This window comes from Carettochelys insculpta, chromosome 18 (assembly GCF_033958435.1).
Source record: "Carettochelys insculpta isolate YL-2023 chromosome 18, ASM3395843v1, whole genome shotgun sequence".
Taxonomy (NCBI): Eukaryota; Metazoa; Chordata; order Testudines; family Carettochelyidae; genus Carettochelys; species Carettochelys insculpta.
This window is the reverse complement of record NC_134154.1, coordinates 28,625,174-28,694,852: the sequence shown is the minus strand read 5'-3', so window position 1 is coordinate 28,694,852 and position 69,679 is coordinate 28,625,174. Positions and strand designations below refer to the sequence as shown.

General features: G+C 47.6%; 4 protein-coding genes across 6 annotated transcripts in view; 2 read left to right on the top strand and 2 right to left on the bottom strand.

The window, feature by feature from the left end:
- The window catches only part of TMEM119 (transmembrane protein 119), a 14,489-nt gene extending 8,848 nt beyond the window's left edge, over positions 1-5,641 (top strand). For both annotated transcript variants that reach the window (XM_075012640.1, XM_075012639.1), the window contains exon 2: positions 3,380-5,641. In XM_075012640.1, coding sequence (XP_074868741.1) covers positions 3,395-4,336 — 942 coding nt within the window. In that variant the 5' untranslated portion in view covers positions 3,380-3,394 and the 3' untranslated portion in view covers positions 4,337-5,641. The remainder of the gene's footprint in view (positions 1-3,379) is intronic.
- A 6,621-nt stretch (positions 5,642-12,262) lies between these two features.
- Positions 12,263-17,211, bottom strand: ISCU (iron-sulfur cluster assembly enzyme). Its single transcript, XM_075012530.1, has 5 exons — positions 17,067-17,211; positions 16,721-16,834; positions 15,913-16,023; positions 15,526-15,604; positions 12,263-12,851 (listed from the first exon to the last, which is right to left on the bottom strand). Exons 1-5 carry the CDS (start codon positions 17,154-17,156, stop codon positions 12,754-12,756), a joined length of 492 nt encoding a protein of 163 aa, XP_074868631.1. The 5' UTR covers positions 17,157-17,211; the 3' UTR covers positions 12,263-12,753.
- Positions 17,212-18,366: 1,155 nt separating this feature from the next.
- On the top strand, positions 18,367-40,423 carry SART3 (spliceosome associated factor 3, U4/U6 recycling protein). 2 transcript variants are annotated; one of them, XM_075012306.1, is made up of 19 exons: positions 18,367-18,813; positions 21,578-21,704; positions 22,775-22,879; positions 25,027-25,211; positions 26,568-26,673; positions 27,824-27,948; positions 28,476-28,631; positions 30,705-30,843; positions 31,276-31,383; positions 31,823-31,900; positions 32,142-32,200; positions 32,971-33,080; positions 33,344-33,456; positions 33,952-34,028; positions 34,390-34,558; positions 35,408-35,868; positions 37,138-37,290; positions 38,540-38,727; positions 39,421-40,423. In XM_075012306.1, exons 1-19 carry the CDS (start codon positions 18,613-18,615, stop codon positions 39,599-39,601), a joined length of 2,841 nt encoding a protein of 946 aa, XP_074868407.1. In that variant the 5' UTR covers positions 18,367-18,612; the 3' UTR covers positions 39,602-40,423. The 2 variants fall into 2 exon arrangements, with proteins under 2 accessions (XP_074868407.1, XP_074868408.1); XM_075012307.1 differs by having other exon boundaries at positions 18,368-18,813; positions 35,411-35,868.
- Positions 40,424-41,036: 613 nt separating this feature from the next.
- FICD (FIC domain protein adenylyltransferase) lies at positions 41,037-45,979 on the bottom strand. Its single transcript, XM_075012308.1, has 2 exons — positions 45,443-45,979; positions 41,037-44,108 (listed from the first exon to the last, which is right to left on the bottom strand). Exons 1-2 carry the CDS (start codon positions 45,738-45,740, stop codon positions 43,033-43,035), a joined length of 1,374 nt encoding a protein of 457 aa, XP_074868409.1. The 5' UTR covers positions 45,741-45,979; the 3' UTR covers positions 41,037-43,032.
- Positions 45,980-69,679: the final 23,700 nt, after the last annotated feature.

Genomic DNA, 69,679 nt, shown 5'->3' with positions numbered 1-69,679 from the left:
AAAGGCCAGTACACACTCCACCACTGATTCCCCACTGGGGGGAGGCCTTCCCTTCCCACTCATCTCTTAGCAAATCCCCTCGCTCGCTTCCTGTACAGTAACTCAAACGGGGACAATCCTGTGGGTTCCTGGGGCACTCCCCTGCATGTGAACAGCAGGTAGGGTAAGTACGTGTCCCAGTCTTGTGGGTGCTGGTTCATAAAGGTTTTCAGCAGCTGCTTTAGGGTCCCACTGAACCTCTCCACCAGCTCAGCAATTGGATTGAGAGCGATAGGCTGTTGCCCAGGCATGCTGGACCCCACACTTCTCCTAGAAGTGTTGCAGCAGGGCTGACGTGACGTTAGACCCCTGCTCAGTAAGAACCTCCTTGGGGAACCCCAGTGTGCCGAAAATGGTCAGCAGTGGGTCTGCCTCGCCAGAGGCCAGAGCCACCGCTTTGGGGTAGTGAATGGCAAAATCTACCACCCCCCAGAAAGAATTTCTTCTGTAACTCACATAGTGGTGTGTGTGTTCCCTGCAGGAAAGGGTTCTTGAGTTGCATGCAGGGCTGCACGAGCACTTGAGTTTATTATCAAACATGTTATTGATCACTGACATTTGCTTACCGGATATTTTGGAGCATAAGCTTTCGTGGGCAAAGACCTGCATCGTCAGATCTGTTAGTCTATAAGGTGCCACAGGACTTCTCGTCGCTTTTGCGGACATGCTAACACGGCGAGCCCTCTGATGCTTGACGTTTGCTTGTGGCCCCTGAGTGGATGTGGCCAGCTGACGCTGGGCAAGCATGGCCTTGTGGCTCTTGGATGTTGGTGCTGAAAACTGCCCCAAGAGTGTGCTACCGCCTGGCAGGGTGGCAGTGGTCTGTGTGTGGTGGGGGAGGCGAGGGGAGCCCAGAAGGGGTTGCAGATCTGGGGGGCGGGGTGGCTCTAGGGTTCCCTGCTGCTCCCAGATTGACACACTCCCCTGGATGGTGAAAAATCCAGTCCCTCAGCACCACCAGCTGCTGTTATGACTAACCACATGTTCTGCCCAGTTACATGGAGGCAGAGGCCTGGAGGTTGTCAATAACTGACCCCTTGTTAAGGCCCGCCTGTGAGCAAGCGTGTGCCTGGAGGGGTTGGCCTGGTGCTGCAGCCTGGGACTAGTTAAAGGGGGCCCTGTCTATAACCATGGCTGGGCAGGTGTGCATCGAGGCCCCCTCCTCCACATGGAGCAAGCCAGCGCCTGGCCACAGAGAGCTCTCCTCGGGCCCGATTCTTTCAGGGGAAAGGGCCCTCCAGAATCCCTCAAGCTGCAAAAATGCCACACCTCCCGCTATTTAAACAGCTGGGCTTTTCCCCCCGGCTTCTGCTTGGCGAAGGCGTTTGGAGCACACAGCCGTGGAGAGCTGTAATCGACAGGGGATTGCAGCATGTGCTTCTTCCCCGTAAAATAAGTGGGTGGGAATTTTTGTTGTCAGTTTCTTTGGGACATGCTGGTGTGTGGTCTTCTGCAAACACACTTGCTGTGGTGAGACATGGCCAGGCTGCATGGCAGTTAAAGTAATTTATTACCAGGCCTGGTTGCCACTCGCCATATCTTTATAGCTGCTAGAATGTGCAGAACTTCCCAGCATCTAGTGACAGCTGCAGGGCATCACCCTCCCAGCCGCCACACAGCCATTCCCTTCTGTAAAGGTGAGTTTGCGAAACAGCCTGGCTCAAGGGAGGTCAGATCCCCTGCAGAACGAGGGCCTCGTCAAGGGAACATGGCAGAGCGTGCTTGCAGGTCTTGGGTCAAACCGCTGCTTAAACGGTGCAGCCCGTTTACAGGTTGGCTGGGAAGCTTCGTCCTGGCTGAGGTCCACAGGGTTAGAAAACACCAGGCCCCGCAGGGAGGTGTTAACAAAGCCAGGGGAGTGAGTCTCCATTGCAAGATCCCTTGGGCGTGGTGGTGGCGGCGTATCTTCCCTGGGGATGCGGGTCCGCTGGCCTATCATTGCTGCTAGTCTATGAGTTGAGGTGACATTGGCTGAGTAAGCACCAGGCAACTTGGTCAGTGGGTTGCAGGGGTGAAGCCCAGCTCTGCTTGTCTGGAGGTGCAAATCAGAGCCACACTCTTCAACGTTGGCCCCAGTCTTTCTCTGTGCGAAGAAAGGAAGCAAAATGGAGTGGGGGCTTTGGCGTGAGTTGGGTTGGCTGTTTGGGGGTATCTGGGAACCTCCTGCCTCTGGTTGTGTGGGAACACCTGTGGACAAGGGCAGGTAGGTGCTTGCATTCTTCTCCCCATCCCCTAACTTAGCAGACACCAACTTTGGCCGGAGGGAGCCTTCGCATTCAGCGTGCTGCCTCCAACGTGCTCTTAGCTCATGGCGAGCCACTGAAGGGACCGAGTGTAGGATCTGAACTTGATTCTGGTAAGGGGTACATGTCCCATTGCTGCTCCTGTCCTGGGGCATCTGTTACACACTGCATTTGCCCTTTGTCACTGGTGCTTTCCAAAGGGCAGTACTTCTATGCAAGATGAATAATAAAAAAAAATACTGTGCTGTAGCAGTGCTGGGATGTAAGGCTCGTGGAGGCACAGCTGGACTGTCAGCAGTAGACGTGCGCTCTTCAAGCTCTGTGGAGGCTGACCACAAAGTCCATCTAAGAAAGACAGCTCCAGAAAGTTCTGCTTCTGCCTCTGGATTCCCTGTCCTCTTCATTTCCTGAACCTGGGGCTCATGTTTAAAGTAAGAATGTCCCGAGAGCTCCTTTCCCCTCCCTTTCGCCGTTGTTTATTGGAGAGGTGCCTGGTTAGGGTTACATTTTAACATGAGTTGGCGAGAGAACATAAATTCCCCTTCCTGTCTGAAAGCTGGAGGCCAATCTGCGTGAAATTTCACTTGGGGTTCGTTTGATAGCTTCTGAGTTTTCTGGGCAGGGTTTTGGTTGGTTTCTCGTCATAATGAATTTTTGAATAGAAAGTGCCTGAAGCTGGGCATTGGCTGTAATTTCTCTTTGGGTTGGAAGCCCTCCAGGTTTATGGGTGACCACCCTCTCTTAAAGGACTACGCCCCCAAATAAAACCCCGCCCTACTCTAGCTACAGCAAATGTAGCAGAGAGGTGGACCCACCCTGCCCAAACTACCCACCCCGCAATTAAAGCATTAAGATAAAAGTAGAGGGAACGAATGCGCCAAAATGGCTGGGGAGAAGCAGGGAGGGCTGCCACACAAGCCACGCCACAAAACCAAGGACATGAAAAGTGAAGCCATCTGCTAGGTCACACCCCTCATTCTTTTACCCAGAAGCACCCGGATTGTCATGGTCCCGACTCCCATCACTGCAGACGCTGCCCCAGAACTTTGCCCCGGAGAGATACTGACTTGCCTTTGTTTTCTTTCTCTTTGTGGCAGATTCCTGTCTGGGAAATGGCTCCTCCCGCTGCAGTCTGTGTACTCCTTATGCTCATGGCACCTCTGTGCACCACACGCTCGACGCGCCTCCAGGCGGTCCTGGATGATAACAGTGGAAGTGGAGACAGCCCGGGTGCATCCTCCACGCCCCCCTCCGTGAGTGTGAATGTGGGGGTGAGTCCTACCTCTGGGACTATCACTGTGAACGGCACAGTGACGCCATTCCACATCTTCGACAGGATTGTGAATTTCTTTAAAGAGTACATGCTGCTAATCATTGTGGTAGGGTCCTTAGTTTTCCTGCTGCTCTTCATTGTATGTGCTGCAGTCATCTTCAGTCAGAAACACAAAGCCTCTGCCTATTACCCGTCCTCCTTTCCTAAGAAGAAGTATGTGGACCAGAATGACAGGTCAGGGGGTTCCAAAGCTTTCAATGAGATTCCAGAAAAGGCTCCCGAGACCCACCCGGAGGAATCCGTGGATTCATCCAAACAGCTGCAAGCGGACATTTTGGCTGCTGCCCAGAACTTGAAATCCCCAGCCAAGGTCTTGATGGCCAATGGAGATGGAACCAAAATAGTGGAAAAGTCCCCCAAAGAACAGCAGGAAGGGGCCAAACGGGAGGAGGGCAAACCGACAGCTGAGTGTGCTCCCCAAGAGCAGGCGGCTCCCCAGGAGAAAGCTGAGCCAGCGAACGAGATGCCGGCTCCAAACTGCACGGCAGAAATGGAGGCCAAAGGAGAAGAACCTCCCACCACTGAGGAAGCTCCACACGCACAGCAGGACAATGAGTCATCGCTAGAGGAGCCCAAAGAATGCCCCGCGCCTGCTGATCCTGCCGCGGAAGCCACCGAGGGTGAGAAAAAAGAAGTGTCTGTTCCAGCAGGTCCCGACACCTGCACTGCAGGTCCCGACACCTGTGCAGCAGGTCCCGACACCTGCGCTGCAGGTGTCTAACCCAGGAACTCGGGTGCTAGAAAACCTGACCTTCGTTCCTGAGCATTGCTAACACCTTGGACAATCATCATTCTTCAGCTGACCGTGTCCTGGCTTTGGAAATTGATTCAACGTGCGACGGGTTATTTTTATGTTAAGTGGGCCTGATAGATACCCCTGTCATTAAACCTGGTGCCCAACTCCAGTATCAAAACATACTCAATTTAGTACACTGTGTGTTGCATCAAGAGATCCTTTGGCTGCTGTGTAAATTCTGAGTGGCTCTCACGTACAGTTGGTACATATGTAGTGGTTAGACACGGGCTCGGTCAGGATCCAGAATGAAATTTTGGGGCTGAAGCCTGTTGTTGAGTCATGGCCTTTAATTATATAGGGTACGAGCAGTCATTTATACATGGCGCAAATCTGGTAGGTCCTTACCCAGGTATCTAGGCGAAGTCCAGGAGAGTTTTCCCGGAGTAAAAACAACGTGAGCATGTAAAGATTTGAACTCGGCTTGGTGGGAAATCTTAGGCCTTCATTCATTAGGGTTCATGTGTAGGGTCAGAGGAATTTCCAGGCAGTTCTTGGTAAAATAAGCTGCTTTGGGTTTCCTTGCAAATGGTATTTTTCTAGTTCATTTTTATACTATTTCATGGAGGACTTTGGTGGAAAAGAAATTCTGTGTGTGGAGTGAGTGACTCCACATGGGGCTTTTTGGACCTCACCCTCCAACTAGTCTGAAAAGAGGCCGGTGCTTCATATAACAGCTGGACCATGTAACTCCATCTAGCAAGAAGAATCTTGTTTTCCAATATAACTTCAGACTTTTTGTTTGGCATTATAAAGGCTTTACCGATATTTATGACCTTCTATAGTATTTTTTCAAACACCTTGATCTTCAAAGGACTATAAGAAGGAACATGCAGCTCTTAGCAGCCGTCCACAATTGCTAGCTTTACAATTGTTTTATTTGGCCTCCATACTTCGTTGCAGCGTATAATAATAATTATAGATTAAAAAGAGCAAGCGTCTTTATATCCACTGATTAACTCTTCCGTAAAGATGTCGATATGACTCTCAGAAATATATTTGACTCAGGGCTTCCATTAAAAAAACACAACCATAACAACTTGACTAAAGATAGTAGGTAATGGAGGGAAGGGGAGAAAGAGAAACTGAATGATAAGAAGTGACCTTGTAATTTTTATGCTGACATTCCACTGTTTTCTGAAAAAAAGAAAATTCCTCTTTGCAGTTTTATTTCAGGGTTTTTTCTTACCTCCCTTTCCCATCCAGTTATTAATAAAGAAAACTTCTGTGCGATTTGTGTTGTGTTTCCATGGCTTTGAAAATGAGGAGGATGACATGTTTGTTTTGTTTGTGTAGATTTGTTTTATAGAGCCCCTGTCACATGGTCTGGAGTGGTTCACAACCACTTACCTTAGATCAGAAGAACAGGGCAGACCCCACCCCCAGACTGTAGGGATAGTCTGTCATTAGATTTCCCACGGCCAGTACCATAGCGCTCCAGGAGTTCTCATGGAGTCACAGTCCTTTAGATTCACCTGGCCATCATCAAATATTCAGACTGGTTCCAGCCCCAGGTGACCAGTCACTTACTCAGATCAACTGGTACTCTAGATCTTACACCAAAGACAACCCCTGTAGCCAAACTCACTCTGAAAGAAATGAGAGTTTTTTACAGGTTAAAATGAGCATGTGCACACACACACACACACAAATGAGTTACCATCTCTGGCTCCTAAAGACGAGTGCACGCGCGTGCGCGCACACAAATGAGACAGAGACATGGTAATCTGTCAATTCAAATGTTTTTCAGGGCAGACCCTCAGGTAAGCCCTAGGGATCTCTGGCCCTCTTAGTTCAAACAGTATAGCTATGAAAAAATCTTAAATTATTTTTACGTCCCTCTCCTGGCCTTCAGATCAATGAGACCAGGCTTCTGCATGCACTTGATCATGGGCAGGTGGGGAAAATTAAAGAAGCTTTTGTTTTTTGGTGCTCCATTTAATTTTTGATAGTCCTCCTGGATGGAGGGAAGGGGACAATTTCCATGCCTGGTGCAGAGCAAACACTTTCAAAGTTATCAGTCAAAAGCAGCATATTTCCTTGGAGCATGGACCACAGACACTGCCAGTGAGGTTAAGGCATGCATCAATTCACTGGCATTTTCATAGCGTCAAAACACTAAATACTTTCTCATGGGACTAATGCCTATTTTGAACAAAACTGGGGTTTGGTTTCCAGCTCTGCGTTTGCCGGGTCTTAGTAATGCCTGCAGCCTGGGCCAGAACTGGCGCTTGGTTTATTAGTGTTCCAGTCCCAACCAACAGCAAGGCTTAAGATTTACTGCCTACAAACCACATCAGGCAAGCTGCCTACCAGTTGCCGCCCCACCCATCCCTTTGTGATTCATTGTCTGTCCGCATCTCCTAGACACCCTCAATAGGAGCAAACAATTGTGGTGACGACTTCTGCTGAAACCTCAGAATGTCTCTGTGCCACGTCTGGAAAAAGCTGCCTTCAGTGGGGTTCTCCCCTGGGACTGAACCAGGAAATAGCTGGCATAGCTCCGGCCACAGGGAAGAGCGGAGTGGGAACGGCTGAGAGGCCTTAGTCCTGATTTTCTCTGCTGCAAGTCTGAGCCACTCAGTCCTCTGCAGCCTCTTTCCAGGAGGAGAGACTGTCAGACGGATTTCTGCCTCTCCTCGCTAGTTCAAGCCCAGCGTCGCGGCAGCCGTGGTCCAATTAAGAGCGAGCCAGCAAAGCTGAGAGAAATGGCACAACTAAGTTTTTCTCCCTGTTTGGATTGTGTGAACCCTTCCTCAGCCTTGGTTGGTGTGGGCGTTTGTGGCAATGTAACTGAGAGCAGATGGGGCCCCCAGCCGGTGCACTGTGTTCCTCATGGAACTCCTTGGCAGGGGTCCCCCCTCTCAGGCCACACCTGCAGCTTCTGCCTCCGGCGGTCCTCCTGCAACCGCACCTGGAATGATGAACCAGTGCCCTGATCCTATGATGAACTATGCTTGGGGAGGAGGAGCATCAAGGGATGGGACTGTCAGGGCTCAGGCCCAGATCTTCAGAGGTTTGTAAGTGCCTCGCTTCCAGAGAGGAGGGGGCTGGGCTCCGCCTCCATTCCAGGGCCAAGCGTTCAACCCGCAGATAACAAAGCCCTGCAAATACTGAACGAGCTGGCCGAGCAGGGCCTGGCTGGTGGTTGCGACCCAAGGTAGCATGTTGACAGTGGGGTCGAGCCAGTGGGTGGAGCCCAAGGCAGCACGTTGACAGTGGGGGCCCGACTTTTGCTACAGCTCAGGATTCTCTCCCACCTTTCAACTCTCACTTCTGCCATTGGCCTTGCACCTCTCAGCACAGCTTGTATTAATTTGCAGTAGCTTCCCCTCTACTATGGGAGCTCTCAGATGCATCCTGCCAGGAATCCTAAACCTGGTATCTGTTTAGTGACCCACTAACCCCACTCCTGCAATTCTTTGTGGTCAGCTCCACACCAACCTGCACCCATAGTCTACAATCCTTTGCACATGCTTGTTTCTGAACGTGTGATGACTTTGTGGGTGCTGGATCTGGGGCAAGGCCGGCGGAATGGTGGCTTTAGGCCTGAGAGAGTTTTAGGTGTGAGGTAGTGTCTGTTACTCACTAGGTGATTTTTTTTTGGTATGGGAGAGGATTTGGGCTGTGACCCCCCCCCCCGCCCCCGGCCATATGGTGACTGGTTTATACCCCAAAGTGAAGAACTGGGTGGGGAGGGTGAGACTTTGTGTTGTGCCTTTGAGAGCAGGCCAAGACGAGCGGGGAAAAGGTGTCAGTTTGACCCCTTCACACTTATCCATAATACACACCCCCAGAAGCAAATTCTGCAAAGCAATACTTGAAAGTGGAGGGAAGGAAACGTCCAGCACACGGCAGTTGATGCTGGAGAAATGATCAAAGGCTGACGGCACGTCCAGGGGAGCAGCTAACCTGCAACTAAACCCAGCAGCCCTTGGCACATCAAGCCCCTGGATTGCGTTTAATTCACCAGTTACCACGAGGGAATCTGGCAGTGCGGAATGCAGCCCAGTTCGACAGATCAGCTCATGGTCTGGATGACAGAGAGGAAGTGGGAGGTGAAGCATCTGCTAATGGACACAGCATATAAACGAGGGCTGGGAGAAAGCAACCGAGCCGCATTCAGCTTCTGGGTAAGTTTCATGTGCGCTGGGAAACGGGTTAACGGTCTTTGCTTGACATTTGTGCGTTTCCCTGGCCTTGGAAGTGGAGGATTTTTGTACAGGCATTGAGATGCAGATGCGTTTCACTGTAACTCCTGCTATTGCCTTTTGGATCCTGAACCTCCTTGCTGTTTACACAGCACTGGCCTTCAGTTAAAGGCCTGCTCCTTCTCCCAGCCCTGGTCAGCTTTCAGTGCTTCTGAATTGGGATGGGGACAGCTCTGCCCCCTGGGCCCGCGTAGGGCACTCACCAGGGCTGGGTGCATTGTGGAGACTGGGAGAAGAGGACAGGAGTGCTGTTGTGGGTTGGAGGAACAGGCACCCCCCCGCCTTCTATACATTATTGCAGCACCAGTGACAGCCAGGCCAGGTGAGGCAGAGGCAAGCCACACCCCTCCTGTGTCCTGTCCCTCACTAGATCCACCTCCCTGGTCTCAATGCACGGTGATGTGGCAGGACAGGCCCATCTGAGGCTCACTAGGCCGGCATGCTGCACATGGTGTGGGCAGTACTAGCAATGCAGGCTCTGACCTAATCAACGCCATCCTGCAGGAGGTGGGATGGGGAGCTCTTGCCTTCCATGGTCCCCCCCAGTACTCTCCCACATCCCCCTCTGAACCACCGAAGCCGCCGGCAAGACCAATGGGTCATAAGAATGGGCCACACAGGGTAAGACCAAAGGCCCATCTAGCCCAGTGTCCCGTCTTCCACCAGTGGCCAATGTCAGATGCCCCAGAGGTCGTATACAGAACAGGAAACTATCCATCCCTTCTTGCTCATTTCTGGGTTTGTCTGCGTTAGTTTGGAGCAGAAACGTCCCAGTGGCTGCCCTCTTCATACAGAAAGGAGTGGACAGGTCATATTTGATAGTAAAGCCTGCTTTCCTCCTTGATGTAATGATGCCTCTAGACAGAGCGTTTCTGACCTAACACAGGCTTACAAAGCGGCTGGACTAAGGCCAGGCTCCAATATGCAAAGCTCACGAGACAAAACACTTATGAATAAGGAGTTGTTGATGAATGTGGTTTTAATTTCCCTGTTTCAGGTGGGAGGAAACCAGAATTTCCCTCCTGTGAAAAATTTTGTATTTCTGAATCTGAACGAGAAGTTAGAAACTCAAAATTATCTGCAGCCAGGGAACTTTTTTAAAAAAAATAAGAAAGCAAAGCAGCCCAAAAAGGCATTTCTGGAAAAGTTCCAGGCACCATGTGGCTTGCCTGCTTGCTTGCTAGGTGGGCTGGCCAGTCAGGAAATCTGAGAGCTTGGAAGTGGGCTGAGTTTCCTGGACCCATCTGTCAGCCTACGGTGCTGGGGAGCCTGCAGAGGGAGGGAGCTGGTTTGCCCACTTCCCTACACGGTGGGAGAGCCCTAGATTACCAGCTGCCCACCCTACAGGTTGCTAAGCCTGAGAAGTCCCAGTCCCCAATCTTTCTGCCATGTGTGCTGTTAACAGAGCCCGTGCATCCTCTATTCAGCCTCCTTGTGCAGATATGCTATGATATGTTTAACTACACAATCGCATATTATTTCCCCACACAAGACCACTGCCTCATTCAGTGTACGGGATGGATGGTGATCAGGCATTTATTCAATATTTTGATGTTCAGGGTGCTCACCCCCTGCTCTGGGGACAATTCACTTTCTCAGGGACTTTTCTACAGCCTCATCTCTGTAGCGTGAGTGCTTTGCAAACATGTATTTATTTTCACAAGCCTGTAAGAGGGAACCATTGCCCCTTTTTGCAGAAATGGAACAAAGGCACAGAGTAAAGCCAAAAATACCTGCTAACTTTGTGTCCAATGGGAGTTGCTTTGGACCTGAATGGTGAAATAACTAGACTAAAATGCATACGGGGGATGAATTAAGATTCCATCAGCAACCTTAACTCTGGTGCTTCCTAACCTTTGATTTGTAGACTTTATAATATTAATGCAGTTTAAAAAAAAAAAAATTATAGGTTTCCAGGAGTCGGGGTTTTGAACCCTGTAGGAGTTAGTTGAGCAGGTCTCTACCTTGGTGAGCTGGAATTCTATGATGAGGTACCACTCTGAGAATGAAAACTTGCTGGTGCTGAATTCTAAGTTTTTAAACTTGCTTAGCTGAAGCTCTGTGGAATCCTGCCAGATGCAGTACTGTGTAATGCAAGTTAAGAGAAGAAAAAACTGCAGCTTTTCCAGGCAGCTTTAGAGCAAACGTTCTCATTTTCATCCATGGAGGTTGCACAACACAGAGCTCTATTATGCACTGCACACAATCATTCTCCCATCCCAGAGCTGAGTCTCTAGGGCTCCCCTGCTCTATCGCGATCTCCCTTGCTGCCCTAAACATTGTCTCTCATTCACTATCCAAATGTCCACTCCAAGCTTTTCAAACAGGCACCTTCCTTTCTTCCATGTTGGCCTGTGTGTTTGGGAATAGCCCCCTGTACGCCTTCCCACAAGTATCTCATTCTTCAGCTCTCTCCTTAGCCTCAATGTGTATTAAAAAAAAAAAACAAACCAAAAACAAACCCAGCAACTCACTTCTATCACTTCATGTTCATATAATATTGGCTAATGTTGTCTCACTCTTTGCTTGTTTTCCATAACTATGTCAGATGCTGGAAATGGATGACAGGAGGGGGAAATCACTCAATGACTGTCTGTTCTGTTCACTCCCTCTGGGGCATCTGGCATTGGCCACTGTCAGAAGACAGCATACTGGGCTAGATGGACCTTTGGTAGGACTCGGTATGGTAGCTCTTATATCCTCCTGTTGTACATCCTTGACTTTGGTACAGAGAAAGTTTGTACAGGTTCTAGCAAATAGAGGTCTGGGTCCCAAACCAGTAATTCTTATAGTTAATGAAGGATCTGGTGCTGCACTCAGCATGAAAGACAGCATTAAACTCCCTGCGTTCAAGCTAGGTTTGTATAAAAGAAAAAAAACCTAAACATTCTGCTGTGGCCACTGTCACTAGCAGGAGACGCTCATCGTAGATGGAGCCAAGCCAACCCTTTCCCGACTATAGAGTGCTTTTCTTCCATCAGCTCATCATCCACGTAAGGTGCGAAGGGAGCAGCAAAGCTAGCTTTCCACTTGCCTCAAAGCAGAAGCTCTGGAAGTCGGAGATAATTTTGTTTTCTTGACGTCTGTGATATATCCTGTTTCTGAAACCTGTCTGTTTCCATTAGGCCCTATCAAGATCTTTGAGAACTTTAGTGATAGAAAATCAGAACTATATGGAGAGTCCTGTTTATTCCCTACATTGTAGATTAGGATACATTACAGGCTAGAAACAGCTGCTTTCACATCCCCAAGAATGTCTCCCTTAAATTCAGCCGTGAGTCTATGTTAATAGGAGGAACCAAAATATTTAGTAGACTCCAACTCCCTCACATTTGATATCCCTTTTTTAAACTCTGCCAGATGCTGATGGTGAAAGTAATACTTGACCTAGCAAATCAGTATATCGTGCCGGCAACATTCTTAACAGCTTTATGAATGTACTGCCTTCTGGTGGCCATTGCCTGCTCTTTCCATTCTGTTTTGGGTTGGTAAATGGCAATGGATGAAATGGGCATATTTTTAAAGTAGTCTCTAGAGAGATATTTCCTACGTTTTGCAATGCTATGAAGCAAACTGCAGGGTAACTGGATATGAATGCCCCGAACAGCGAAATGGATTTCCAACACAATGATACCCAACAGAATGACCATAGATTATTTAATATATTCTGTACAGCATATGCAATAAAAGTGATCTGCAGTTTCCTGCATAAAACAAACATTCAGACTGAGGCAGAACACTTTCCAATATAACCCTTTTCTATACAAAAGTTCAGGCAAAACTATATATTTTACTCTATGAAATTCAGCCCTTCCAACATTTGAAACTTCAGGTTTTTCGTTGCTGAGAACTCAAATGTCACACCAGAACACTAACTGTCTCCCTCTCCCATACACTTAATGATGAAATCAAGATAGAACAGTAGTCTGTGCTGAAATAAGCTCAAAAAAGTTCCAGTAATTTGAGCACCACGACAGTGGTTTAATACACCTGGAACAGTGAAACCTTGTGCGTATCTTATGTGCGTGTTGTACAGCTTCATTTAGTACTACACTGATTCTACCATCTAAAAGTAATTGCACTGTAACTGTAAGTGGAACGACTGAGCAACCTTTACAGTCTCAAACATTAGTTTTAGGCTTCGGCTACTTTCTTCTCTGCCTCTTCTTTCTTAGGATCTTGTTTCAGCTTGTAGTCTGCCAGGGCAGCTTTGATTGCATCTTCAGCAAGCACTGAAAAGGAAAAGAGGGAGTGCTCTGAAACTTGTATGTCAATAGGGGGTAAAAATGATCAAACTTCAAAATAGCCAAAGACCACCCAAAGATTAGTGTTTGTTGGGTACACCAAGAGTATGCAGCAAATATAGTGGCTGAAACAGAGAAGGTTAATGCTTCTTGCAAGTCACAACTGAGACACGGGATGAGCATTTCAATAGCAAAGCCTGCCCTGTTCTTACCGGCAATATTCCTTACTTGAGAGGGTGCTCTTAATTATCTCCAAGGAGTTAATGGAAATATTAGGGAACCCTTTCTTGCCACTCTCTGAGAACGAACTGCACATCTAACTCGTTCAACATGCTTAATGTGTGTTACGTTCTTTTCAAGGGAGCCCACAAAGAAATTTTTTTTAACGTTGGGCCTATGCCATCTTCTGCAAGCAAGGAGGATTCTTCTTTAAGAGGGGTTTCTGCTTCACTTTACTAGCATCGGAAACATCAGCTCTCATCATCATTAATTTCTGAACATGCACCTATGTTGAAGGGGAAGGGATACTGCCTCTTGACTAATATTTTGGAGAAAGGAAAACTGGTCAGACAAGAATTTCCTTATGGCAAAACACTCAGCTTTCACTTTTTTGACTTGTGTGTCATGTCACTAATTCTCTAGTCGCCATAGTCTCTTCTAGATGAAAGATCTGACTTCTAACGTAAAAATGTAAGCAGGACGTCTTTCAGGTCTTCATTCAGGAAAAACAATTGAAGACAGCTTGAAAAACTGCCAACATTATTAATGGCACAGAAGTGGATGATACCAAGCTGGGAGGGCTTATAAATGCTTTGGAGAACAGGGTTATAATTATCTGGACAGATGGGAGGAAATGGTGTGAGGTAAGCAGGATGAAATTCAGTAAGGACAAGTACCGAGTAGTTGACTTAAGGACGAACAAATCAGTTTCCCATGTACAAAATGGGAAATAACAAGCAGTCCTGTAGCACCTTAAAAACTAACACATTTATTAGGTTATGAGCTTTCGTGGGTAAGACCCACTTCTTCAAATTATTGGACAGTTAGACAATTTAAATCAAGGGCTTATATGGGGGGGTTGGGGGGGAACTATCTAGGAAAGAGTATTGCAGAAAGGGAACAAAGGGTCACAGTGGATCATAAACTAAATGTATGTCAGTGTGACACTGTTGCAAAAGCAGCAAACCTTGTAGGATGTATTAACAGAGTGTTGTAAGGAAAATGCGAGATGTAATTCTTCTGCTCTACTCTGCGCTGATTAGGACTCAACCAAAGCACTGTGTCCAGTGCTGGGGATATGTGGATAAACTCATGAAGGTCAAGAGAAGAGCAACAAAAGCGATTAAAGGTCTAGAAAACATGGCCTATTTCAGTATTACTGAAATAATTGGGTTTGTTTAGTCTAGAAAATAGAAGATTATGAGGGCACATGCAGCTTTCAAGTACAGGAGCAGGGACAGAAATTATTCTCCTTAATCTCTGGTGATAGGACAAGAAGAAATGGGCTTAAATTGTGACATGAGAGGTTTAGGTTGGACATCAGGAAAAAATTCCTAACTGTCAGGGTACTTAACCACTGGAATAAATTGCCTAGGAAGGTTGTAGAATCCCCATCAGTGGAGATTTTTAAAAGCAGTTTAAATAAACATCTGCCAGGGCTTAACGAAAACGGTGCTTGAGCCTGCCATGAGTACAGGCGATGGGACTTGATGATCTCTCAAGGTCCCTTCCAGTTCCAGTTGTCCTGTCTCTCACCCCCACTTTATGAAAACTGGCTTGTAAAGACGCATACCTCAAAGATGCTTTATGCAAAACATATCTGAAGAAGCGGGTCTGTCCCACAAAAGCTCATCACCTAATAAATCATTGTTAGTCTTTAAAGTGCCACATGACTGCTGTTTTGTTTTGTTAGAATACAGACTAACAAGGCTCTCTCTCTTATTATGCAAAACAGGTCACGTAACATATCAATTTTACAGCTCAATGTGTATATATTTTTTTTGCCTGTACCATTCTTGTACATAAAGTTAGAAATATGAAGGGCGGAGCTGTTTATAATTCTAAATGTGCTAATGATGGTAATGACCGATGCCTCAGAACCTGGACGGCTTAGTGATCAAGTCAACAACTGCAAATATTCATTTGTCCCGTCTAACCCAGAGCTGTGGTTAAACAGTGTCCGCACTGCTCTGCAGGGGTGCAGTAACCACAACTCTGTGCCTTGTCTGGAGGAGATCAGACGACCTGGCCCAGCAGGACAAGGTGGTAGGGACCCCCCTACAGCAAGAAAGCTGGTGTCAACGGCATGATCAGCACGCCAGGAACAACTACAAAGGAATTTCTTTGAATTACCCCATTGAAGTAGTATTTTATGATTCTACATCCCAAAACAGCCAAACTCTGATCTATTTCTTTTGTAGGTCACCTTTAAAGAGAGGTTAGTAGAATTAGGCACTTCATTGGGGAGAACTTATGGCAGACTCAAAAGAGACGCACCCATGTAAGTCTTCTGCAAATACAATATGTAGAAATCTCAATAAGAACTCTAGCATTATGCTGCAGTAAATTTTACCATGTTGTTTCTGGCCAGGTCAGACAATACAGGGTTTAATTTTTTGCACAGTTCAGCATGTAAACAATCTGTATTTAACTCATGACTTACTAGAACAGTGTAGTTTAACAGGAGGAAGGCATAGTTCTTTAGCAATATCAGTATTTCTGATCTTCAAGGCTTCGTCAACCTGAAATTTAGAAACCTTTTAATACAGGATTTTGGCTGCTTGTGACCAATCATCCAATCATCTGAGGCATTTTGAGGACTGGTCTTCAGGATGGGGGTACTGGGAGAAATATAGGAAGAATTATTTCGCTATATTCACTGACAGTGCAAAAGCCTGGCTTGGGAGGCGAATGTGCAAGGATGACAACCACAAGTGCAGTTATTCTTGTTTTAATAGTGGACTCCACTGGGGTAGGTTACTAACAACCTATGGGAGTGCTGCCAGCTCTTGTGGAATATGGACTTTCATAGATGTGAAGTCAGTTTTACCGTTTTTCCTTTAATCCATTCCGTGGCCAGTGAGCTTGAAGCAATAGCTGATCCACAGCCAAATGTTTTGAATCTTGCATCAATAATTTTTCCATTTTTATCTACTTCAACCTGCAAGAGTTTCAATTACAATGATTTAGTTATATCATACCCTTGTACTAATAACTGAAGACTCAACTAGAAAATGGTTTAATTTGAGCCTAGTCACACAGAAGTCAGGGCAAGGTTCCCTTCACAATGGTGTCCACGATAGCAGCAAGGAATTTTGTAAAGTATTTATATTTTAGTTCTAGAAATAGAAAGTCATTTTACTAATGGCTTAAGCCTGCAGTTACTGGTAATCTTTAGTGGGCACAGTCCACCTGAAGTCTACTTTGTTGCAAAAGGTGAGTTAAAAGCAGTCTGCAGGTCTGGCACCTGCCCCTGAATCCTGCTATTCTCACTGACTTTACCAGAATATTTTCTTTTCTTTCCCTTGCTTTATGTTTGTGTTATGAACTCACAAAAACAATGGGGGGAAAAAAAAAAAAAGAGAAATCAGAGGAAAGCACGAACATTTGCAAGGCGTTATCAGATACATCAGCGAGAAAGATACCCTTCACCAGCAAAGGGGCCCTCTGTCAATACTATTAAATCAGAACCTTACGGTTAGGTGGCTCTCATTTAAGACTAACACACTCGTATTCCACACGTTCCCATGTTGTAAAGCTGCTCGGCTAGCACCACATCCCTCCGGCAAGGGGCGAGCGACTCTCAGCACGCCGAGAAAGCAGCGACCCTCTTCCCCCTCGTTTATTTGAAAACTCACCTGTAGCTTCATCACGTCCCCACACGCGGGTGCGCCCACTAAGCCGGTGCCAACGTTCTTCGCGCTCTTGTCAAGGGAGCCCACGTTCCTAGGGTTTTCATAGTGATCCACGACCTACAAGGGGATTTTACCTGCCGTGACTATGGTGCCTACAGGCCCCAGCGGGGACAACTCACCTGCATCGGCAGTGCAGAGGGAGGGGTGTCCCACGCACAAGCAGGGCACGGGGGGCACAAGCCTCCCTGTCCCCTCCCGGCCGCCCGCCCGGCCCCCAGTCCGACTCCTCCTCTCCCACGCCGAGTTCCAGACGCACCTCCCAGGATCCCACCCCAGCCCCTCCCCCCACCTTCTTGTGATAGGCCGCGGAGGGACCCGCCAGCCCGGGTCTCAGCAGAGCGGCAGCAGCCCGGCCGCCGGTCACCCTCAGCGCCGCCATCTTCCGTCGGTAGCGGGCAGCGCGAGAGGCCCGCCCCCCGGGCACTGTTAGGAGCGCGTTGCGTCACGCCCCACGTGACGCACAGGGGCGCCGGCCCGCCCCCTCGCGGGGAGAAGCGGGCAGTTGGCGCGGGGTCTGTCCGGGGGCTGGCGGCTGCTGCTGGGCGCGCCCCGAGACTGGCTAATGGCTGCGCCGGGGAGACCTGCCCTGGCAGGAGAAAGCGAATCGCCCGGCTCTGGGCGAGGGGAGCCGTGCACCACCCGGCACCCGCTTGCATAGGGAGTCATAGGCCATCCTGGCGGCGGGGGGCCGGGCCGTGCACGTGTGCCCTGCCGGCTTAGTGCAGTCCAGCTGCCGTGAGTGAAGGAAGGGCTGGTGGGTGTATTTAGGACAGAGGCGACAAACCCTTGGCACAGATGCTAAGCAGCAGCGTGCCCTGTGCTGTGTTCAGCACCGCCTCCCCGGGCACCTCGGAGCGCCAGTCTCCCCGTGTTCGGGGGTACAGGACTCACCCTAGCAGCGGCCGGGCTGAGGACTGCCTCCCAGGAAGTTCATCCCAAGCCTGAATTCGTCCCTTGCAGCGTTGTAGTTTGACTCACTGGACTCGCTACCAGAAAGCTAATTACAGTGAGACTGACGGTAGCTCTCGAGTGGCCCTGTTTTGTTCAGTGGTTGCTATTTTCTTTGGCTTCCGTTGGAATGAATGCAAACAGCGGGGTCAAGCCGTTTGATTGATTGATTTTCCTTTTCACGTCGTCGCTGAGACCTTGCTTTTTTGCGTTGCGTTACTGTTGTATCGTTTATTTAGACAGCATCCTGAACACTGCGCTCGGACAAGGCGGGGGAAGGTTTGCAAAGAGATATTGGTTTCTTGTGCAGCGTTCCCAGGAAGGGGCTCAGCACATGCAATGTTTAATTCCCCTGCAATATCCTGTTCTTCTGTGTTGTAACTGCGGGAACGTCATAAATAGAAGAATGATTATTTAATGTCCGGTGCAGTCTTTACTGCACTGTCAGTTATTACAGTGGATCCCATCCTGCAGTGAGGGTGGGAGGATGAGCGGGAACCTGAGCCATTTGCTATGGACTGGGCTGAGCAGAAAGCCCATGCAACTCATGGGCTGGTGCGAGCAATTGCCACACACCATATGGCGGCGAAGCCGGGGACCTTCGTTAAGCCATTGCAAAGGGACCTTCCCTAAGGTCCCGACGTGCAAAGACCCGAGTAGGCCTCGCAGGTGCCTGTAGAATTCGGTGCACAAGGAGGCCGTAAACCCGCACTCTGGAATGACCGTTGCTGCAGAGCGATGTAGGACGAGCTGCAGGCGACCCTTCGCGCTTCTCTTCAGGTGCCAGGGCGGCAGCTGTGCGGCGGCACGTCGGTCAGGCGCGACAGAGGCAGCCCCCGCGGCTTGTCCGAGCTCGGCTGGCCGTGCGCAGCGGTGAGCTGCTCAAGATGGCGGCGTCGGTCGGGTGCGAGGAGGCGGCGGCCGCGGCGGCGGCGGAGGAGGAGGAGCAGCAGCAGCAGGGGCAGGAGGGGAGTCGCGAGTCGGAGGGGGAGTGCGGGGACGAGGCGGAGGCGGACTCGGACTCCTCGGCGGATGGCGAGGATGAGGAGAAGGAGAACGAGGCCGAGATCCAGAGGCTGGAGGAGCAGGTGGGGGAGGGGAGCCGCCTGTGGCCGCGAGGCCCGTTGTCCCGCGCGTGGACTGCCGCGTGGGCCCCCTAACGACTCTCGCGTCTTTGTCCGGGCCGACGCTGGATATATACCCGATGTGTCTGGGGAGCCTTGTGCCCCATTATTGTAGGTTTTGTAATCCGAGGTTGGCCACCCGCTGTCCCTCCCCACCCCCACGCCCAGCGCCTTTGTTTTTAATTTGTGTCGCGTGAACTTGATTTCAAACGTTACTTTTTGAACGTTTTTCCAAAAAAAAAAAAAAAAAAAAAAAAGTCTGAGCCTCCCCGGGTTGAGGACTAGTCAGTATTGTTCAGGTGGTAGCTCAGTGGCTTGAGCATTGGCCTGCCGAAGCCCGGGTGGCGAGCTCAGTCCTTGAGGGACCCATTTAGGGATCTGGAGCAAATGGATTTAAAAAAGAAAAAAAGGTCTGTCGGGGCGGTGGTAGGTTCCGCCGTGAGGGTAGGGGACTGGACTGGACGACCCGTCCCTTCCGGTTCTCTAAGATGGGTATGTTTCCATAAGATGCTTAAATTTACAGAAAGAGCAAGTATAATCTGAAGTATCGGAGAGGCAGTCATGTTAGATTGTATCTTGAAAAACAAAAAGAAGTCCTGGGGCACCTTGTAGACTAACAGATGTTTTGGAGCATAAGCTTGAGTGGGCAAAGACCCGCTTCGTCACAAAGCGGGTCTTTGCCCACTCAAGCTTATGCTCCAAAATGTCTGTTAGTCTGTAAGGTGCCACAGGATTTCTTTTTGTTTATAATCTGAAGGAGTGGGTCTAGTCCATGAAAGATCATCTAACAAATTTGTTATTCTTTAAGGTGCTGTGGGACTGCTTGTTTTTTGAGAAACAACAAGGAGTCTGGTGGCACTTTAAAGAGTAAAAAACATTAGCGTGTTAGATCATAAGCTTTCTTGGGACACAACACACTTCATCCGATGGTGTAGAGAAAAGAAAGGGATACACTGATAGGCTTGTGACATCAGTGCTAATTAAATTAAAGTGGATGTGGTTCATCTCCAACAGGGATGAGTAGGTGTGAGGGTACTTGAATGGTAAATTATGTCGTGTAATGTGAGAGCCACTCCATGTTTTCATTTAAACCTTGCTTTAGTGTGTCAGATTTGTATATAGGAATTCCAGCCCATCAGTTTCTCATGGCAGTTGTTTTTCCTCAGTCATTCTCTGCCCTTTCTATGCATCTAGTTGTCTTCATCTGTTAGGATCTTTAGGGCAGGGACTTCTCTTCTTGAATATCAGGAATGGGGAACCTCTTTTGAGCTGGGGACTGGTGAACGGTAGACAAATCAGTCTGTGGCTACAGAAGTATGAAGCAAAAAAAAACCCACACACTTCACTGATGTGGTTATTGAATGTATGAGGGCCAGGGTTATGGGGTCTGAGCAGGAGGCAGGATGCAGAATAGGCTGGAAATTGGGGGGTGGGATGGTGTCTGGGTTGGAGGAAGGGGGTAAGAGCAGGCTGGGAATTGGGGGGGTCTGGGTTGAAGGAAGGGTGCAGGAGCAGGCTGTTGGTGGGGGAATCTGAGTGGGAGGTGAGTGTAGGAAAGGGTCTGGGGTCTGGGTGGGGGTGTGTACAGGAGCAGGGTGGGGGTGTATGTGTATGTGAGAGGAAGGCTGCAGGTCAGTTTAGAGTGTGGGGTCTGGAAGGGAGGAGTCAGGGTCGGGGTGGGAGTCTGGATGGGAGGAGGGTGCAGGAGCTGTCTGGGGATGCAGGGTCTGGGCAACAGATGCAGCTTACCTTTGGATGCAGACAGCTCTGTGCCCCCTTATCTCTGCTCCTGGGCATCCTCCCCCCTCCACTGGTCTGATTGGCTGGAATTCCAGCCAATCAGAGCAGTGGTAGAAAGCCTCCAGGCAGGATGCACAGGCTGCTGCTGCCCTCCCTGATTGGGAGAGCAGCGGTGACCGGCAGCAGAAGACGGAGCTGGGTCAGGGTTTGGCTGTTTTGGGATGGAGCTGCTTCCTGCCATCTGGCCCCTAGTGGAGCCCTCAGTCTGGATCCAGACTGTGGCTTTCCTGGTCAGGCCCGCGAGGCCTGTGGCTCTGCACCCTCCACCCTGGCATGGATTAGAGGGGAGCCCTGAGCCATGGATTTCATCGTATAACTAGCCCTTTCTATCAACAGAAGGGCCCCCCAGAACGTCCAGACCGGCTTTTTGTTGATCTATGTTGAAAGAGGCGTTCTTTCTTGTTGAAAGCTGTACAGTTGTCCACAAAAGTGCTGCATTTTGTGACCTTATTGTCAGCAGAATGCTGTTGGGAATCTGGATGCTCTGTGGTTTTTGTCAGCAAAAAGGCTCTTTTGTCGACAGAGCCCTCTAGGCTAGACATAGCCTTGGTTTAGTTTAGCTTATGTTGCTTGGGGTTGTGAATAAACCATCCTCTGAGTGAGGTAAGTTATACTGATACAAGCACCAGGGTGGACAGCTTTGTGTTGTTGGGAGAGCTTCTCCTGCTGAGATTGGTGCTGGTGCTGTTTGTGGGAATATTAATTAAGTCCACAGAGTGCTCCATGCAGTTGCCTGAGAGCAGCATGACTAGAGCACTTACACATGCGCTGCACTGAGCTCCCTAATATGGCCATGTCTTCAGACACTGATGTTCATAGAATCGATGGTCCAGTCTAAGATAGAACTCCAAAGTTCTGTATCCTTGTTTCATGCTCCCGCTGCTAGACGTACTTTGTCTTACGTTTCTTTAAATTTAATTTTTTAAAGCTTTCCATTAACGCATTTGACTATAACTGTCACTTGGACCTGATAAAACTGCTCCGCCAGGAAGGAGAGCTGGTAAAGCTTAGAAGAGCCCGCCAGAAGATGAGTGAACTCTTCCCACTTACTGAAGGTACAGGAGGACTTTAGCTCACCCCAGACAATGTTATCTTTGCCCTCTTCCCCCAACTTCCCCTTCCCCCACCCCCACTTCTTTTTTTGACAGCTAAACTGAACTTTTTCCATGAGATCAAATCAGGTATCTTTGGGGATTACTGTTATGTGGATACTTCTGGCTATTATGTCTAGTGTTGAGCCATACAGATTTCTGCCAAAAGGTTAATATTTAGTAATCTTCTGAATATGATGCTAATGAAAGTGACAGATAAACTTTAGCCTGCAGCTTATTTATTCATTGGTGGTAAAGACAGCAGGTGGGCAAGCTTCCCTACAGGCTGATCTGGTTTCGCCCTGACACGGAAGAAGCTCTTCCGGGAAAGAGGGGGAGAACCATCCCTGTGGGTAGTCAGTGATTGGCACCTGCAGTGTATCCTGAAGGATATCATTTGTGATAGTGAGTCTTGTGCTGTGGACCATTGTTCACTCAGCACTAGTTAACCTGTGGAACTCCTTGTCAGAGAAGACCATGAAGGCTGGGGCTATAACAGAATTTAAGAAAGAGCTAGATAAATACATGGAGGTTAGGTCCATAAAAGGCTATCAGCCAAGGGTAGGAACGGTGTCCGTGGCCTCTGATTGTCAGAGGCTGGAGATGGATGTCAGGAGGCAAATCGCTTGATTGTTGTCTTCAGCCCACCCCCTCTGGCGCACCTGCCACTGGCCACTGTCAGCAGACAGGCTACTGGGCTGGATGGACCTTGGTCTGACCCAGTATGGCTGTTCTTATGTTTACTGGGAATTGAACTGACATCAATCATATTCTTTTCACTCACAAACATGATAATACTTTGCCTGTACAAATAGAAATTTGCCTAAATATTAGCCATCATGATGATAAAAACTGGCCAGAGCTTTAGTGAAATTAATTATACCTAAGTGTAACATTTTAAAAAAGTGCTACCAGTAATAATCACATTTTCAAACAATTCTGCTTAGTGATGCCAAGTTAAACTAATTTCTTACCTTCTGGAGTCTCTTGAATATTTTTGGTAATGTACCTCTAAAGTTCCTACTGTCTTTTAGAAATTTGGCTTGACTGGTTGAAGGATGAAATAAGGATGGCTTCTGAAAGCACGGATCGGGAAAAGGTTTATGAGCTATTTGAGAGAGCTGTAAAAGACTATATCTGTAAGTTGCAAATGCATCCTACAAAATAAACATATTTAGTTTTGCATTCAGATCATTGCTTTTCCTAAGAAGGTGTTTTCTTATTGTTAGTATGAAAGTATTAGAAGTTAGAAGTATTTGTGTGAAAATACTCCCTAAAGATCTGGGAGGAAGAGAATATCTGTTTAAAAATAGTAACTAACAATCTGTTCGTGACATAGGTTGGCATTTTCAAATTTGTGCAAATAGGAGAGAGGTCATTGAATGATTCAGCTCTGTTGTATCATTTCAGTGGACAGCAGATGGCTAACACTACATTTTCTGGCTTTGTATTATGCTGCTACCTGATGACACGTCTTTTCCTAAAGCTACTGAATCCAGTTTCCCATAATTAATTCTTTTTTTTTTGTTTTGTTTTTAGAAACTGTTTTTGAGGCTTATTTTCAGTGCTTTGCATTTTTTGTAGACCCTATTTTGTTAGTTCCTGCTGTCTTTAATGCATTTCATTGTCTGTAAAAACTTGTTCAGAGTGGGTTATCATTAATATCCCAAAGAAACCATGCGTTATTAACCAACCTACCGAGTACCTCAGCCAGCCCACTCTTCACAGCACTGGACCATGGGGACACTAATTAAAAGAGACAAAAATTTGTGCTTTTCATTGAGAGACAAATTAGAATAATGGAATGTCAGGCTGGAAGGGACTTCAGGGCACCCCAGGCTTAGACTGGGTCAGATACCACCATCCCTGACAGGTGTTTATCCAACCTGCATTTAAAAAAAACAAAACCCTCTAAGGACGAGGATTGTACAATCCCTTTTGAAATCTGCTCCAGAGATCAGCCACCCTTACAGCTAGAAAGTTTTTCTAGTATCTAACTTAATTCTCCCTTGTTGCAGATTGAACCCATTATTTCTTGTCCTGCATTTACTGGACAGGGAGAACAACTGATAACCACTCGTTGTATTAGAGCCCTTACTATGAGCTCTCACCACTGTTGAGTGCGACAGTTACCTCTCATGTCTTATGACCATACTGTCACTACAACCCTGGAATGCTAGCCTTTTTTGCAGTGCATCACATTCTGTACTGATTCAATTTATGATCCATTATGACCCATAGAACCTTTCTACAGCACTGCCACCTACCCCATTATTTGCCTTGTAGAATTTGTATTGGATTTTTCCTTCCTAAGTGAAATATTATGCACTTTTTTATTATTATTAAATTGGTTCTTGTTAATTTCAGACCATTTCTCTAATTTGTCAGGATCGTTTTAGTTCCAGTCCTGGTTTTCAAAGTGTTTGCCACCCCTCCAAGTTTGATGTCATCTGAAGATTTTATACTCTATCCTCCAATGATGTCCAAAAGAAATTTAACAATCACCACACCCGCTTCTTCCACCAGGTGCCCTCCCACCCCCAGCCAGGCACTGCCCTCTGAGCCAGGCATCCTCCTACCCCAACTCCACACAAACTGCCGGTGACTTGCCGGAGCCACCCACCCCTGAGCCAGCCGCAGGAGGAGCTGCCTCTGCCGCTGTCACCACAATCTTGTCCTCCCAAGTATTGGGGCTCCGGCGGAGAGGGCGGAGGGCTGTCCATGTATGTGGCGCTGACAAGCCGCTTTGCCACACTGCACTGTCTAGTTCGCCACATATGGCAAACGGACAGCATATTGGCCACCCTTGCTCTATTCCATTATCTAATGAAGCTATTGAATAGTTTCAGGGCTGACTCCAGTGGAGCCTCACTAGCTATGTCCTCCCAGTTTTACAGCAAAGTATTGATAACTAATCTTTGAGAATGGCCTTTCAGCCACTTCTGCAGTAATTTAATTGTAGTAATTTAATTGTTGCCCACATTTCCATAGTTTGCTTATGAGGTTGTTATGTGGGACTGTGTCAAAAGCCTTATACTGTCTCTGTATTTTTAGTCAGCTGTCCACTAAGACAGTGATCTTGTGAAATTGTATTGGGTCCAGAGTGCATCATGAAAAAATACGAGCTTCTCTTTTCCTTTGTGGAAGTGCAGGATGCTAGGAAAGTATATTGTTCGTATGTATGTGGTGCTGTGAGTGTGCTGGAAACTGTACGTTTTGAGAGATGGCAGGGGGACTTTCCCCATGAGAAAACTTTGCTTCATTGTTTCTGATGACTTTTGTTTAGGTCCTGAAATCTGGCTTGAATATGCTCAGTATTCGATTGGTGGCATTGGTCAGGAGGGAGGGATTGAGAAGGTTCGCTCAATTTTTGAAAGAGCCCTCACTGCTGTTGGCCTACATGTGACAAAAGGAGCAGCAATCTGGGAAGCTTACCGGGAGTTTGAAAATGCCATCTTGGAAACAGTACAGGTAAAGTCCAGAATTTTCTGTCATCTCAGTAGTCAGCAGATGGTGTTGTCAGTTTCAGTAGGTGTGTCAAAAATCAATGTATCTGCTCTGCTGCTGTGGTGGTTGTTATCGAGAAGGTGATGTGGTGCCTGAGGTATATCCTTCACATCAAATGGCAAGACTTTGTCACAAATGAAGAGCTTTGGAACAGAGCAGGATAAGTACCAATTGACACTGAAATCGAGAGAAGAAAGTGGGGATGGCCAGGCCACACTCTCAGAAAACTGTCATCCAGCATAGTTTATCAAGCTGTCACATGGAACCCCCAAGGAAAATGCAAAAGAGGAAGACCTCGGACAACGTGGAGAAGGGCTACTGAGATTGAGGGACGACAACTGGGGTACTCCCTGGAGCCAGCTAGAAGTTTTGTCCCAAGGCAGAGTGAAGAGGACATGACTTGTAGATGACTTAAGCTCCACATGGAGTACATGGGTTAAGTAGTAGTAGGTGTGGTGCACACAGTGAGGAATTTCAGTTCAGATATTAGCTTCATTCCTGCTTCTGCATTGGCTTGGCACTCAGAAAAACAACTTTAAATTAAACAAAATGTTTTATTTTCAAACACTTGCTTTTTCTCAGTAAATATTTATGAACGCAACTCACTCATATTTGTTTCCTGTCTTAGGGGACTTTCTGCCTTCAGAACTCATTCACTTTCCTCTTGTGTGTGAATGAATGTTGGATTCCAGACTATTTCCCAAGCATATTTTCTCTTGGAACTATGCAAACACAAAGCCTAAAATATATATAATCTGACAACAAGGCCAGTAACATCCTCAGTCCTGTTTCTTGGTAGTTTACAAAATAGTGTTGACAGAGCTGCTCTCAGAATAATTATAGCTATTTAAATAGGGGTAATTGGAAATCATGGTGTTAAGCAATTCAGTTTTTAGTCAAGTTTGCCAGGGTACCTGAAAGCTTTAGAGGACACATTTTGTGTATGAATTTCAGGAGTTTATGATGTCAGATTAAAAACTGTCTTGCAGTTATGGACATGGGGCTTGTGAATTGCCATTTACCGTACTTCACTGCAAGTACAGTATTAAGCTTGCCTGCCTGTGATTGTCAACATAACTTACACATGTACATCTCAGTTCTTGGTGTGAAATACTTCTTGCATGTCTTAGTCTTCCGACTGAGGATCTTTCATGTTGCGCTTGTACAGGTCTGTCATACGAGATGCTTGTTTGCCATGTGTGGTTTTTAAAGATTGTCATTTGGGTCTCAGATCTGTTATTCAAATTGCACTTGGGTTTATTGTTTATCAACCCAGGCACCAAAGGAGTTGGGTAATTCTCAGTATGTCTTTGTTTGTAGCCAGCTGCTGGCAGTATTCCCTCCCCTGAACAGCAGCAGACACTCTGTGCACAGCTTGAGAAGATTCACATGCTGTTTAGGCGCCAGCTGGGAATCCCATTGCTAGGTAAGAGCAGCTGCAGTTTGGAATACTGCATGGATAAGGCTGTTTGTTCTTTTGTGTGTTGGGCAGTGGTTATGCCACTCAGTTCTCCTTGTGGTCATGTCACAGAACATGCCACTGCAAGGGTTTGAGTTATCAGTCAGAAATGTGTCATTCTGAGGGCTTCAAACATGTTCTGTGTCCCTGGTTTGTTTGGAAATACTTCCGTTTTTGATTGACAGGGTGCTTTTTTTGTGCCTGTACTTGCTGGTACTGAGTACCAGCACTTCAACAGCCCCAGCCATGGGATTGGCCGGGGATGGGTGGCAGGGAACCAGCTGAGTATCGGCTCCTTTTTCTTTCTCTCTCTCTAATACAAAAAAGGCATTGCTAATCGATACCTTGATTTCGCAACACTTATGGACACAGGTTTTGCCACAATTGTGTTATATGTACTTGGATTGAATGCATCTTGCAATTCAAATGAGGAACGTTTTAACAGAAGACACTAAGGCGTGAATACCCCACGGTGATAGGCATGGTATAAGAATAGATGTGGGTGGGATACAGTTCTCTCATTCCGCTAAAGCTTTTGAGGTTTCAACAATTGTTTCCATTCCTTGGAGGGATGAAACTGAGACCTTGAGGTTTTACCAGAAAAATATAAAATAAGAATCTATACCCCCAAACTATCCAAGAACAGCTGATTAGGGTGCACACCTGGAATGTGGGTGACCTTGGTTCTAGGGCCCTGGTCTGCCTAATATGGAGTAATTTGGAGAAATTCCCAACCAGTTTTATGTATGAGCCTAGGACGATGGGTGGGAATAGATACTAGCTGCTCCCCTATCTTAGCTTTTGGTGTTTCTCCTAATATGCGTGTCTCACTTTTTTTTTCTTTTGACTTAAACACAAAAACAGTTTGGTTTGGATTCTTTTCCCTTAAAGCCTTGGAGTGATCCTGCTGTGCTTTTTAAAATAACTAATGGTTGTGAACACAGTTTATCTTGAGTTTGAATTAGATTGCACTATGTAGAAATGGTTACCTCAGCGCCTTAACCAAGTGGCCAAGCTATGTCGCCTCTCCATCTAGGCTAGGTTTATATATAAAACTTTCACATTACTTAGTGAGATAACTGTTTCAGTCGCTTTGGTTCTTTGTCTGTATGACTAGACATGGAAGCCACGTATGCCGAATATGAAGAATGGTCAGAGGATCCTGTACCCGAAGCAGTAATAAAGAACTACAAGAAAGCATTGCAGCAGATGGAAAAGTGTAAACCATATGAAGAGGCTCTGGTAACTATTTTAAGCATGTGATGGGAAACTAAAGAACCTGTTTTTCCTAAGCAACCAGAAAAGTAAACTAGTCACTTTAAAAGTCCTCTTTAGCAGTAAACAACATAACAGAAACTTTCTAGTTGTTTATATTATCATAAATAGTATTGGGAATTTTATAGCAGCCTGAAATAATACTGTCTGGCAGTGAAACCTGCATCAAGAATCACACTACAATATTCATATGGCATCCGTTGTAATGGTTAGTTTCAAGACCCTCCAGATATGGTGACCCAGTAGGGGCAGAAGTGTGTGTTTGAACCCTTCCAAAGCCTGACCTATGTTCAGAGAGGTGAAAATCAAAGGCCAGAATCCAGTTCTGCTGTGTAGAATTCTCCCAGATCAGTTGGTGGTTTTGAGGCTGAAATCTTGCTCTTTAGGATATTGTCCTTGGCCTGTAAAATGCTGTTTTTATTCAGGGTTGATCTACTTGTCTTTCTGCCAAAGTGTGACTCTGTTTGCTTTTTGGACTCCTGTTTGTGTTCTAGCTGGTTGCTGAAACACCAAAGCTAGCAGAGTATCAAGCCTATATTGACTTTGAAATGAAAGCAGGGGATCCAGCTCGCATTCAGTTAATCTATGAGCGTGCTCTGGCTGAGAACTGCCTTGTGCCGGATTTGTGGGCGCGTTACAATCAGTATCTGGTAAGGAAAGCAAAAGTATATTACGTTTACCCTGTTCTGTCGTTGTCTGTCTTTAGATTCAGCGTAGGATTCTGCCTCCGTTTCCCTTCTTTCACATAAGCTGTCAGGGCAAGTAACCAGAAAGCTGCGACACGTGACTAGATGTCCCGTTGTTTGGGGTTTTGACTTATAGAGGCATCTCTTACCTTCCATCCCTTTACAGATTTTTCATACATGTTATCTGGTCACCTTAAGTTGCGTCAACTAGTTTTCACCAGTATCCATTTAATTTTTCTCAGGGCTGTATTTATTGTTCAAACACAGGCATGGTTTGACAATGATGAGAACAGATAAACTGTGTCCTGCCATCTGGTTCATCCCTGTGTGTTTTGTATGTGGATGAAAAGTGGTTAGAGGCAACACTCAAATAAGAGTCCTGGCTAATTCTGAAGTGGAGACATACCCATATAGATCTGTTTCCTAGTCTTCTGTGTGGCCTTCTGGAAGGCATCACATGGGGTGTCATATCCAGTTCTCTTAAAGAGGCCATCTCACACTGTGATGCTAAATTTATTTTTTCGTTCTTGCATTTCAAACCAGTGAGAGGTAACTGGGGATTCATTTAAAGCTTTTATTACAGTTGTCTCATTAAATATAGTAGCACAGCAGAATGGGTTAATAATTGATTAGTCATGGATTGTGTTAATTTGAGAGTGGGCTAATATTATACCCTGTTGCACAGTATCATATCTCTTCTCCCTTTTGAGGTGGTCAGCTTGACACAGCAATTCTCAAAACATTTACATAAGAACGGTCACACTGGGTCAGACCAAAGGTCCATCTAGCCCAGTTTCCTCTCTTCTGTTAGTGGCCAATGGCAGGTGCCCCAGAGGGAATGATTAGAACAAGTAATAATCAGAACGAAACAGCAGAAATGTAGCAGTTTAAAGACTCACAAAATGATCTATTTGACGATGAGCTTCATTTGACAGACCCACTTCACCAGATCGGATGAATTACGGATTGATCTGATGAAGTGGGTCTTTTCCCATGAAGGCTCATTGCTGAATAAATCATTTTGTTAATCTTTAAAGTGCTACATTACTGCTGTTTTTGTTTTGTTTTGTTTGTTGGAGTACAGACTAACATGGCTACCTCTCTGTTACTGTTCAACAGGAGATCATCAGGTGATCCATTCCCAGCTTCTGACCAACAGAGGCAAGGGACACCATCCTGGCTAATAGCCATTGATGGGTCTCCTCCTCCATGTATTTATCTAGTTCTTTTTTTGAACCCTGCTAAATCCTGATCTTTATAACATCCTCTGTCAAGGAGTTCCACAGGCTGACTGTGCGTTGTGTGAAGAAGAAGTATTTCCTTTTGTTGGTTTTAAGCCTGCTACCTGTTAATTTCATTTGTTTGCCCCTAATTCTTGTGTTATGAGAACAAGTAAATAACTTTTTTCATATTTACTTTTTCAACACCAGTTATGATTATGTAGACCTCTGTCATATCTCCTTAGTCTCTTCTTTTCTAAGATGAGAAGTCTCAGGCTTTTTAGTCTCTCCTCATCTGGCAGCTGTTCCAAACCCCTAGTATTTTTTTTTTTTGCCCTTTACTGAACTTTTTTCAATTCCAAGATACTCTTTTTGAGATGAGGTGACCACACCTACATGCAGTATACAAGATGTGGGCTTACCATGGATTTATACAAAAGCAATCAGAGATTTTCTCTCTTTTTTAAAACAATTCTAAACTTTCTGATTTCTTTTTGACTGCTGCTGCACAGTGAGTGGATGATTTCAGAGAACTATGCATGTGACTCCAAGATCTTTCTCTTTAATCATAATAGCTAATTTGGGTCCCATCATTTTGTACATATAGTTGGGATTGTGTTTCCAATATGTGTTACTTTGCATTTATCAACATTAAAATCCATCTGCTGGTTTGTTTTCCTAGTTTTGAGCGATCCTTTCGAAGCACTTCTTTTCAAGGCAGCATTTTTTTTTTGTAATATATCCCTCTGGGATGGAGGTTTTCCAATGAGAGGGTCAGTGGGCTGTTTTGCATCCTTTAATTCTGTGGTTATTTTAGGACCGACAATTGAAAGTTAAAGAATTGGTACTCTCTGCACATGATCGAGCTGTTAGGAATTGTCCTTGGACTGTTGGGCTCTGGAATCGGTACCTTTTAGCAATGGAGAGGCACAGAGTTGATCATCAGTTTGTTACTGGTAAGGAAATAATGCTGTCATTAGTTATTTATCCAGCCCAGAGCTAGCTTCCAAAGTGTAGTGCCTGGATGTTTTCTTGTTGATGAATGCTATTCTACAAGAAATCAGAAATTCGTCTGAAATAGTCTAAAACTAGGTTGGATTAATGGAAATACAGTGGAACCATTTTACAGTAAAGTTTCCTGGAACAACTTCACATTTAAGCATAATTGCATGTTATGTAATCAAAATAAATTTGCAATTTTCATATATTAATTTGCTAATCAGAATTTATTATATGCAGATTCCACTGTATCATTTCGGTTTTTGAAGTATAACTTTTGGTTCATAAAACCACAGAAATAGACACTCCCATCCTCCAGTCTATTGACTTCTGTTATTGGCATATGCAACCAAAGCAAATACGTGTGTGCTTTTATGATTTCCCCCTAGAAAATTTTGAAAAGGCTTTGAATGCTGGATTTATTCAGGCTACGGATTATGTAGAGATCTGGCAAGCATATCTTGATTATCTAAGAAGAAGGGTGGACTTTACACAAGGTAACTATGTATAAACTTATGAGAATAGCTCAATTTAGTTTTAATTCTCTGCACTACTTAGTTCTTAGAAATGGCAGTGTACTCCTCTTAAAGAGCCTCTAATAATAGTGTTTAAGATGCTATTGTGGAGGAAATAGTCATTTGGCGTTTATTAAAATGCAACTTGTACAGTTCACTAAATCCGTTCCTAGCTGGAGTTAGATTGCTTTGTCCCAGAATTCCCTCTCTGTTTTTGGTCTTGTGGCTCTTTTGTCTTTTTAAACTCCGCATGCAGTGACTTTTGCTGAAGTGCAAAATGCTCTTTGAAAAAACAGTTTCTGTTCGTGAAAGTGGATTTCTTCTTTGAGCTGTGCATTAGTGAAGAAACCACAGCAGGCTAAAGCAAACAGAAATCATTATTTTAAGGTGCAGATTGATTTTCCCTTTGTTTTTCCTAAAGACTCAAGTAAAGAACTTGAAGAACTGAGGTCTGCTTTTGCACGTGCTTTGGAATATTTAAAGCAAGAAGTGGAAGAACGTAAGTCGGAGCTTTGAACTGTTCTTTCGTTTCACTTCAGTATGGCTTATTTTCTGCTCTCTGTGTTATATTGAGGCTGACGTGTATTCATTTTTTGATAATGTTCTGATCTTGGAGTACAAATAAAGTCAATCTAGAATGCAAGTCTTACCAATGTAAGTGCTGCCGATACTTAGCTTGGGAATCACTCCTTTTAAATGTGTGTCAGACCACTTTTTTTTTTTTTTTTGGTTATCTGAAGGTTTTAGTGAAAGCGGAGATCCGTCTTGCACTATAATGCAGAACTGGGCAAGGATTGAGGTAATATTTTCATCATCTGCTTGTATTTAAATTGTGTTGCTAGGAGAAGTTATTTTCCTTAGAAATCTGTTTATAGAAGGGTACAACCAGGGGAATGAGCATCACTTGGGTCTTTGTCAGTGACCTGGCTAGCTGAGGCTTTTTCTCTGTTCTTCCACACCGGTCTCATGGTGTACCCGTAGGCATGAGTTCAAAGTCCCCGAGTAGGCAGCAGTCTGATTCAGATTAGAAACAAGATACCTGGTTGCTGTTCCTTGCTTTGCCACAGTCTCATACAGTGTTGGAAAAGTCACTTCTCTCTCATTTTTTCCACATGTAAAAGGGGATCTGTGTCTAACTTGCCTGAGTACTATAATCACAAAGCATTTTGGTTTGCTCAGGTTAAAGGTGCTAACAGTGCATTTCAGTAGTGCCTTGAAAATTTTCCTGTTCAAATAGAGCCTCTATTGTATCATATAAACATGAAGATGTTTTTATATTTTGGGTTCTTTTTAAAGATGTTCAGTCACAAATGAAAACATTTGAAATGAGATGCTCAGAAATATTTAAATGAGATCTTGCATAATACATAACCGAGATATGCCTGAAACCAGAGGCCACTAGTGGGACAAGCTGAGTCTAACTGGAGAAGTTAGCTTTCAATAGTAATAATATATGCTGATATTTGAGTGTCATTTCAAAGGTTTGCAAAGTGTGATGATGAGCCTTTCTGCTTTCCTTTGTTTCTGGATGACTTTTACCTATATTGAGTATTTTATATGTCTTTTTAGGCTCGCCTGTGTAACAATATGCAGAAGGCCAGAGAGCTCTGGGACAGCATTATGACTAAAGGGAACGCCAAATATGCCAATATGTGGTTGGAATACTATAACTTGGAACGGTAAGGACATGAGTTAAGGCAGCAATGACTTAATTTCTGCCTCGGGTTCTCCATTTGCAAGATGGGCATAATGTGGTTCACTGGGTCATGTTTGTTTTATGTTTAAGTGTCTTTAAGACGTTCTAAGATGCTGTGGAATTGCTAGGTTTTGAAACTAGAGATTATGCATGTCATCTGGGAGTGAAAGCAGCAACTACAACTGCTCTCTACTCTCAGGATGGCTGCTGTGAGAGCTGGCTCCTTATTATCTTTCCCCAATTCAGGGCCCATGGAGATACCCAGCACTGCCGGAAGGCCTTGCATCGAGCTGTGCAGTGCACAAGTGACTACCCAGAGCATGTCTGCGAGGTGCTGCTAACACTTGAGAGGATAGAAGGTAACTGTCATAGCTCACTGTCATGTCACTTTCTTGGGTTCATTTAAATCTAAAGTTATTGCCCAGCAGAACTCAGCTGTAGTGAAGTCTCGGCTAGTGAAGCCGTGCTGTGAAAATGGCAGCCCTGAACTGTTGTGGTGCACAGTGCATTTCTTTCAGCTTTTTCAGCTTTAGAAAGAAACCTCTACCTTGAGTGAAGTTCTGGGTAGAAAAAATTCTTTGGGGGTCTGATCCAGAGCCCACTGATGTTCATGGGATTCTTTCAGTTGACGTGAGTGCACGTTGTGTTACGCTGTGCAAAAGGCTTGCCTTGTGTTTAATTTTGTTCTAATCCTGTTAAAGAGCTCTGGGTAGGTTTGGACTTTGCTTTTGCAGTGTCTCACACCATAAGTGGTATTGAGGGATATTTCCAAAAGTTTCACTGTTTTAATAAATGTGTTTTTTTTCCCCTCAGAAAATGGGAAGGTTAAAAACCATTTTTTTTATATCCTACAGGAACTTTAGAAGACTGGGATGCAGCCGTACAAAAAACAGAAAATAGATTAGCTCGAGTTAATGAACAAAGAGTAAAGGTCAGAATTTCTTTATATGAACTATCTGAGAACTCGGTAGGAAACAAGAAGTCGTCCTGTGGCACCTTATAGACTAACAGATATTTTGGAGCATAAGCATAAATTTAAACTCTGCTTGTCTGATCCAGCCCTTGCTGTGGGCTAGATGCTGTGAAGGGTCCAGATCCAAACCATGAGTTCCCCACCCTGGGTTAAGGTCTGTCGTTCAAATGATCCTTCTACTTGGGCTGTGTGTAGACAGCTTAGCAGGAGAATCTTTCTTATTGCTATAGATCCATGCAGCATACATCCAAAGAGAAGTGCTTTAGAAAAAGATATGCTTCCATTTGCAGTGACTTACAAAGCTCTTAAATGTTCCCAGGCTGCTGAGAAGGAGGCTGCTCTTGCGAAACAGGAAGAAGAAAAAGCTGAACAACGAAAGCAGGCTCGGGCTGAGAAAAAAGCTTCAAAAAAGGCTAAAAAAATGAAACCTGGAGACAAACGCAAAGTAGACGATGATGACGAGGGAGAGTGGGGGCAGGAGGAGGAAGGTATAAATTGTGCCTTAACATTTTTTTCACTGCTTACGACAGCAGGCCTTTTAATTGCATCTCTGCAGTCAGTCTGGGACAAGGAAGTGGTGGTGATGGGGGAATTTTGGAGTTGTATGTTCCAAAGGAATCTCATTTTATCTCAACCTGTCAGTCATGAAACTGCCTTTGTTTAATTTTTTTGGTTATCAGTGATCATAAAATGAAATAGGGAATGCATGAATTATTTTAATCATCAAAATAAGTTTAAAAAAAACTCATTAGAAAAGTTTGCTCACTTACAGTTATGTTTTTTGAGTGAAAACACAAATGATCTAAACCCCAATAATCTGACATCTCTCCATTTTTTTCCCCCCAACTCAAAGTGAGTGTCCTCCAACTTATTACAAAAAAATCTGCCTCTCCCTATGTTTTTATAACAGCATCTTAGAAGGTTGAAACAGGTTTCTTGTGGAGTGTCCCCTGGAGGAAGGAATATGCACACACAACCTTCTCAGGGTAGTTTCAGAAAACTGTTGTTTTTTTAAAAGACTGCTATTGCCCACTTCCTTACTCGGAGGCAAACCACATGCTCATACTTAGGGTTTCTGATGAGACAGTAAGAGGAAAAATTTGCCTGCTAACATTGCGCCCCTTTAACGTCGTCACTGTCCTGGGGCAGCTCCACAAGGAGGACTGCTCTTCCTTTGTCTTAGGATCTTACTTGGCACCTGTGGTTCCAGAGGCTGAGCACTTCCCTGGATCAGGCTGTTAAGAGGAAGGCAGTATTTCACTTAATATAGATGTAAATACAAAGTTGCTGCTTGCCAGAATGTGTAAACCACTTAAAGTGCATCTTTCTCCAAAAAGCAGAGCAGCCCAGCAAGAGACACAAGGGTGATGGGGACAGTCTGCTTGTGGATGAAGAAGTGGAAGATATGGAGGTGGAAACTGGCTTGTTTGGGAGAAGTACACCTGCAAGACCAGATGCTTCCTCTAAACCAAAGGAAAAGGCCGCTGCGAGCCGAAAAGAAGCTCCGAAAGTTCTCCATGACAGTTCTAAAGATAACATTACAGTGTTTGTCAGCAATCTTTCATATAGCATGGCAGACCCTGAAGCGAAACTGAAAGAACTCTTTGAGAGCTGTGGGGAGGTGGTGGAAATCCGCCCCATATTTTCTAACAGGGGGTCTTTCCGAGGCTACTGCTACATAGAGTTTATGGATGAAAAATCAGCTCTGCAGGCCCTGGGATTGGATCGCAAGGTTGTGGAAGGGAGGCCAATGTTTGTTTCTCCCTGTGTGGACAAGAACAAGAATCCAGATTTTAAGGTATAATATTTTTTAGTCATTCAGTAAATAACCTGTTGATGAGCTCCCCTCCCCCTGTAGTTTAGCCATAAATAAGGGACGGTAATTATGATACCTTGGTGGTTGAGAACCTACACTGTGATTTTCTTTGGGTGATGCTAGGTAATGTGAAAATGCACTTGACTGGGTAAACTTCCAAAACATTTGCAGAATTCTTGCATCTGCTGTTGTAAGTGAGCCACATGCTAGAGCTGACTTCTGCAGTGATCGGCATACCTCTGACTATCCACGCCTGAGTAAACCCTTCATTGTTTGTGTACTCACTCAGGGTAGTAAACATGTTCTCAAAAATCACCTTGTTGAATATTTTTCAAGTATTTTGTATGATGCTTTTCAAACAGCAGCAACTAGTGCTAGGTACATAATTAATATAGGTTGAATTTCTCTAGTCCGGCACAGTCTCATCTGGCAACATCCGTAACCTGGCATGATTTTATTTAGCCGATGGCCACTTATCATGGCTGTGGTCAAGTTTCCCGTGGTCCCATAAAGCTTGTTTCTAGCCACCAGTCCTGGCTGTCAGTGTTCTGTGCTATTATTTAGCTCTAATTTACCCCAAATGTTTTTAAGAGCCCAGTAAGCAGTGGAAGTGTTGGTGATGCTGCTAGACAGCATTGACCTGTGGACCGACAAATTCTCGTTTTGACACCAGTCAGTTCACTAGGGTGCCAAACTAGAGAGGTTCAACCTATCCAGGGAAAGGTGTGCCCCAAATGTGGTAGACGTAACTGTTTACAGGCGTTGCAGATAGTGTACTTCATCAAGGCAGGGTTCCACTGAGTAGTGTTTGAAGCACATCAGCGCTGCAGTTGACAGCCATGGAAGTATATTAAGTAGCCTTAACATCTTGGTAATGTGTCTGCCTTAGATGCCAGGTAGCTAGCTGCTATATTATTTTAACACTCAAACTACCACATGAAGACATAGTTAGGAATGCTCTTCCTGAACTTGGAGCAGACCTATAACATTGTAGAGATTCATCGGCATGAAACCTTGCTTGTTTAGAGTTCAGAGTGTGAATTCTTAGACATGCGCAGCGATTAGCTATATTGTTGTAGCACCCAAGCGCTCCGGTCAGGACAGAGGCCCTCTTACATTAAGTGCTGTTATAGTCACATAACGCACAGCCCCAGTGTGCTTTGTATTATTGGTCTGAAATTCTGGCATGAGCTTGACATAGTTTCTCTGTCTGCAAAGTGGACAGGAATTCATTTCCTTTTTTTGCCCCAGGTGTTCAGGTACAGCACTGCACTGGAGAAGCATAAACTATTTATTTCTGGTTTGCCATTCTCCTGCACTAAAGAAGAGCTGGAAGAGGTGTGCAAAGCCCATGGAAGCGTGAAGGACATTAGGCTGGTAACAAATCGAGCTGGGAAACCTAAGGTAAGTGTCCAACATTCACGTTAATTCAATATTTTCATTCATCTGAATTTTAAAAGAAATTTCTGAAGGAAACTGTTGGATATTTTGGGTTCTAAAGGTAGGTTTTGTATTTAAAATAAAAAAAAAAAAGGGGGGGAGTTGGAATGTTTTCCCAAGCTACTTCTAATCCAAAACCAGAGTTGTTTGAATTTATACCACCCTTTGTTCAGAGTTTGGTGTAAGCAGGGGTTCCTACTTAAAAGCCATACACTTTACTCATTCATAGCTTAAACAAGGTTGTGTAAGATTGGGTATTTGTGTATGGTCCAGAATGACTCACCCTCAAAGGTTATTCAGCCTTAAAAGCATGAACAGAACATGGGTCCAGATGAAAGTGTCCCAGGGGAGGACAATGGTCACGCAATTAGAAAGGTGAAGTTACACACTTGGTGAAATCACTGCCGGTATCACTAGCTCACTATGCAGTGACGGCTGCTCGGAATCTCCTCCGTTGTGTGGATGGAAGTGATTCCACAGAGCCTCTCCTTAGCCATGTTTAATTTGAAATGAGTGGCGAAACTCTCCCCATGTGGACCATTAACAGTTACTCATCACTGGTGTACAGTGAAACCTGCACAGAGAACCATTGCCTATGGGGAATGCTTTGCTGCTGATGACTTGAAAATATCCCTCTGTGGTCTGTGGAACAAATTTCTCCAACTTGTCAGAGACCATTTCTGCCATGCCCTGTTGATGGTGTTGTCTAAAATAGATGACCTGCTCTTGAAACTAAAGTAACTGCTTTTGCGATAAGATTATGGCTCTGATTTCCACAGTGAAAGTTTTAACCTAGTAAAGCATTGCAGCAGATTCCACGTGGCTCTTGCCCTTGTAGTTGCTTGATAGAGATGTCGATACTCTGATTTTTGCTGGGCTAACCTGTAAGTCTTTCAAACCCTGTGCTCTCAGCCAGGTTGCAGATGCTTGAGTGCTGCAGTGAGGTCTCAGTACTAAGGTAGCTTGAGTGACTGTTTATCTCCTTGCTAATGTACAAAATACATCTCCAGTTAAAAGGGGTCTCCTGAACAGGAGTTAGCAAGGCTCTGCTCTCCAGCACACCTGATCAGTGGGACATCATCTCAGCCACATGTCATACTGATAACCTGTCATTGTCACTTCATTCTTCTCAGCTGACTTAAGTACTGCCCAGAAGCAGTCGTGCAGGAAATATACACTGACACCCATTTGTCTCTGGGCTCTCCTTGTTCAGGGCCTGGCCTATGTGGAGTATGAAAATGAAGCACAAGCCTCACAGGCGGTATTGAAAATGGATGGCATGACTATTAAGGAAAATGTCATCAAGGTGGCAATCAGTAATCCACCTCTCCGAAAATTCCCAGACAAACCCGAGGCAGGGAGAGCCTCCCAGTCTATGGTACCACGACAGATTTATGGAGCGTAAGTATGTGTGGCATGTATTGTGTAGGGCTGCTCAGACAACATCAGTTCTGTAAGGCAGGGAAACATGGAACCTCACTGAAGACAGGTGAGGACAGTGTTTGACAGGTACCACAGATGTGCCTGATGGTTAGGATTTGGGGAGCGGTCCACTCATAGCGTTGGTAATGGGATGTAGACACTTTCCGCCTCGAGTCTAAATCCAGCCCAGTGCAGCAGTGTCTGAAAGCTACCATAGTGGGGCTGGGTGTTGGGATGTGAACCCCTGAGCACAAACTAGCCTGAATTATCTTCTGTTGGCAAATTGGCCAGGCTATGAAATGAGTAGGAAGACTGGGCTCTCCTTTCGTGTCTGAAAGGTGTTCCTACGGATCAGGGTTTCAGGCACACTAGTAGGAGGTTGTGCTGCTGCTGTGTACCTGTTCAGTGGATAAACAGGAGGCTGCCATCTCCCAGACTGTCAGGTATAGTACCTTTTTGCCAGCACTAAATTCACTCTAAGGGCAACAAAATGAAAGCACTGTAAATACCGCATTGCCTATTGAGTAAAACAGTTGAGAAAAGAACACTATTTAAATGGACATTCCTTGTGGCATACAAACCTTTGTTTCTTTCCTCTTATGAGTCAAACAAATGTATCCAAAACACCCCCTCAGAACTCCTTGATGTTCTTAAGCATGCTTTGTCTTTTAGACGGGGGAAGGGCAGAACTCAGCTCTCACTGGTGCCTCGAGCATTACAGCGCCAGAGCAATCTTGTGACAAAGGCTGAGAATGGGATGGTTCAGAACTCACCAGCAACTTCATCCGCATCCCCCGAGGAGCCTAAAAAGATGTCTAATGCTGACTTTGCCAGGATGCTGTTGGAAAAGTGAGCAAGAGTAAAATGAGAAATGCCTTTTTTGGAAGCCATGTTGTGTCCTTACTTATGCTAGCAAGAGAGAGCCAATCACACTCCTGTGTAAATACTTCTATGGACTGTTGCGTTCACCATGATCCAGAAGGGGGCTGTACAAATATAGTCATTTATTTTTCTCTGAAAGCACAGAGGTATGTTTCTTGTTCTGGTAAAATGGCTTTAAATGATCCCTCATATTGAGGGTAGTGGTGAAGAAATCGTCACTTTGCAGATGAGATACAATATGAAGTTTTATGGTGTATTTTTTTTTCCACTTTTTTAAAGAATGAGACGATTAAATGAAAGCTTAATGCTGTGATCAGCGCGCCCCATTGGTCACAAGGGTTCTGTTGGTGATGGTCACTAAGCAGCCTTGATGGCAACTTACTTCTTGCATCCAGTCTGACTTATTTCCCAAGCCATGGGCCCACACACTTCCTTCCAGTTAAAAAGTTCATATGGCAGATGCTAGTAACTTCACCACAATGGCCTATTTTAGTATTAAGGGGGGAGGGGGGGGATGATGTATTCAATCAATGTTCTGCTCCAGTTGGTCTGTTTTTATATTGTGTATTTGTAAATGACATTCAAACTATTATTTTTAAGCTGAATCATTGATATTAGAATCGGTCATTTAGTTTCATGTAAAAGCTGTATATGCTACTGCGGACCATTTTATATTTTGTTTCCTAAATGACTATTCCATGTCTCGACAGTTGGTTTCTGCTTCCTGAATTTTGTTTTGTACACACTGTGAAGTGAAAGTTATTGCTTTATTAAACTAACGTTCTCAAAGGTTTCTTAATCTGTTGCTTTTGTTTAGATATGGTGTCTGATTTGCACTTACCATAAGGTAACAGTGTGATACTGATACCCAGCTTTAATCACGAGATCTTTTGTCTGTTGTAGTCTTCCTACTCCACTTCATTGATCAATATGGTGAAATGCTTTATTGAAACTGAGTTACAGGAACACAATACATTACACTGCATGTAAGAGAAAATGGCTAATACTATTGTCCAACTGAAAGTAGACTTTCAGATGTCAGAACATACACAAGCATGAAGAGAAGGTGCTGAGGTAAACAATATTTTCAGTACTTCTTTAGGTGTGCAGATTTTTTTTCCTTAAATTTGAAACAAACGGTTCACCTCAATAGCCTGGAACCAACTGCAACAGATACTCTCAATCAGAACTTGTGGGGTGACAGTCATGAAATGGAAGGCAAAGTACATGTTTTCCCCATCCCCCCATGAGTTCTGTTCTGTGCTTTAGAAGTTTTTCTTCAACAGCTGACTTGTGTACCAACACCAGTCCAGCTTTCCCTGGCTTAAGAAGGCAGCAAGCCAGTTCCTGGTATCCAAAAGGTTAAACACTGATCTAGAAGCAAAACATCCATGTAACTCTGACTGGAAAAATACATTTTTTATTGTGTAATCTCAGCCTAGAAGCAAATGACAAATATTTGTTCAATTGCAGTAAATTGTAGCTACACTTAATGTGTGTGTGTTTTTTTTTTTTTAATTAAATCAAAAGAGCCAGGGCCTGGCCAGGAATCTGCATCTGCCTGAGTGGGAAAAAAGTACCAACTGGTAATGACATCCAAGATAGCTGTGATATTGTCCAAAACAAAGATTTACATAGTAAAATATTTTATTAATCTGTTACTAAAATAACATTTTTCACAAATAGCTAAAGTGCAGAATCCAGCGACACATAAAAATAGGCGTGCTTTTCAAGAGAGTCCCGTTGTGTGTCCCACTCACTCAAGTTTAGTTCATTGAGTTGTGGCACATGACATGAACGTGGGCCAGCACGTACTAACAGGCAACACTGACTCTTGATACTTCATTGGTCTCCTGGTTTTATGCCAGGCCTCTAAGTGAGAAATACTTGGCTGAGGGTGGGAGAAATTATTCTGTGTAGTAAACAACTGTGCAGGACAACAATTACAAGCTGCTACTTGTGTTGGATAGGTATCACATACCCAGTTAGTGAGCTGTGGAAAGATCACATTGCATTCTCAGACTCAGGCTCCCACTGCAGCTAGTCCACCCAGGATGCTTTGGGGCTGTTACGTCAAAGGACAAAACACGGGCAAACTGGAAATGTAACTGGCAGGTGTGAAGACTGAGAAGCTACTTTCACAATACACTTCAAATAACTATCCAAACAAGAGCAGGAATGAGAGCATAGCCATATAATGACATTCTGTAAATGCTTAAGTTGGCAGAAATGAAAAACAGTAACTGCACTCTAGTACTAAAAGTTACTGGAGCCTAAGTGCAGGAAACTGATGTGATTGAGTACTTGCAAAATTATAGCATCAGAAAGAGGCACTCACCATACTGTGGAGATGATATTGACAGCTCACCCACATTAGCAGGCAGGAAGTCTAGAAATTATTAGCCATCAGTCAAGGCCTCTGGTACCATTTGAAGATGAAAATGCACTAACTGGGATGTAGAAATGGTGGGAATGGATCTTGAATCCTGTCATATATAGGAACATTACTTCCCCTGGTTTTGCAGAGGCTACCTATTTTCAAACATAACTGGAGTGTCCATGGGAAGAGGCACTTTCTAGTGCATGACAAGGTCTGCTGGCAGAATTAGAAAGGTTACTTAAGAATTACTAAGGTGCAGAAGGCAATACCAGGGGCCTTATGCACCAGGGAAGAAATCAACTTGCAGTCTAGTTGACAAATTTGGATGGGTGGTTGTTGCTCCTGAATCCCTTGAACAGCATCACACCACCTCTACAAAAGCCTTGCTGCATAAAACCTCAAAAAAAAAAGCAGGAAACAAAGTGTGAGTGCACAAGGATTTTGTGTTACACGTAACAAGATTAGATTCGCCACCAGCAGAGCAATATGGTACATTTGCAGTGGGTTGAGGGAGGAAAGACAACCTTGAGCTCTTGGACAACTGTAAAATAATCCTGCTAAAGAGTTTCTGAAGTGCTACAACATTGGCAGACGAGTTTTTTGGGGGGAGGGGGGAAGCGAAATAAGGCAAAACAAAATGCCCTCCTTGTGACTTCTAGGAAAGGTACTCTTGCCTGCGTGGTGTGATACAAGTGAAAGGAGAGTCACCATCAAGGCAATTACAAGGTGGTGGCTTGAGGAAGCCACCCTACATAAGACTGTAAAAGAATTTAGCTGCTTTTACTATAGCGTGCATGACACTTGCAAATTGGCCTCACTTTGGATTCTCTCTCCTTCCCCTTCCAGTAATACAAGCTGAGCCTAGTGCACATTCAACACCAACACTTCACAGTCTTGTCATAAGGATAGAGTATATTAATTTATTAACCTTTAAATAAGCGAAATGCTAAGTGACTTTCTTCTCTGGTGGAGCTGCTTCTGTTACGCCATGCTTTCCTTTTGTCACTGGCTCATCACAACGTTCATGTTTTGACTGGAATAGTTTGCTTGTATCTAGTACTGCTGCCATCGGCCTCAGGTAAACCCACTGAATATTCCGTCGTGGCAATAAGCAGCATATCTAAAGTGGTCTCAGTACATTTTGCAATGAAGCGTATGAACGGTCTTACATCACCTTCATTGGCTGCTTCTAGGACGTGATAATACTCTGCCCTTTGTTCCTTACGGATTGTGATGGGTGGATAGCCTGCCTGCATTAGTATGAGATTCATTAACAGGCGTGATGTCCTTCCATTGCCATCTACAAATGGGTGAATATATACTAGTTTATAATGGACCAAGGCAGCAAACTCCACCGGGTGTAAGCTCATGGCATCTTCGGAGTTGATCCATTGCACAAACTCCTGCATCTGTTTTTCAACATCTTGAGGGTGGGGTGGGATATGATGTCCTACGAACACTTGGGTAGTCCTAAACCTCCCAGCTTCCACTGGGTCGACATAACCCAGCACTCTCCTGTGTATCTCCAAAACGTCACTGATGGTCACAGTGCCTATTCTGGATACGAGGGTGGTATTTACGTATTTCATGGCTGCATGCATACCGATGACTTCGTTCTGCTCCACCAGACTTTTTCCAGGAACGGCATATCTGGTCTCAATGATGTGCCGTATTTCAGAGAGTGTTAGCGTGTTCCCTTCAATGGCAACTGTGTGATAAATGTGGTGGTAGTAGGACTCTTCCATCACTCGCCGCAGGGCTGAATTGCCCTTGGGGATTGACATCACTTTTTTAACTTTGCTGTCGATAATGCTGAAGTACCTCTGGTCTATCTCTTCAACCAGGGGCAGGGTTCGGTCCCGATTGATCAGAGCCTTTTCATTACAAGGAGAAAGAGTCAGTGCTTTGGAGTATAAGTAGTCTGCTTGAATGATGTCTTTCTCCTCTTCAGAAAAGATGCCAAACTCATTCAGAGCATCCACGTAATCTGGATCCATCTTGAGGGCATACATGAAGAGTTTATGGGCTTTCTCACGCTTCCCCTGCCGCTTCATTTCTAGGGCTTGGTTCAAAGCTGCTTTGGCTTCTAATTTGACTTCTGAAATGCACAACAACAATACTTAGACGCTACGGAATGCTTTTAAGGGTACTTGTTTCATACATATCGAATGAAATGAAGCTAAGAGTGATATTAAGAATTTACATTCTACCCTTTTTTGTGGATTACAAATACCAGAAGCTAAGGCCAGATCACCCTACAAACTTTTGCTGGACACAGCTGTACTGGTCAGGGCTTGATTTGTAACCAAGACAGCTGTACCAGCTAAGCCTCTCCTGTTGATTCAGTCAAAACTGCACTAGAGCAGGAATAGCTTTTTTCCCCTCATGGGGCTGAGCGTGCTAGAGCAAGTTATACTGGCAGAAATACTTTTGCTTTTATAAACTTCAGTCACACAAAACATATGGCTGCAGCAGTACCAGCAAAGCCTTCCAAGGATACACCTGACCTTACCCTGAAGGGAAAGGTATGAAAGAGCAGGACAGGACAGGACAGGACCTGCCCTGCCCTGCCTACAAAGCATGCTGCTGGAGAAGGTCTCCTGCTCAAGCCACAGCTAGCACAGGTGTTGCTATTGTAATCAGATAACTGGTCCACCTTGCCTAGAATCCAAGTTTCAGAAATGGCTGACAACTGATACTGGAGACAATGCATGTAGCTGATTATGCAAGGTATCTAATGGGGTCAGCCTGGAGCAGCAGTTCCACTGTTTTTCAATTATGAAGTATTTAATATCTTCCTAGTACTACTACTACTACTACTACTACCTTCCTAGCATATTGCAATGGCTCTGAAGTAGCCAAGAATATAGTACTAGAAGTGCACTGGTTGCTCTGAATACTTTAAAAAACCACTGAGCCAAATCCAGCACGAAAAAAAGACAACAGTGCATCCAAGAAAGAAGTTAGCGCAAGTTCCACAATTTTGGAAAAAGCGTTCCAAAAATTCAAGCTGCACTCTATCAGTCCAATATACCATGTGCAAAATCCTGAAGTTACCCTATTGAAGCTTGACTGGGAACAGAAGTGGAAAGAGCCTCTGAAAGAACAAACAGTCCCAGTAAAGTACCAACACGCACTCCTTTCATGGTGCAAGTCAAGGCGTGCTAGCCCAGCCAGGGACTCGGCAGCAGGACTCTTTGCTTCTATTTTTGGTTTGGCTGTGGCCTTGTGTGACCTTAGTTTAACCGTTCAGTAAAATAGGAACAACTCCTCTAACTTGCAAGGGTTCATTTATCTTTACGGAGCGCTCGGAGGCCCTTCGGGAAGGATGCGCTGAAGAAGCAGAGCATTAAACCCTCACGTGTGTTGGCAGCAAACCCTACCGACCAGGCACTTCCCTCGCCTCCCAAGCACCGGCAGCCCCTTTCTCACCGGGAGAAGCTTTGGGTTTCAGCACCAGCAGCTCCAGTCCACCGGAAGCAACGCTGAGTCCAGTCGCCTGCCCCGTGTACCTGGCGATCCCGACGTAACGCGCTCCCAGCTTGTTTCTCAGGGCGGAGAGCCCCTTGAGCACCGCCTGGCACTGCTCCTCGACCGCAGCCAGCGGCAGCAAGAGCGCCAGCAGCGAGCCCGCCAGCACCACGAGCACCGCCGCCCACCGGACGCGCGGCCACAGGCTCATCCATTTCAGCTCCGGCTCCGCCAGCGCGGCCATGGGCAGGAGAGTCATCGGGCCCGGGGCGGGGCCCAGGGAGCATCTCCCCCCGCCGGGGCCGGACCTGGGAGGAGAAAGCGCTGCAGCAGGGAGCTCCGGAGCCGGGCCAGGCCCTGCTCTGCACGCGGGGGCCCCGGGCTCTTCCCAGCGGGGGGAGCGGCCCTCGGCGCGTCCCCCCCCCCAGCACCGGAGGGGGGGGGCAGCAAAGCTCCAGCGACTCTATCCCCCCGCCCGGTCCCCAGACTTCTCCCACCTGCCGACTCGCCGGTCGCTATTCGGTCTGCACCCGGGCTCGTCAGGACGCCTCCCGCTCGTCACCATTGGCTGCTCCGCCTCAGCTTGCTCTTCTCATTGGTCTCCGCCCCCGTCCGTCTCCCCCCGCCCCCTCTTCCGCCGGTATTTCCCATCCCGCCCCACGTCTCCGGCGCCGGAGAGGCTCGTGGAGCGCAGCGATAGGGGGACTCCCACGCCGGTCTCAAAGCGAGCAGCCAATGAGAAGGCCGCGCGGTGGCGAAGGGCGGGCGCGGCTCTTCTTCAAAAGCCGGGGTCGAGCCGGCGGCTGGTTTAAGGGCTGGGCAGGGGCGTGGGAGCGGAGTGGGGGCGGGGCTTCCAGCCCTGGGCCTTGGGATCGAGAGATCCCGTGCAGCGCTGGTGCCCTGTGCAGCCATTGCCGCTAAGGAAGCCCCAGCGCAGGGCGAAGCGTGCGCTGCGACACGGGGGAGGGAGCTGGGAGGTGCTCGGCGAGGTCTGTTCGCCTCCCTGCAACCCCAAGGCTGCGTAACAGCCCAAAACCTTGCTCAGGCTTTGCTGAGCTGTGGAGTGGGGCTCAGCCGTGCTCACCTGTCTCCTCTGTTCTTTTCTCCCCAAGTTTTTTTTTTAATAATGGTCCGTGTTGCTTTCATCAAACCAGAAGAAAAGCCTTTGACTGCTGGCAGGGTGCAGGCTACAGCTCTCATTGGAGGGGGGGGGGGCGGGAACCCTTTGCTAGTTGTCTGAGTTGCCTCGCTGCTCCTGACGGTAGTAATTGCACCCCCCTGCACCTCTACCCCAACATAGTAGCAGTCAAGTGCTTTGCAAAATATTAAAGCAGTTGTCTTGATGACAAACCTGGGGCGGTAGGGAACACTTGCTCCTCTGGTTACAGAGCAGGATCTGAGGCACAGAGTGTGACTTACCCAGGGGTTTGGTGGCAGCATCACAAAGCTAGTTTGAGTTCTCTGCCAGTAACTGAAGCATAAATCCAGCCTGTCTCTGTTGTACTTGCAGCTCACCCTCTCTGCTTTCAGATCTCTTCTCAGAGCTTGATTTACCCCTGAGATGCTCTTGCATTGCTGCTTCCCACTAAAATGATGGGAATGTGACTGTCTTCCCCAGTAATGGTCCAAGACACAAGCTTTTCCAGGGAACAACTAGAAGTGCTGGGGCACCTTCTAGCCTAACATATTTTGGAGCATAAGCTTTTGTGGGCAAAGACCCGCTTCATCCGATGCATGAGTCCTTTTCCAGGGGCACTCACTGTTTTTTCTTTGGGGGGTAAGCTCGAGGGTGGGAGTCGGGGAGAGAGACAGTGCTGCTTTCTGTGCCCTGAATGCTACCAAGCAAATAGTGGGTGTTTAAGTAAAAGCATCACTAACGAGGAATCTCCTCTTAGCAGGAGGTTAAGCTTTGCCCGCATTGACCTCAATGCTGGGCTGCTTTCTGTTGCTCTAGAGCTCGGCCACTGCTGTCACCCTAAGGATTCGAGGGAAGGGAGGCATAGATCTGTCTCTGGTGTTACCATTGTGCAGTGGGTGGCTGCTCAGACGGTCTTCCCACTTTTTGGTTCGTTTTAGATCAGAAATACAAAAATGCAGTAATCACCTTCTCGGTACTGGGAGGTCTCCAGGTGCTTTTTGACTTATTGGGATTGACAAAAGCAGCTTGATCAGCTCAGTCAGGCCAGCGTCCTTAAAGGTAGAGTGACAGCACCTCAGCTAAGAGCCTGCTTAGCATCAAACTGAGCCCAAGGCAATCCCTCCAGCAGGAAATTACCAGGTAGCCTATTAATTTTGAACATCTCCGTGTCCTCTATGACAAAATGCAGAGGAACAAGTTACGGAACAATAAAACAGCCTTTGAGGAATCAGCAAAACATTTCTTCAAAGAAGCTGTGGTACAAACACCTAATTCATTGTCTTTAATGCCATTGTACCCAAACCTAACTGGGGAATTAATTATTGAGGTATAGGAGACAACAGCATCTCAGTACATGCTGTTTTTTTTTGTTTTTTTTTTTTATAATTCAGTCTAAAATGAAAAGCATCTTTAAAATCCGTCATTGGTGAGCCAGTTAGAATTGATGGGATGGTAGATGAGCAGGATGCCCCCAGCCAGGAATTTTTGGACTCTATATTTCACTTTGATATAAATGTCATAACTGGCCTTTGAAAAGTGATTCTTTGTGACTCCGTTGCCGTATATGTAAAGCAGGGATGAAATGAACAACCTGTCCCCCAGGAGCGTTGTGAGGATTAATTAGTGAATGATTATGAAGTGCTGTATAAATGCCAAATATAATGACAAATCCAGGGGCAGCTGAAGGATGCAGCTGTTGCTATGTTGCACGTGGTCATTATTTCAGCTTTACAAGGGGTAGCAGAGCAAATTCCAGAAACACAGGCCACCATGACTTGAGCTAAAGTACGATCACCAATAGCAGTAAAGGGCCTAAGACACATTTGAACTGTTGTTTCAGAGGGCCACGATAGCCGCCTGAAGACTACAATGTTACGCTCCCTCTAGGGCTGCATGTCATACAATTACAGACACGTAGGCTAGATGTATGATGACCATATTCCATTAGCTGAATTATAAAGGCTTGATCGTTATTACTACAATCAGCAGCAGGGTTTTGCAGGGCAGAACATTTTATTTCTTCATTCCTACCTCTGAATCCTTTTCAGCTGTTTATCCAAAGGTGAAAAATGCCATTTGCAGCCATTAGGTGGCAGCATTTAATTCTACAGTGCTTTTTTTCTTCACATAAGGAACATTTTCTTCTGGACTTGGTCTGTTATGTCTGCATTTAGATGCAGCCAGCATGAAAAACAGCGGAAGGCACTAGAATAGCCTTAGATACAGTTAGAATTGCTTGAAAATTGCATTGATGGTACAGTCGAGTCTCACAATCTGCGAACTTACTGTTTGCGAATTCAGTTATTCGCGAGCGGCTGAGCTGCTGGTTGGTCGCCCAGGGTCCTGAGCGGGACCTCCTGCAGCCTCCACTTCCCCAGGCACCCTCCGTGTTTGCAACAGATCAACATCGTGAGGGTTCTAACACGGAGCCCTGGCGCATGTTCAGACCCTACTGTATTTGTAATGGGCATATCTGAAATCTCCCTGAAGAGCTGTCGTAATTGTTATGTTGGAAGTGTTAAGTAAAAGCTTATATAGATTTGCCACTAGCATCAATTTCATGATGTGTTCATCTTCATAACCCTCGCATATGTCAGAAACTAAAGCAGCACTCTCTTACAGGCTGTCCCGGGCATCACACTTTTATTACGTGAGGTTGAAGAAAATGATCCCCTGCCCTACCACTAAATTTCTCAGTATTGGAAAGGGTGAAATCAAGGCCTAGAGTCTTGGGCAGATTATGCTACATCTCAGTGCTCGGGTGAAAGGGACGGCAGGCAAAGTCATTCAGAACCGTCCTGAATACTATGACCCGTGTCAGAGTATTGCTGGGAAAAGCATATTTTCATAAGAACCCAGCTGCCCTAGATACCACTTGCTGCAAAGTTAGAGACCTGCGCTCCAAAGCGAAGTCTTGTGGTTCCGAACGGACAGAAGGCAGACGAAGGAGTGACCAGTGGTATGTAGCTGATGATCAGAGGCAGGTTCTTGGGGTCGGGGGGGGGAAGCGCACAGTGAATATCTGGCATGCGAGTGCAAATGGCACTTCCCAGAGAAAAGGAAGCAAGCAGTGAAACACGTGAAGCACCTTGGAATGCAAGACAGGACAAAGGAAAATAAAAGGCAGAGGCTAGATCTGTTAGCCGTACGTGGAGACAATCCCAGTTCAATGCAAAGACGCCCACTAGCGGGGGCACGTGCCTGGGTCGCAATGAAAGCAACAACTGTACAGGTGTGTTGCTGTCAGTACGAATGCCATAGAAACACAAAAGCAAAACACTTCCAGGCATACGTGGCTCTGAGGAGGATGAGCCCGGAGCAGAGGTCTTTGTTGCCTCTCTTAGTAAAAGCCCAAAGCAAGGTTCTGTAGCAGATGGGTTTCTAACACTGGGAATAAATGAACAAAAAGGGGGCTTCAAAAGCCATGCTGTGTAATCACAGCAAGCAGGTACAGAACCACCCGTGGCTTCCACTTTTAACCTCAGGAGGCTGGCTTGTTTCCTGTAGTGGGTCCCAAACACGTCCGAGAGATAAAGCTGCTCTAGAACATCAGGCTTAAGGATAAATCCTGTTGAGCAGAGCTTGCAAGAATAGAAGGGGCAATCTCATTTGGGGTGGGAGAAATACTCTCTATTGCTTGTACTTCCTTTCAGCCTGGCGTGTGTGCCGGTGGCTGGCTGCTGCCAGTTTGGAAAGAGCTCAAAAAGACAATGAACTAGAAAAGGGAGGCTTATACTGCACAATCACCTGGCTCAGGTTTGAACCCATGCTCCTCTTCTGTCCAGGCACAAATCAGTTGGACTCAGGTCAACAAGCATTTAGACCCTGGGTTCTAAGCTTCACATAGTGCGGTGGGTCAGAGTTTGAGTCCTGCTAGGAGTCAGGCCCGAGCTCTGGCATTCTGGAGTGCTGGCACAGTCCAGCCCAAGCTGCAGACCCACCTGGCAGGTCTGCCTAGTGTAGCGTGAAAGCATGAGTCTGGCTGGGAGATCGGAGCCTTGCAACTGTAAAGCCAGGTTCCAAGGCAGCGTGGGGGCTCAGTTCAGGGCTCGCATCACTGAGTCCACAACCCCGGGTCCCACCGATTTGGGTCTCTGCTGCAGTGCAGATGTCCCCCAAGGGGTATGAAAAATCTGATCTGATCCCAAACCTGCACAGACAGAACTCCGCAGCTCTCACGCTTTTAAAACAGGTCCAAGTGCTGGGGGGAACCACACTGAAATGTCAGTGCTTTGCCTGGCAGCAGGAACATGTGCTGGCGTGAGGGCCCTGGTGCTGTGCTCAGCCACAGGCTGGTCTGGATGTGAAAAATGAACTCCCTCTGCCCAGGCAGCTCCCAGTTCTGCTAGCGTCCCAGGGTTGGAAAGTGGCTGTTTTGCAGACATTGTACGCGGCTTCCCTTTTGCCCAGCATTTCCCTAGGGCATTGGCTGTCCCTTCTGTGTGGCTCACAAAACTAGATGTCATCTTGCCACCTGCATCAAACGGGCCTCAAGAGAACGAGCAACCCAGTGACTTTCCCTGAGCTTTTGGCTCCAGGTTGCCCTTGACGCGAGCGCAGACTTGCTGACTGTATAATAACTAGACATTCTGGACTGACTGCCACATAGATTTGACTAATGTGACTCCATGCCAGGCAATTTGGAAATATATTAGTCCTGTGAGCAGCCTTTAGTGCTGATGATTTGCATGTCAATAAAGGCCGAGAAATTGCCTCCCCAGTCTCCTCTCGAAGGGCTCTGATCCTGTGAAGTGTTGAACACCCACTGGGCCTGTTAACTTAATCCACTCCAGCGCCATTTGGGATGAGCAGGCTTGTAGCGAGATAGATTCAGACTCTTACCAGCTTTTCCCCCATTGCTGACTGCAGCAGTCTGACTGAGCGAGGAGGACTAAGCTGTTTCACCGCAGGGCACTGATGGTCATTCACAGCGATTCAGCATCAGACCCACTGAAGACCATGGCTCAGAGACTGCCTGTGACTGACATAATATAGAGGAAAGAGATTTGGGGTTCTGCTGGATGACTGAGATTAGCAGACTGTCACTCATCTGTCTTGGCAGAACACATCTCCTGCATGTCTCCTCTGGGATACCAGCAAATGGGTGCTGTGCACCCTGGGCATTTACACGAGGGGTTTTAGAGTAGCCGCGAAAGGCTCTCGTGGTGCTATGCAAACCAATCAAAGAGCCCCACCCCAGAGCGCATGCAGCCTCGGCTCAGGACAAGAGAGGGGAGGAAGGAACAAGTGGCTAAGAAGCACAAGAGCTGAGTAAAACGAGTTTCTTTGCACAAGAAGCGTTAGTCTCAGCTGAAGCAGTGACAGCTGTCAGTGGGTTGCAGGTGTCACGACAGTGCAGAGTCCTAGGAGAACAAAGCGGTGGCTTTGCGGATTTTGACAGGCAGTTTTCCCTACTGATAGAACCATGCAGGCGGCTCTAGTGCCTGCAGGGTGGCATTTGGTCCTTTACACAGATGGTTTCTTCCAGAGGGAGGGGGACAAATGCCGCTATTGTGTGGCTCCCATTTTACTGTAGCAGCAGAGCTTTCTGGCGCTTCAGGGAGGTGCTCCAGATTTTAGCCCAGTATCAGATCTGAATCGGGCCGATGAGATTCATCCCAGGCTGGCCAGTCGCCAGGTGACAGGAGTAGAGAGTTCCTTCTACCACTCCTTTGAAGGCGCCAGCTCTAATGCAGATTCAATCTGCCTCCTACCCTGATTCCTCCTCAGGGTGAGTTATTCCCGGCTCTGGTTAACATCAGAGGCTGTGGCTTGGGTTTTATTAATTTGTTTGAGAGTTATGGCCTCCGGAGAATGGGGCCTTCCTTGTTTCAAAGGGGTCTGTTTCTCTGATTTACCGGGGACCGTCCTTCTCCTTCCCCTCTGGGAACCTTGTGTCAGTTTCAAATGGGTTTTTCCCTCCACACTTGGAAATTCTGACTCTTGTGGTTGTCCATTTCCACTCAGAGCCTGGAGCGCTGGGGCCCTGGCCACAGCCGCTCCGGCCCGCTGAGGGGCCTGGCAACAGAGAGGGATGAGCTGATATGATTGAGTTAGGTCTGGCAGCACGAAGGAGGGATCTACAGGTGCCCCCTGGGTCTGACAGGCTTTTGGCGCACCAAGACAAAAACTGATGCTCTCCAAGGGCGGATCCTTTGTTCCCATAGCAACGGTGAGAACTGGAAATGAGAAGGGGTGCTGTGGAGAGAAGCAGATTCCTCAGTCCTGGCTCTCTCCCTGTTGTTGTAGGGGGAGGAAATAAGCAAACACAGATCAAAGTCAGCCCAAGTGGGCTCAGAACACTATGACGCTAAAGAAAAAGCTGGGGGGAGATCAAAGTCTCTGGGTGTTGCTCCCAGCGCCTGGAGGTGAAGGTAAGGCAGGGCGTCCCCATGCGCTGCTCCGGCTGGGGGCTTGGCTGCAGGAGGAGGGGCAGTGTGCTTCCGGCGACTCGCCTTGCAGGCTGTCCCACTAAGCAGCTGGCCACCAGGCGGGTGAAAGGGGCTGGCTGGGGTGTGCCCCCTCAATGATCTGGGATTGCCCCAGCCCTGAGCTCTCAGGGTGCCATGTAGGGCAAGCAGGAGGTGGGCATGCCCAGTGTTCCTTCTTTGTGTGTTTCACTCGGGAGCAGAGCCGCTGTGTTTATCGCTCCACATTGCATGTGCCAGAGATTGGGGTGGGGATGGGAGAGGAAGTGGACAGGGTATGTACGGATGGAAGCAGCAGTCTGGAGCAGTGCTGGGAACATCAACCAGGAGGGTCCACCATGGCCACTCGGCTCATGCTCTGTTCTGGGGAAACGTGACCCCCTTTAGTCCCGCTCAGCCAGGTGGGAGAGTAAGCACAGTGGGCCGTGCGGAAAAGACGGCAAACCTGGGATCCCTTGAACGCCAGGAATAAATAATATGGAGTTCTGTGTTGCTTTGGTTCGCAGATGTTGTATTGGAAAGGTTCTTGCTGGCATGGGTTGTCTGCAGTAAAGGATAGGGATGCTTGCCAAAGTCTCGGAACATAAACCTCCTAATAAAGAGGCTTGCTGCATTTCTGTCCTTGTTCAGTTATTACACCTACTCTCCCGCAATTACAGAACTGACAGCTGGCAGAGATTTGCATGGGGCGTGAAATTAAGTGAATTCATGTTAATGTCTAACCTGCACAATGCTCAAATTTGGTTCCTAAAAGCCTTGTTTTGCCTCCACGTTGCTGGCACATCTGCTTTTCGCCTCGTTTCTAAACGTTGATGTTCCCCACTTCTTTTCCTGACTGGAGCAAGCACGGCAGGGGATCTTTGCCCTGTCTCTTAAGCGGTTTAACTCCAGCGCTTGGGAGGCCGTGGCTTTTGTAGGAAGAGCTTTGCCTATATGGGATCATGGCTGCTTCTCAGTGCTCGCCTCCCTTCACCCTGTGCCTGTCAGAGTAGCGTTCTGCCACAAAACCCTCCTTAGGCCTTCTCATGACAGCGTGTTTGGAGATGCCTTCTGGGATCACACAAAAGCGGCAGGAAATGGGCTCCTTTCAGAGAGCTGCTCTTCCACCAGCTTCCCTCGAGTGTGCAATGGGTATTTCTAAGCCTCCCTTTGCCCTCAAAGGAGAAAGCTGGCTCCAAAAGTGCCTTATGTTGTTTTGATTCATTCCCTCAGGGCCTGGAGCAGCAACCACCCGTTTTATGTGCAGTATGGGGGCAGACATTCCCGAGGGTGCAGTGCCGAGAACCCCAGGGGGGTAAGGTTCCCACAGCTTGCTGCATTTTTTTTTCACTCTCTCAATCAAACCACAAGATAGATACCTTATGAAATGAGTACTAGTTTGTTTGCTGGAGTGTGCCTGTCAGCACCTGTCAGGCTGGGCAGCAGCAGGGCTGGTACAGCCATACAATAAAATTACTTCCTCTGCCCTGGTAGCTTTCAGTCTCAGTAAAATGGGCAAGATGAAGGATGCTCTGTCGTTCTGGCACGCACCGTATCTCACTCCTTTAGCAAATGCCGGTGCGTCCCTTGGTAACCAGCATCCGAATCCAAGGGGATGAACTGCAGACAGGGCAGTTCCCCTTTCACATGTTGGCTTATTTGACATTAGGGAAGAAGAGTTCAAGGCTTCCATTCTGCAGGCTGTTTGCAAAGGGCCCTCACTGGCGTGGGCAGGGTTTGGAGTATGCAGTCTCTCCCAGGCTCCTCCTGTGCAAGTATAAATCCGAGGTCTGAGGAGCACAACTCCAGTTCTCCACCTAAAGTGGGGTCTGAGTATGCCAGTCTGATCGCTGGTGTGCAGAAACCGAGCTGTGGGGGAGCTACATCAGAATGTAAGAGTGTCCACACCGGCTCAGACCAAAGGTCCATCTAGGCCAGCGTCCTGTCTTTTGACAGTGGCCAATGCCAGATGCCCCAGAGGGAGTGAACAGAATCCATCCCCAGTCGCCCATTCCCAGCTTCTGGCAAACAGAGGGGGTAGGGCCACCATCCTTGTTCATCCTGGCTCACAGCCATTGATGGCCCTATCCTCTACAAATTTATCTAGCTCTTTTTTAAACCCTGTTATAGCCTTAGCCTTCACAACCTCCTCTGTCAATGAGTTCCACAGGTTGACTGTGTGTTATGTAATGAAATCATAGGATCTAGGACTAGAAAGGACCTCGAAAGATCATCAAGTTTAGTCCCCTGCATTCATGGCATGGCTAAGCACCACCACATACTTCCCTTTGTTTGTTTTAAACCAGCTGCCTATCAATTTCAGTTGATGACTTCTAGTTCTTGTGTCAGAAGCAGGACTAAATTACATTAAAAAAGGGATCACATTTGGTATATAACGTGTGCACCGTTGGACATCCCACGTCACGGATTTTACCTTTGGTGTCTAGAAGAGCAAACAAGGCTCGTTCCAAGGAGAAGATGGTGGGAAGGGAAGCCCAAAGAATGGGGCAGCCAGACAGAACCTTCACCTGAACCTTGAACCTTCTTCGAGTGCTTGAAAAGTTCAGTGACTTGTTGTCTCTCCCATTTTCACAGGCATTTCTACTTCCCCGTTCCACCCAGGAGTGCAAATACCAAACGAATGCAAGAAAGGAGGTTCTCTGAATGTTTAGGTCACAATTGATCCAAGAAATGCCCCAAATCTCACCAGGAAACCCATGTTCCTGGAGCCTCCAAATCTGTCTTAAGAGCCGATTTCCTGTGTGTATCTAAAGTTTCCCAGACAAACACCTTAATACATTGCAGTTCCTCCGCCAGAAACATAGACACAGCCTTATATAGACCCGTAGAGAAGTGCGGCTCTGGGTCTTTTCCCACACTTCCCGGCCCATGACAATGAAAGGAGGGAATGACCTGTGCCCTGTTTACACACAAAACCCGCCAATATTGTGAGGTCTTGAAAAGTGCAGACCAGGACCCAATGCAGAGGATACTTACGTGCTGCTGAGGGGGAAATGGTGAGATGTGACCTCGAAGATGCTTCTCAGCAACATTATTGTAGTAAATGCTCAATATTAATAAGTAATAATTTGCCTTTTTCTGTCATCTGTCCCAAAGGATCTTAAAGGGTTGCACAAACAGGGATTAATAAAGCCTCCCAGTGAGGTAAGTATATTGTCTATTTCACAGATGAGGAAACTGAGGCATAGAATGGTGCCGGGACTTGCCCCAGGTCACTCAACAAAGTCAATGGCAGAGCCAGTGACAGACTTCTGCTGTCTTGAGCAGCTCTGTTCTAACCACCACATGACTCAAACACTGCCTGGGTTTGGCAGAACGGAACTGAGCCCAAGAACGCAAACATTGGCAGTGTCTGATCTGCTTTTGGCTGTCATAAGAAACCAGAACTGGGGAGAGCTGATCTGAGAGACGAGAGGGTAGAAATGAGATGAGATTCAGTGAAAAGTCTGTGTCAAGAACAACAAACGACAAAATCCCTGCCTCTCGAATGCTTTGGAGTCTGGAGCCCTGCACATCTCCGGTGTCACTCTGGCAGAGAGAAAGGCCCAGGACACACGTCTGCTTTCTCTAAACTCAGCCTGGCCTCTTGGTGTCTGAAATGCAGCACTGTGAAATCAAAAGCCGAGATAAGCTGCCAAACGACTGGGTTTTCAGACCGTCTGGAACACAGGGAGGTTTTCTGCTTTACGCCCAAGGTCTTCGGTTCATTTAGCAGGAAGGACCCATAGACAGTAGAAGGCCACTCCCAGGGCTCCCCACCTGACCGGCAGCAGAAAGCTTTGCAGTGGATTACCAGCTTTCAGGGCCTGCACTGCTTGACAGCGGCTGAGATCTGGACAATTGCATGGTGTTCCCCTGGGGGCTCAGTTGTGATCTGGCTGTGGGAGCTTTGCTGGGTTTGCCCTGGGCGGAGGGTCAAGACCTGAGCTTGGGCCTCAGTCTGCCTGGTGCTGAGATCCACCGCTGCAACAGAATCAAAGGCCAACCAAGGAGATCCGCCCTAGGGTGGACCAAAGGGTTCGTGCTCCCTGGCAGCTGTGGGCTGGCTTGGGCGAAATGAATTGCTGATCTCAGCCCAAGGCCGGTGCAGATGCAACATGGCTCATCCGTTGCTGTTGGTCCCAGCAGAGGGGCCAGGGTCACAGCCACTGAACTCCCTCAAGGGCAGCCCCTTCAGCTCAGGGATGGGGAACGTTGGGGGGCAGAGCAGGGGACACTTGGCCTGGCTGAGCCACGCTGTGTCTTTTCCGGAGACACAGAGAACTCTGCTCTCCAGCAACTAAATTCACCCTCCCTCCTGGCACCAGCACAAAGGGCACTTAGCTTCACCATGGAGATGCAGCTCCCTCGACCCCAGTGCTGGGCAAGGCCCGCAGCTTGTGGTGCCAGGCCTTTACCCCTGGGCAGGGTTCAGTTATGTAGCAGACAGAAGCATCTGGGCTTGCAGCAAAACCGCAACGCACAATAATGCCAGAGAGCATGGGCTGGCGTCAGCAATGGCTGGCGGGCGCGCCCGGGAGCCGAGGATGGTTAATTGTGAGTGTGGAAGACAAACAACTGATGTCATTTCCAACACAAACCAGGCCATTCCTTCCCAGAACGCAGCACCCTCTAGCTCACGTTCCTGTTCTCTTCTCTGGCTTTTATTAGTGCAGCTGTTGGAAATACTCTGCTGTAAATAAACTCTCTGCTTGGCTGCATCTTCTTCCAAGAAATCAATTCAATTAAATTTAATTGAATTGAGGTGCAATAGGGGAGCAAAAGGCAAAGGCGTTTGCACGGCACCGTAAATCTCGGTGTCTAAATAGTCGTAACGCATCCTGCGTTTCTCTCCCTGTCCTCCCACTCCTCTGCTGAGAAGGGAAGCATCCCAACACTGACGTATCCTCTTCTTCTTTGCTCATTCCCCTTTCTACCTCATCTCCGACGCTCCCCTCTCCTGCTGAAAAGGAGAGTGCCAAGGCAAGTTTCACATTGCAGTAAATCTGTGGCCTCCTGGATCTTCCTACCCACCGCTTTGCTTAACGACGTGGCGACATGAGAGATAAAAATCAGATGCTCCTGCTCCCAAACTCAGAGGCCCCTGCCAATGCTTCTCAGAAGAATCTTCCTAAATGCCCCAGTGCAGTGCCTATGACACACACACACACACACTTGAAATGTCCTCATTCCATCGACTAGAATGGAAGCACTTACGTACGTGCTTGCCAGGCGACCGTAGTCCTTCCCTCACCATTGTTTCTAACAGGTCCTGGACTTTAGCAATGATCTGAGAGGTGCTTTCTTATACTTGCACTGTTTACGCTACATGCTTATTTACCCACTCTCATCTTCTGTCCCTTGGAAAGGGAAAGGTTTGTTTGCAGGAACTTTTTGCCTCCTGGCTTCTGGGTGTAGTCGCTGCTGCGTTTGAGTTCCCAGGGCTGCAAGGGAATGGTGCAATTAAACAAACACACAATGGTTTAATTGGCTTTGACGCATTAAAAGAACTATTTCTATTAATCCAGAGTGAAATCTGCATCCTATTGAGAGAGACAACAGACCAAGGTACTCCTTAAATCCCACTGGGATGAATTCCATTCATTAGAATCTGTAAGCCCACCGTCTTTAGAATAATAGTAATAATAACACTCCCCACATGTTGGCCCTAAAGGAAGCTGATGTCTCTAAAGCCCCATCCAATTCTTTCCCGACACTGAGCCTCTGCTGCAGCCAGGCTGCTTGAAGTTATAGTTCTTTCATCAAATGCCTGAATTTATTCCCTTTAATATCCTCACAGAAATGGAAATATATTGTAATTTCTTCCTCTGCAGCACTGGGAGGTGGGCTGGGCTGAGGAACTCGAAATAAACACAGTCCTTCTTCGGCCAGGAGGGAAAATGCATGATCTAAAACAAACCCACCAGTTGCCTTTTGGTGTTTGCATTTCTGAGGCCTGGGCAGCAAACCACCAATGATTTCCCGTGACTCTGCCGAGCGGATCTATAATGCGCAAGTGGCGGGGGACGGCCGACCGGAAGGCGAGCTGCTCCCCGATGGATAACTGCGTCAGAGAAGGGTGTGGAACGCTGCCGCTGCTTGACAAATGGTAAATCAGAGCTGGTGGCACAGACCTGCTGGAGGGCTCGGTGGAATCTGTTCTCATTTGGGTCCCAGCAGCTCAAAGTCAAGCGCCGCCTCTCCTGATGGCTTTAGAAAGTGCTTCCTTCCGAGTACAGCTCCTGCCTTATGGTGTCAAAGAACCAGTGAGCTTCCATATGGGAAAGACAATATATTTCCATGTCCAGAGCTGGACTGTTCTACCTCCGGCTTCCACCCCCCACCCCACCCCCACCCCCCGGAAGGAGGATTTGGATCCATTGTCAGTGTAAACCCAGACCACGGCAAGGGAACACCAATACTGGAGTGCTGTGAATCATCACAGTCGCGTACAGCAGCGTTGCCTGTAAGCTGAGTGCTTGGTCAACCACCCAGGAGAGATTCAGGTGCTGCCCGGTTGATGAGCAGAGTGCCTGCAGCCACTCACAGCTGACAGCATGTGTTTCTCAGGGCATGTAGCGAAATTTATCCTGCCCACATGGATGGAAAAACTTCGAGCATTGGTGCATGGAGCATGGCCTGCAGAGGCTCTTTGATGGAGCCATCTGATCCCCCTCTGTGTTGCAGGAGAACCATTCCCACCCATCCTGGTTCTTGTGGAGGCTCTGACTAATGCAGTCTGTAACCTCTTCCACCTCCCCAAGGAGTCTAGATCTTCTGGGTGAAACTGCTGTGGCTGTGGCATCCTATGCACCACTCAGACCCGTACAGTAGGGGTGAGTGGCACCCACATAATGCCCCATGTTGAGGGTGGCTTTCTCCCCGATAGCCAACATAGGCTCCCAAGTCATTCCCCAGTGCAAAGGGAAGGAAGCCTCCCCCTTGATGTCAAAGGGAATTGGATTGGATGCAAATCTTTTCCTTCCTTTTGCTTCAGGCTCTTGCTGCCGCTCCCGCCCGCTGCTGAGGCAGTGCGGAGTTCCGTTTGTTCACATCTATCTTCTTCCAGAGGATGGTCTCTGCTTCCATTCTGACCAAGCTCGCTGGAGTCGCTTCTCTCTCTAGATAACATGAGTGCTTCTCCTGAGTTCTGTCCTCTGACCCTCCCTCCCCGTTGTGTTTCCCGCCCTGGCACATTCCTGTCTCATCGGCTTTAGAAGTGGAAAATACCCGATAGACACCTGGAACGCAATTCCCAGCGTCTCGTCCGGCGTTGTTTTAAATGCCCCAAGCGAGGAGGTTTCCTTTGGGAGACTCCAACCTAATGCAGCTCAGTGGCAGGAAGCTTTCCTGAGTGTTCAGCCAGTATTTTCCTGTATGACATTAACTCCTTGTCGTGGAGCGTGGGGAGTCCCCAGGCCCTGGCCAGCCACCCGCAGTCAGAAGTGGCTCTCATCCAGCAGAGAAAACAGGAGGGTTAGCAAGCGACAGGCACACAGCACCGAACAGACTTGTCAGCACAGAAACCAGAAGTTGTCAGTACCATCCATCTTTGGGGGGGTGGTCCCCAAGGCAGGGCCCTTCCTCCCTCTGTAGCCAGGCAAGACTGCCCCACTCAACTGCCCAGTTACAATTCAGACCAGCCAGGCTCCTCCTTCTGCCTTTGCCCTGTTTCCAGGGGAAGGAAGGTGTCACCTGGTTGTGTAGGTTACAAAGGCCATGAAGACCATTGCGTATGTGCAAGAAGTCATCACATCACAACTCCCATCACCAACTGCGCACTCACGCTGTGCCTCAGGAAAGTGAGGCACACACCTTAGGTTACTACAGGATGCGAGAAAACACATACAGCCCAACCAGGGGAATAAAATCCTCCCATGCCCCTCTGCGTCACACTCCTCACCTTGGGGATATTTGTAGAGTCTGAGCATGTCTCCTGAGCCCCGCCCCCCTCCCCCCGTCATCTCTTCACCGAGAGATCCCGTACTTCACTTTTCACCAAGTTAACGGCTTTACTAAAAGGAAGGTCTCAGAATTGGCCACCGACTTCCAGGCCAGATTTCCCCAGGGAGGGAGGAAGAAATGGTCTGACTCCATAAAGACGAAGCAAGGTGAAAACCAAGCTTTAACAGGAGGTGTGTCCAGTCCTGTACCTGGCCAAGTCTCCTGCCACCTTTACACGATGCTCCCAGTGTGAAGCAGCCCTCGTGCCAGGATGGTCTGCAAGAATTAGCCCAGGACTCCTCGTGTGGCACCGAGATGGGGTCCCACGCCCGTCTCTCTCCCGGGATAGGGGTTGCTGGCCAGGGAAGACGTGGCTGTTGTGTTGACCCGTTAGGTCTGCTGGCGCCGACTGCTCTAATTTAGCTGAGGTGGACACAAAAGGCCCAAGACACAGAGCACAAAGCTGGCCGAAGGCCGTCTTCAGATCCACCCTTTAGAGCTGTGCTCCTTGGCCACAGCCAGCGAGCTGGGCCTGTCGGACCAACACGGGAGGCACTGGCATTGGAGTAACATATCCAAATGGAAATGTCTGGCCTTCCCCCCCATCGCCAGAACCACATCCAGCACACTGGGCTAACCCCTCCCATGGCGTCGACTCAGACCCCCTCTGACAGCTCTTGACAGTAATTTAGGGAAGGAGTGAGCAATTTCTTTTGGTGGGTTTGTATTAGGTGCCTTGAGTTTTATGTACTGCACACTTTGATGTATTATTGCAAATTATCGTTTGGCTCAGACCGATATGAAGGATATTGTTAAATACAAATAAAAGGCGATGGCTCTTTTTCAAGCACAGCTTTCATTTCTCTCTAATTCAGGCGTGTCCAACCTGCGGCCCGTGGGCCGCATGCGGCCCTGGACAGCTAGTAATGCGGCCCCACAAGATCGTAAACTTTTAACATTATTACGTGATTTATATACATTAACTACATTATATATTTTGTACACGGCCCAAGACTATCTTCACTCAATGCGGCCCAGGCAAGCCAAAAGATTGGACACCTATGCTCTAATTCCGGGCAAAGGAATTCAAGCTCCATTTCTTTGGGGCCAGAAGAAGAGGCTCTTCTGAACAATAATTGCACAGACGGATGGATAACCTCAACAGTTGGAGTGTCAGGACTGAAAACGAACAGGATTGCTGGCTCCGTGTTGTGGGAACTTACATTTTTGCCCCCTGAAGTCTCTGTTAGAGCGGTTTCATGTGGCTATGCTCTTCTTGGCTTCCTGTGGCAGAGCGCTGCTTTCTCCAGCCCAGAAGTGGCTGCATTGCTGTAGTGGCTGGATGGAATAATTTCCAACCAATCATAATTCTGAAAAGTTCTTTCCTACCCTCCAGAAAGACGGGCTCTGGAACGTCAGGTGGGCCACAGAGTGCGTGCACGAGAGAGGTAGCACTGGACAGCCCAAACATTCCTTCCGTTGTTTAACAAGAGAGTTTTACAGCTTGTGTACATTTAATACCCATTTTCTCCACTGACCAAGAGATCTGACATTTACAAAGGCGTGTGTGTGTGTGTCTGAGAATAGCTCACTGGAGCCCCGACAGACAGCATCAGCTGATCTCACCTGCCCATGCATGCAGCAGGAGAATCACGTGCAAAAGTGGGAAGGATCCTTTGTGAAAGCAGCTGCAAATCTCGCAGTGCAACCGTGCGCTATTACCGAACGTGTTCCAGCACCTGCAGAGCGTGCCCAGAGCCCACAGGAAGCTGGGAGTCAGTCCCCCAGTGTAACGTGAATAGACCTGATTTCAAAGCTAAAAAGCGAGAGGCTGAGTCGGCTCCTGGGGGCTCCATTTGCCGGGGTGAGGGGAGAAAGTGGGGAGACCCAAGGGGGCTGAGTAGAAAGGCTTGTTTCCTTTTCCAAGCAGGCGGTGGTAGTGTGATTTACCAAAGCAGCTTGACCGAGCAAAGCGACATCTGCGTACTTTCAGGCTGTGCCACGCTTTAGCTGGACGCTGCAATTAACCGGACGTGAAGGTGGCAGGATCCGTGCTGTCCTTGGCATGAGATGCAGGCTGCAGAGCCCACCACTCTGTGCCATGCCGCAGTATATGGCTCTTAGTGTGGGTTGGGGGGTTCCTGAACTCTCTAGGCAGGCGACACCAACATTAAAATTCTCCCCATTCTCAGTGGTAATTATGCCGGCTGCCTGTATTTATGAGACCGTAATGTCTTGAGAACACAATCTGCTGGAAACACCGATTGATTGATGCCTCATTGTGCCCTTGAAAAGCTCTCTCCAGCACCACGGAGCAAACTGTGCTTCTCTCAGTGCTAATCGGCTGCCCCTTTCTACAGAGATGGCTCTGTTTCTGCCAGAGACTCCAGGGTGAGCCACAGAACTGCTGCTGGTGGACACAGGCCCGGGCCCAGGCCTCCGGGCACCGTGCGTGTTTCTGCAGGAGTGGCTGGTGTGTTACTGGGGAGTCGTCCCTCCAGGGAAATCGTGGAAGTGGCTTTGCTGGAGACATTTAAAAATATGCCCCACCTCTGAGGATCTCGAGCAGGTAAGACAGGAGCAGCCTCTTTAGACACCATCCTGCATGGGCCGGGTTGCCCAGAAGCTGTGGAAGGGGCCCCATGAGGAGGCACAGCTGGTTCTGGGGCTTTGATTTCCATTGTGGCATGAAGTTCTGTGAGCCCTGCTCCCCGGAGCCCTGTGGTGCCCCAGAAGAAGGTCTCCCCAGGGGGGTGGGGGCAGGCTTCTCACAGTACAGCTCCTCAAGGGATAATCCCACCTTTGCTGGTGTCTCTTTAAAGCCCCTTGATGTTCACTTCCTTATAGGGCAATGGGGCGGCGGGGGAGTTTCAGACTCCACCCCCCAGGGAAGGGGCAGGACTCAGCACCTACTTAGCAGCGACAATGGCACTACTGCGGGTGGGAAGCCCCTGCTCCAGCTTCCAGCCTTCCTCTAGGATCACAAAGTCCATACACAGCCCTCGGGTGGCTTTGGGCCAGGATAGCACCTCCTGGAGAACAGAGGTGCCCTCAAGCCACAAGGCCAGGAGACGGGAAGGCTTGTGTTCCCAGCCAGGCTGCACATTTTAGACTGGAGGCTGTTCAGAGTTGGGATGTCTTAGTCCAAAGGGATGTGTAAATTTATGGCCATGTAGATGACTGTGGCCGGGTCTAAACTAGACCTTAAAGTCAGTTGCAGATACGCAATTCCAGCTACAGCAATGGTGTTGCTAGAATTGACTTCTCTGCAATCGACTTACCTGGCTGTCCTCACAGAGGGAGGTTCGTGGGAGAAACACTCCCGTCAACCTCCCTCATGCCTCGCGAGATTGAGGAGTACAGGGGTTGACTGTCGAGCCCTGATAGTTTGATTTTGTGCTTCCCTACTAAGCACGGGAAATCCAACACTGGAAGATGGACCCTGACTGGGTCCATCTTCCAGGTACTGAATACACACCCTATGCGTTCGTGTACGCTGATATCCATCCCTACGCTTCTGGCCATAACCCATGAATTTTAAAACCCAAATGGCACCCAAACAGAAGTGGGCGACTGGTGATTTTAAAAGCACTGACATCTCGTACATGATTATTTTAGCCACCCAGGGCAAATCTCATGCAGCTTCCTGCTCCAGCACACACGGATCTTCAATCCTCAATCACGCAGGGGGACATCTGCGTGCAAGTGTGGTGGAATCCACCCTGTTGGGTTTTGTGAGGTGGAAAGCCTCATGCAAGATGTGAGCCTGTGTTTATACGCTGCCCTGACACAGGATGTATATCCTAGCTGTAAGGCACGGGGAGTATTAACTTGTATACATGTTGTAATCTGCTATGCATTTCAAAGACATCTCCGAGGTAATAGCATTACGAAATGAATGGGAGGAATAGGCCAGTGTTATTTGATAATATTATTTTTGACTCTAACAAGCTTTTAATCTAGAAAGGGCCAAATAATCTATAGAAATCCCTCTATTCCCCTTCAAGTCCAATATCAGCAGAATTATTTGCTGTGCCTGAATGACAACTTTTTTATTTTCTTTCTAATCCTCCCCAACTTTTCTGCAGCAGGAAGAGCTCCAGTTATTGAACCAGAGAGATGAAAACTAGTTGCCTTGAAATATTTATGGATGTCAGTGGATTTTATCAGGCCAGCAAGGAGGTCTTTTACCCCTGGGCCTGTGTATACAGCAACTCCATTTTCACCCTGGCTTTTGTACAAAGGAGGCATGCTGACAGCGGTATAAACAGCGGTGGTCACAAGGGGTCAGCGCTTTATTGATCTGGGAGTATTGTTTCTCATTTGTTGGCTTGTGTTTCTAGCAGCGTCTCTGGGACCTCGAGAGAGCTACATGTGTTTCTCTATGACCTGCCAGTACCTGTATCAATGTTCCCTCTAATCTTTTCCACCCATGTGTGGATTTTCTCCATCCATATGTGGCATAATTTTTATGTGCACCGAAGCATCTGTAAATGTGCACCACCAGGAGGCAAAAAAGGAGACTCGGGTGTGGATGCTCTGTTAATCAACCGGAGGAGGGAACTTCAGCCACTCCTGAGTGGCCACGCAAGGGTCTCAGTTTACAAGGAACGCTGCGCTGTGTGCAGGAGGTCTCTATCTTTGGCCTAGGTTCAGAGATTGGGACATCTATGGCTTGTGTTAGGTGGGGTGAGAGCCTAGATGAGTGGAAAACTGGAACCCTGCCCCAGCTCACGGTCATTGCACATGCTCTGTCTCTATCCCCACGGCCACGTGGTCTGATTCGGTCTGACGCAGGCTGTGGCAGGGCTTGGGGCATGGTTGTGTCCCAGCTGTGCCACCTCCAGGGAGACCAGTCGTACCTGGGGTCTCTCATGTTGTGTGCTTGATAGCACAGAGCTGAAGAACGCAACTGGGCTACAACCATGTTTGTGACTGCAACTTCCCAGCGTTGGAATATGTCCCCTGGGATGCCTCCACAGAGGGAACATTCGTAAGTGCCATTGTAACGCCACCGGGGGTGGCGCCAGATAGAGTGGGCAGGACACAGATGATTTTACCAGGGTGCCACCTGGCTCTGAGGGTTTCTTGCTGTTGGGACAAAGCTCCTTCTCCAGCGTGGTGGGTCCCGTGCCTGTTGGCAGATGATTTGCCTCAGAAGCTCATGGCAGCCCTCAAGTTAGACACCAGCTTGCTGTTTGGTGAGCTGCTCCCTTCCTGGGCCAGCACAGGGGAAAGAGAGAAGACCAAACTCCTTAGTCTGCGCTGCCCCTCGAGTGATTCTGGCCACACAAACCCCTCCACCAAGTCAGGCCGGAGAGAGGATGGGGAAGAATCGGGGGAGCTGTGCCCCAAAGCTGCCACACCACACTCATGTTACTCCAGAGCTTCACAAATAACAAGCAGTCCCGTGGCACCATAAAGACTAACAAATTGCATAGGTCATGAGCTTTGGTGGGTCAGACCCACTTTGGGCTGAATGGTTCTGAGGGCTGTTCTGGTGAGTTGGTGTGTGGGAGGAACTCAAGCCGTGGTCCTGCCAGCAGTGCTAAGGAGCAAAGAGCATTTCCCCAGCTTCAGATGAAGGTGGCCTTACTTGCTCTTCTCCAGGCAGTTTTACAGCTGCATGGGCTAGTTCCCCGGTCCTGCTCTTCTCTGCTCTCAAGGCCAAACGCATTTTCTTGCAGTTTAACCCAAACGCAGAAGAGACCGGAACGTTTTTGACCCTTTGTCCTTGCAGAACAAGCCGCCTGAATAACAGAGTGACATACAATGAGAGGCCTGAGACGTAGCCCTCGGGGAGCCAGCCCCTGCCAGCCTCACAAGAGCAGCTCAGCGCAGGGATGCAGAATAAGGATAAAACACGGTGCCGATGAACAGCCAGGCTGTCAGGAAAACAAACCTGCTGCTCCGAGCACAGGAGGCGGCTGGGGTGTGTGTGAGGGTGGGTGGGCACTGAGGAGGTCACACACCAGGGAGAACCCCACCTGCTCCTGCTGGGGTTTCTGCCCTGCTATGGCGTACTCCACAGCCATGTCATCTCCCTAGGGGGGCACAGGCCAGTCTGAAGAGCTACACCCAGATTGCAAGCACTTCACGCTGCATGGGAATTCATTCCTCTCCATTGCCTCAGGCCTAAACTCCAGAAGCGAGTGATGGTGGGGCCTGTCAGCTCTGCGGAGCAGGGCTGGTTGGTTCTGTAGTTGTACAACACCGAGGCGGGGGCAGAGGGAGGAGCTGGTCCCTGCCTGACGCGAATAACAAATCATGACAATAACACCATCCCTGGCCACCCCCAGGTGGGAATCTGTCTCTAGTCTGGAGTGCAATGGGAGAGGTTAACTGCGGCAGGACTTGGGGTGCTGCCCTGGAGCCTACCCCCCCTTTCACTGGTGCCATGCAGGGCCCTTCTCTTTGGGTGTTTGCCAGCACCGCGGGAATGACAGCGTGTTCACCAGCCACTTGCCCAAGGGGCACTGCCAGGCACAGTCTGGGGTACGGAGCTGTTGGCAGAGGAGCCAGGAGAAAACCGAAATGAAAGTAGTAGCTGTGAGGAGGTGGATGAGGCATTTTGTGTGTGTGTGTGTGTGCGCGCGTGCCCAGTACTGTGACACTGACACAGAATCTCACACCCAACTCTGTCCCATACCAGGCGGTGAGGACAGCAACTGGAAGAGGGATGAGGACATCCCCTGCACGCTCCGCGTCCTGCATGACTGAGCCTGCTCAGATTCCCATGCCCTGAATTCCCCTCTCCCTTGGCCGGTAAGAGGCCTGGCACAACCCATTCCTGGCTCCCAGGCTGCTGCTTAGGCCACCTCTTCCAGGGATGGAGCCAATCGCATGCTCTTCCTAACGTGAGTGGAAAAGGGAGGTGGTTTGCTGCTCTGAGTCGCAACATCCTGCTTCTTTACTGTGTGTCCCACCTGCTGGGTGAGGAAATCACAGCTCTGCTGACTGAGTTAGTCCTCTTTGGAAAGGTTAGGTTGTCCAATCAGGGAGCACCAGCAATGCCATCTGACTTACATGAACAATGCAGCAAGGGAGGCCATCAATCACATTTGTGGCTACCGAGACCTCAAACTAATTGTTGAAGTGAGAAGTCCATGGGCTGCCACTGGTTGCCCAAAACATGCATCAGACAGGTGCTGGCTACGTCTACACGTGAAGCCAACATCGAAATAGCTTATTTCGATGTAGCAACATCGAAATAGGCTATTTCGATGAATAACGTCTACACGTCCTCCAGGGCTGGCAACGTCGATGTTCAACTTCGACGTTGCGCGGCACCACATCGAAATAGGCGCTGCGAGGGTACGTCTACACGCCAAAGCAGCACACATCGAAATTAGGGTGCCAGGCACAGCTGCAGACAGGGTCACAGGGCGGACTCAACAGCAAGCCGCTCCCTTAAAGGGCCCCTCCCAGACACAGTTGCACTAAACAACACAAGATCCACAGAGCCGACAACTGGTTGCAGACCCTGTGCATGCAGCATGGATCCCCAGCTGTGGCAGCAGCAGCCAGAAGCCCTGGGCTAAGGGCTGCTGCCCACGGTGACCATAGAGCCCCGCAGGGGCTGGAGAGAGAGCGTCTCTCAACCCCCCAGCTGATGGCCGCCATGGAGGACCCGGCAATTTCGACGTTGCGGGACGCGGATCGTCTACACGGTCCCTACTTCGACGTTGAACGTCGAAGTAGGGCGCTATTCCGATCCCCTCATGAGGTTAGCGACTTCAACGTCTCACCGCCTAATGTCGAAGTTAACTTCGAAATAGCGCCCGACGCATGTAGCCGCGACGGGCGTTATTTCGAAGTTAGTGCCGCTACTTCGAAGTAGCGTGCACGTGTAGACACAGCTGCTGACAGCAAACCGGCTGGGGAAAGTCAGAGACCTAGCTCCTCCGCTGGTTACGTTAGCCTTGCATTGGGAGAGTCGTGCCTGCTTACGCCAGCTGAGAATTTGGTCTGCAGACCTTCCGGGGTGTGTATGCAATGAGAAGGGAGGTGACCTGTGCCTCTCTTCTCTCAGCTGGCCCTACTCTTGGGAAAAGTGTGCAACGTTTCAAAGGCCCACAGGGGGTCACTGCTGCTTGCAGAAATCCAGCAGACAGCCCAGGCTGACACTGTGGTACACAGACATCAGCTTGGCCAGGCTGTTTTGCATCCTGCTTATCAGGGTTCTCTGAGCTAAATCCCTCTGCAGACAGAGGGGCTTGTTAACCTGAGATATGCTGATTACTGAGTTAGCAGAAAGCCCCATCACAATGTTATCACATCAAAGTGGCCAGTGACTCTATCTGTGCCAAATGATGTTAAAATAATATTTACTACTCAGCTGAGAACTGGATGGGTGATCATCATTTAATAAAACAACCAGGAGTCCAGCAGCACTTTAAAGACCAATAGTTTTATGGTGGCATAAGCTTTCATGAGCTGCAGCTCACTTTGCCAGATGCATGAAGTGAAAACATCTGATGAAATGAGTTGCAGCTCATGAAAGCTTATTCCACAATACCTGGGCTCCTTGTTTTTGCTGAAACAGACTAACATGGGTACCTCTGGAATCATGTTCATTTGGGTGGGTCTGACTGGGCAGAGATGAAACCAATGTAGCCATTTGGGTTGCAGAGATTGCTGTAATGTATGGCTGTTGAAACCACCCTATGTTTACTACTCTGGCTCTTTGAACTTCCATCCCCCCAGCAC

Coding starts and splice junctions, on each gene's coding strand:
- ISCU (XM_075012530.1), bottom strand. CDS start 17,156: ATGGCGGCGCTGAGGGTGACCGGCGGCCGGGCTGCTGCCGCTCTGCTG. Junction 16,835..17,066: donor CCGCGGCCTATCACAAGAAG/GTGGGGGGAGGG, acceptor ATCCCCTTGTAG/GTCGTGGATCACTATGAAAA. Junction 16,024..16,720: donor GGGACGTGATGAAGCTACAG/GTGAGTTTTCAA, acceptor AAACTCTTGCAG/GTTGAAGTAGATAAAAATGG.
- SART3 (XM_075012306.1), top strand. CDS start 18,613: ATGGCGGCGTCGGTCGGGTGCGAGGAGGCGGCGGCCGCGGCGGCGGCG. Junction 21,705..22,774: donor ACTCTTCCCACTTACTGAAG/GTACAGGAGGAC, acceptor ACTGTCTTTTAG/AAATTTGGCTTGACTGGTTG. Junction 28,632..30,704: donor CGCGTTACAATCAGTATCTG/GTAAGGAAAGCA, acceptor TGGTTATTTTAG/GACCGACAATTGAAAGTTAA.
- FICD (XM_075012308.1), bottom strand. CDS start 45,740: ATGACTCTCCTGCCCATGGCCGCGCTGGCGGAGCCGGAGCTGAAATGG. Junction 44,109..45,442: donor GAAACCCAAAGCTTCTCCCG/GTGAGAAAGGGG, acceptor TGTGCATTTCAG/AAGTCAAATTAGAAGCCAAA.